Consider the following 70,424-nt stretch of genomic DNA (forward strand, 5'->3'; position numbering starts at 1 on the left):
CAGGTCGTATTTAGGTTTCATATATGGTTGCGTTAAGTCAAATGTACTTGGGTTGAATTAGTAATGACCTTAGTTCGATCATTGTGAAACATCAGGTCCATTCTCTATTGAACGTCAATTCAACTTCGGGTAACTCCTGACCGGGCCATCTTGATTTTGTTATGGATTTTGTAAATGAATCATATTAATAAAAGTATTAAGATCGACATATATATACATATGTGTGTGTGCGATAAATATATGGATGACAACGAAAAACCAATAAAAATAAACACTATATTGATTACTCTGATGTTTAGTGTATTCTCTTAGTCAATCCTTATTTCGAATAATCAACTGCATAAAACCACTCTAATGAGTAAAGGAGTAGAACGACTCTTCATATGTTTTAATATTATATATTATAACCAACGACAATAATAACGAGTAGACGATCAATTCAAACTTTATATAAACGATTTATTATTATAAGCATTATGATTGATATATATAAGTTTGTAAATAGCTATGATGGTAATGAGAATAATAATACTAATTAATAAACATAAAGCGACAATGATAATAGGTAAAAATACAAATAATAACAGTAATAGTAACAAGGCTAACAATAGCAATAGTAATATAAATAAGAACAGGAAAACTAACAATAACAATAACAATATAAATACTAATATGTTGAATCATTTTAATATAAGATTGATATCAAAATAATTGTAAAACCAATCTAATACTTTATTGATTATAATTTAGTATAACGACTCTTAATATGTCATAATACTATAACAAAGGACAATCATACATTTATATGTTTACGAAAAGACGGTTTATATGAGGCCTTAGTGATTATAACGAGGATTCATATATGTTGCACGATAATAATAATAATAATAATTAATTATACCCCCAAATCATTATCCTCTATAAAAACTAACCATAACTTATTAAAATAAGTTAACTGTTAACAAGTAACAACCATAAGTCAAGTAAAATAGTTAACAAGTACTTACTAGTTACTGAATAATAACTTGTTTACAACCATATACTTTAATACTAGTATAAGATTAACAACCATAACACTCCCTTATCTTTATAAGTTACTCCCTCCGTTTCCTAAAGATCTTCTTTGTTACTGTTCCTACAGATACCAAGGAGGATCCACTTGTGTAGGGTGTGGGGTGGGTAAAGTAGGAGAGATAAAGGGGTTCAGATAAATAAATAAATAAAAAGAGGTTAAAGTAGGAGAGAGAAAGAGAGTAAAATTGAATTAATAATGTAATGGTGGACCATATGATAGGGACATGAGAGGGTAGAAAGGGGAAAAAAAATTCCAAATAAGGAATAAAGTAAAAGAGGGGAGATCTTTTGGAAACGCACTTAAACGGAAAGAGGGAAGATCTTTAGGAAACGGAGGGAGTATAAGATTATTTAAGTTAATTGTTTTTATGGTATACTACAGTTTAATACTAGTATAGTATTTATGGTCTTCTCTTAACTTTGTATATATATGTGACTATAAAAAAACTATTTTATCAGTAGGCTTATATATATGTGACTATAAAGAAACTATTTTATCAGTAGGCTTATATATGTTAGTACGATATAACAATAACAAACATATATAACGCGGTATATATGTATTATGTTGTGATTATATATGATAAAGTATAAACAAACTATTTTATCAATATGTTTAATCATTTTAGTAGTACTATACATTGGTATTGAAATAATTTTAAAACCATTCTAATACTATATTGATTATAAATTCACTTTAATAAATATAATTATACTATCACTTACGAGTACACTATTTTATCTAATTCAAGATAATAGTACACTATTTTAGATAGTAGTCTTGATGTTAAATGCATTTTGAAACTAAAATATGTATTTGGATTGAAACAAGTTGTTATCGGACGACATAAATGAATGTATCAAGTCGATAATCAAAGTCAATGTAACATTACATATAAGTTCACTTTAATAGATATAATTATACTATCACTTATTTGAGTAATAGAGTAACGCCATAAGTATGGAGTCTAATTAAAATTTTAAAACTCAATTCATAACTCTAATTAAATAATAATACTAATAATAATAATAATAATAATAATAATAATAATAATAATAATAATAATAATATACTAATTAATAAATGATAGTTATGGCTTAAATACTAATCATAATAATTTCAATAAAAATAACCAAAATTTCAAATTAAAGTTAGTAAGTTACTAAACCAAGACAATAATTAGTAAGATTATAATTTATAAGAATATAAGATTATCAATCATGTGTGCTAAGTCATCAATCCATGTGTTAGATCATTCTCTTTTCCTATTGGTCAAGAAATAATATCATGGATCATGAATTAGAACCCTTTGATTTAAGAAGGATCAAAATCTAACCATCAATCTCTCAAATCCATTTTCATTTCCCTATTCTCTCGTCCATCTTTCCTCTCTAAAACCCTAATCCCTACACCTCTCATCTGCCCACCTCTACTTCCTTCTCTCATTATTATCCTTCAATTCCACTGCTTCAGATCTTCTTTCTCTTTAAACTCCATCACTTTACGATGATCACTATCCACGAGTCTCTCTCATCAATTTTTGCTTCTTATCAACATCAGAATTTTTGTTCCGATGCCGGCGACCAGTTTTCGATTCCCGGAAGTGACACCTCCCGTTTCCTAGCCCTTAAAAACAGTCGTTTCCATACTCTGGTTGTTTCTGGAGAACTGAAGCTGTCTTCGGTTGCTTGAACGCCGTCGTTCGCACTACCGTAGGATACTCTGGTGGCACTAAGCTTAGTTCTGAGTTATGCAGCTTGGCCGATCACGCCGAATCTGTATAGATAATGATGTTGTTAGGAGATTGCAGAGCGAAAATCTCGGTGGAGATCTTACTAATCGAAGCTCTCACCGGAGGCCAAGATCGAAGATCTTATCGAACGCAAAAGATCGAAGATCTGGAAACGCGAAGGTTCAAGCAAAACTTCATCTCAAATCTTGATTTGAACAAGCAAAGATCTCAATGAAGGCTTGCTGACCGAAGATCTCGCCGGAGTCTGTGGTGGTTGCAGCCCACACGGGAGTTTTCCCTTGTGTAATTTCATTTGTTGATTTTTATATACTTATGTTATGTTGAATTAGTTTTTTATGAGATCTAGGTTAGAGTTTTTCTGCTCAATTTTGTATCAATTATTTTGGGAATTCTTTTTTTTTTCTTTTTAATTGTACCTTTGTCATTCTTTCAATTTTCTAATGAAAAAAAATATTCAAGTTCGTATTACTCAATATATCACAATCAAGATCTTCATATCCTTTAAACTATGATTTCATATCTTTCAAATTTAATAACGGAGATACAGTTATCTTAAAAAAAATTGCGTATGATTTGCTGCAGTTTCTACTGGTGATATACCACTATACCAGTGATATTACTTTACTAGTGATATCATGTTATCAAAAAATATAATTCTAAATAATATCAACTTATAAATAGTGATAAAAGGAATGATATATCATATATTTAGTAAAATATAAAAATAATATATTTAAATAATTTTGTAGATATAAAAAAATAATTGAATTTTAGTAATATTTGGTTGAGTACGGTCGAGTTCAAGTTTGAATGCAGGTCTGTCTGGTCTGGTCAGCATATAATATTGCCATAATCCCAGGTCAGGTTTCGATCAGGCTTGAGGACTGACCCTTACTCGAACTTGGTTCAACTCAGGTCAGAATCAGGTTGACCCAGCGGTCAGATCTGTTTCTGACACCACTACGTGAGAATTGTGACTTGCTGTCACAATGAGTAGCTTGTGTTTTTCTAAAGAAAAATAAGGGACGCACACTAATTTCAGTCCAATTATTTTATTTTGTTAAGGTTTTAAACTTTTAGTTTTATTTTTGGGATGTTATATTTGAGTGATTAACTTTAGGTAATATTATTTGTTGTAGACGATGGAAACTACGTAAAAGGCGAATTTTAGGTTATATTGCAATACTTGGGACGCGTTCAAGGTAATTCACAATGTCCATCAACGCTTAGAATCCAGTTAGAAATTGTATGTGCTATATGTAATTGATGTAACTGTGTGATTATATTTTAAGTTTGATATATATTATATGGCATGAATAATTATAGTACTTGTATGACTAAAGTTATGATTATTATTATTAGTACTATGTTCCCTACGTATGATATATATATATATATATATATATATATATATATATATATATATATATATATATATATATATATATATATATATATATATATATATATATATATATATATATATATATATATATATATATGGTTGGGATCCGGTGAGAATAGCTACTTATGTGAAAACACTTTTTTATGTGAGAATGGATCTCATCCATAGGTTACCAAGAGAATCAAGAAAACGACATTGAGCAACTAAGCCTGCAAAACTATGAGAAAATATCATAGTGACCATATGTTATATCATAATAACCCATCTATCACATGTTTAAAGAAATTAGTCAAGAAAAAAAAAAATTTACTATTTTCATATCATAGTGACCCTCTACTATATCATAGTAACCTCTGCTGTATCGTAGTTACCAACACACTTTCACTCAAAGCTAGTAACCACTAATGGCCTAAATATAATGTGTTTTATTTGGATTTCTGCTGTCATTTATCGTTTAGGTGCTTATGATGGTATTGATAGATGATGAAAATTTCCAATACTACCTGTTGAATTCTGAAAAAAATAGTGTGGAATCCGCAAATAATCGAACTAAAACTTTGAAGAACAAAACTCCATGAATGACAATACACATCTATCACATGTTTAAAGAAATTAGTCAAGAAAAAAAAATATTTATTATTTCCATATCATGGTGACCCTATGCTATATTATAGTGACCCTCTAATGTATCATAGTAACCAATGTGTTTTATTTGGATTTCTGCCATCGTTTATCGTTTACGTGCTTATGATGGTATATGAAAGATGATGAAAATTTCGAATAATACCTGTTGAATTCTGGAAAAAATAGTGTTGAATGCGCAAATAATCGAACTAAAACTTTGAAGAACAAAAACTCCATTAACGACAATACAGAGGAGAGAGAAAGAGAAGATGTGCAAAACTTTAGAGAGAGAGAAAAAAAAGTAGTGTGAAAGGGGTGGGGAAGAAGGGGATAAGGGTTAAACTAAATTACGAAAATGCCATTATTCATAAGTGTATTTAGAATGGTTAGATTATATTAGATCCAAAGGTCCAGATTTGTTCTCACATAAAAAAGTGTTCTCACATGGAGGAGGCGTTGTCACAAGAGCCCTCCTCTCTCTCTCTCTCTCTCTCTCTCTATATATATATATATATATATATATATATATATATATATATATATACATACATATGTATTTACTAGTATGATTAGTTATGTTGGACTTATTAATGTAACTATTGTACCATCATATTAAAACTATGTTAGTTTGGATAATTAATTTAATGGATACAAATGGTGAATTAATGAGGTTACGAACGATAATTATAAGTTGACATTGTGACTCTATATATGAGGTTGTAATGATGGACCTATTGGTTATTATGAATTATAGACGATTATTATAATTTTATAAAGGGATTAAACTGGGAAAAATATTTATTAAACTAAAGAAGTTCTTATGTAGTGTTTAATATAATATTTGATGTGTCATAAATATTAAAATATATTAATCACATAAAGTGGAAATATTATTGAGGGAGTTGTCCTGTGGACTTGGATCCTCCATAGGTGATGAACAATACTTAATTTTATTCTGTTACAAACTTTTATTGTTTCCTCCTAATACTATTGGTGCCATTGCGGATACCCATTAGATTAGTGGGGGTGTGCACCTAGGGACTTCTAAAAACAGTATTGGCATTACTCTTATTTATTGGGTGACGACCCATGTTAAGTAGGTGGTTACTGGGACCCGGCCTACTGACGTTCAATTCCCCTATAATAATTTGAATTTGTCGTTGTATGACTCATATAAACTTGAATAATTGAAATGGTTAAGTATATCATATACTTGTTTGTATTATGTTATACTTGTTGTACTTACGTATACTTGTCTGTATTATGCTATAAAAATTATTTTAAAATATAACTTATTATTATTTTACGGGATGGAGTTGTAATTACTTAGCTTTCGCTAATTTTTGTTTTTTTGTTTTCTTTGTTCTTTTCCTATTTATTTGTGCAGGTTGGTGAAAGGGACTACGTTGCAGGAATGAGTGAATTATAGTTTTTAAGTTCACCTATTTAATAAATATTATAGTACTGTATTTGGAATTGTTTAGTTTTGGATTGGTTTAAATTAGACAACTTAGTTTGGTTATTTTGATACTTTGGTTTGTAGTTAAATTTTTATCTTTAATAATTAGCCTTGCATTTATTTTTAACAATATATAGATGCGGCGGTAACACCCTAAAGGTTTGGTCAAATATTTTAATGAAAAGTGAATGTTTTATAAGTTTTGAAACCAAAGTTTTGGGGTGTTATAAATTGGTATTCAGAGCTTAGGTTATAGTAAATTAATATAAATTAGGAGTTAATAAAATATGTTAAATAATTACGAGTCTAAGGTTACTAATAAATTAAATAATAAACATTAAATTAAATTGTGAGAATGGGATCGAAAAGGGTTTATGTGCATTACTGTGAAAGCACTTATTTTAGGTGCTTATTAATTGTTTCTTTTCGTTCTTATCTTAGATGTAGATGTAACTACAAGAAAATGTTGTTGGAGACGTTACCATAGGATTTAGAAATTTATATTTATAATAAGGTCTGTATACTAAGTTCTTTAGTAGTATTAGAATTCTCTAAGTTCATATATATGTTTTTTTTTAAATAATTATATATTATGAATTTTATTACGTGACTATTTTATTTTGAGTTGAATAGAATTTAAGTTTTGTTATAATTGTTGCTTACTTGCCAAATTAATGTTATATAGAAGCATGCAAAGGTTGTCTTGTAATGTTATGATGAAATATATGTTGTTGAGGCATATAATTTTCTTATGATGAAAGTTAGTATTGAATAAATAAAACTATGTGCAAGACCATGTATGGGTGAATAATGTACTAATTCCAATGCTAATGTGCAGGAATTGTATGCAAAACTATCAAGTATACACTAGATCTCGTAGGAGGACTTTTGAACAAATGGCTGCGACTCCTAAACAACTGCTTGAGAGATTGAGATCTCTTGAACAACTTTAGAAACGTATGGGTTTAGTGTTGCAAAACCAATTAGAGAATAATGGTGGAGAGGACCCACAAGCTGCTATGGCAAAGAAGTTAGCAACCCTTAAACCTCCAATATTTGAAGGAAAGGAAGACCCCTTACTTTTTAGAAAATTGGCTAAGAGACTTTGATAAGTTATTCACTGCTACTGAGACACATGAAGCTCAAAAAGTAGACCAAGCTACCTTTTATTTGAGTGAGGATGCAGACACTTGGTGGGAGAGTCAAAGACCTATTATTAGATCTCAGAGAAACTTTAATTGGGATGCTTTTAAGGTTGCTATTAAGGATATATTTTTTCCTGAATATATTTGTAACACCCCGATAATTCTCTCTTTCTAGAAAATACTTTTATAACAAATCTAGAGAATTACCCAGGCATTATCGCCCGTGTGATAACGTTTCGGCTTACTCAGAATTTTGCAGCGGAAAACATTATTAAAACCAACTTTATTAAATCATTAAATAAATGACAATGTTTGAAAACTAAAACACACCAACTAATAAACCTCAAACTTAAGTAAAGATGTCCCTACGAAAACAACTTAAACTATCTAAGTTAAGCCTCTCCATTCCAGATTCCCAATGAGATGCATCTGCGAACCTGTAATGTCAATGCATACTGACTCTGCTCCCAGAAGGATCATCACAGGATCAATAGGCAAAGCCATGATCACACACACAACAAGCACGTAATCAGCAAAGCTGAGTACTACATATCAGACATAAATAATCCTAAGCATGATACTACAAACATAACTTAGGAATAATAATAACATAAGTAAATAATACTCTAAGACAACTTTACTGAACTACACTTGAACCAACTTTTATTACTTTAATGGAATAGTTATTGGACGAGTTGACAACAAAATAGGAAATACGGTCATGACTCCGTAAACCAAATGACCTGCGATATCGAGGAACCTTTGAACTAAAGAGGAATGGTGATCAATCCAATCCTCGAAAATACATATCACGGGGACTATGTATCCCAACCCTTAGTGTCCAACTCTAGACGTGCACCAGTCTAAAGTCTATAACTTATTCTCGTTTCACTTTACGTTAATATTATTATTACTTGTGTTGACACCAACAACAAATAACACACAATTCAATAATCACATAATCATAACAACTTCTTTTTATCTTTGAATTAACAAGTGTTCACAACTTATCAATCAAGACTCCTTTTATTTCTTTTATCCTTTGTTGAACCTAGCCAACAGAAATCCGTACCTTTATATGGTATAATCATCTTACCAAATAAGATCCACGGTTCTTATAAGATAAATAAATAATCTCAAGAAATCTATGTAACACATGATTCCAACTTACTTACATTAATTCACTCACGAATTAATACCAAAACTGAACTTATCTGCTTGCATCAAACTTCCATACAAACAGTCATACTCATAAATATTCTTATTTACATGTAGCACACAGGCAAGTAACATGTAAACAATTTCAGTAAATCATATATATGAACAACAAAGTCCTATACATGATACTAATAAATAAAAACATCCCTAAGGCATGTTTCTAAACCATATAGCACGTAGACTATGTACGTACCTTGTGTAAACGAACGGTAGGCCACTTTTTCGTCTAAAAGTCCCTACTATGAATTCTCCGCCTAGAAAAATAAAATAACAAGTAAATACTTAACTAAAAATTACAGCAACTTTAAAAACGTCCCAAACCCTTTTAAACGTCTTTAAAATCGTTTTTATGTATTAAACTTCGTTATTTTTAATCCCTAGTATAGTACAACTATTCTAGTGATTAAAAATCATTAAAACCTTAAAATAAACTTTCTGAATTTCCAGCATTATAAAATTTTATAACCTTCTGAAAATATTTTAATGCATATAAAAATCATATTCAATCAAAATCATATTCATACTTTAAATATAGTTTCTAGTGTTTAAAACCCTAAAAACATATCTTTCATATTAAAACTAAAAATAATAAATCTGAAATTATTATTTTTATACATATGAAACCGAAAATATATTCTTCATAAAATAATAATTTAAATCATAAACATGCTAATAAATAATAATTAAAAATAATACTTTAATGGAATCTTAGAGAGAGAAAGAGAAAACAACCAACAAGGAGGAAAGGCAGCGCCGGACTGATGACAGCAGCAAGGAGGCGGCGGCAGCAGTTTGGTCAAAAATATTTGTGACGTTTCTTGTTCAACAAGAAACGTTACTTAGCGAAGAAGAAACGATTTTGAGAGAAAATATGAATCACGCCAAAGAAGAAGGAGAGAGAAAAATGTCGAGTGAAGGAGGTGGAAATATGAAGGGAGAAAAAATAATGGTGGGTAAAATATTGGGTTTTAGGATATTTAAAAGGCTAATCCTTTTGGGCTTAGGAAAAGAGATAAATTTAAAAAATTTGATGACTAAAAGATGGCATTAGGACTTTAGTCATCAATAATCTTTCCTTTTTATCTTTTGGGTTTCGATTCCATTAACTTCTTTTTCAAAATACTTTTAATAATTAAACTTTATTAAAACATGCTTAATTAAAATTTACAATTTTATTAAGCTATAAAAATATTTTTAGTTGACTTTTAAAATAGTCAACCCTTTTTAAAAGTCAAATCATTTTCCAAACTCATTTGGATTTAAATATAACTACATAAATATTAATATATTTATGAAAATCCTTTAAAAATGTGGGGGATTACAGTCTACCCCCTTAAAAGAAGTTTCGTCCCGAAACTTAACACAAAACCTCGTACTTTCAAAAGTTTGAACTAACATTTCGAAAACTTTTGAGAAAAGGTAGTGCCTCTCGTGCACTTTCCCATTTTTAAAACACTTGTGTTACTTATGAACACTTTTCTTATGCGGAGACTCTACTTCTTTTGCACTAACATGTGCAAATTGCCCAACATAGGCATACATATCATGAAAATCTCATAAAAATACACAAAAGCGCGAAATTTATCGCATTCTACCCCCCTTAAAGAAAACGAGTTACGCCCTCGTAACTCACCTCAAGGAATAGGTCTGGATACTTTTTCTTCATATCCTCTTCGGCTTCCCACGTTGCCTCTTCTGACTCGTGGTTAGACCAAAGAACTTTGACAATATGAACATCCTTGTTACGCGTACTACGCACTTTCCTGTCGAGAATCTTGACAGGCCTTCCTCTATAGTGAGGCTACTATCTATCTGAACTCGTTCAGGCTCTAACACATGGCGCTCATCAGGGATATAGCGCTTCAAGTTGGGATATATGAAACACATCATGCATCTTTTCAAACTCCATTGGCAATGCCAATCTATAAGCTACTTTCCCAATGCGCTCCAAAATCTCATATGGGCCTACATATTTAGCACTCAGCTTGCCCTTTTTCCCAAATCTCATAACGCCTTTGGTGGGTGATACTTTCAGGAATACTTTATCACCTACAGCGAACTCATCTTCGCGCCGTTTTAAGTCTGCATAACTCTTCTGCCTATCTTGCGCAGCTTGAATTCGAGCCTGAATCAATCTAACGTTCTTGACGGTCTCCTCAATGAATTCGTCCCCAAAACTATTTCTCACTAAGTCATTCCAGAAATGGGACTTCTACACTTCCGTCCATATAACGCCTCAAAAGGTGCCATCTTAATACTCGCATGGTAACTATTGTTGTAAGAGAACTCAATCAAATCTAATTGGTCCTCCCAACTCCTTGGAAATCTATGCACAAGCTCCAACATATCCTCCATAGTTTGGTTAGTCCTCTCAGTCTGACCATCGGTCGCAGGGTGAAAGGCGGTACTCATCTTTAATGTTGTCCCAAGGTTTATTGACCTTTTCCAAAACTTAGATAGAAATCTAGAGTCACGATCCGAATAATGTCCTTTGGAACTCCGTGCAATCTCACTACATGCTTGATATAGGTTGTAGCGAGTTGCTTCTTCTTCCATGTCTCCTTAATAGGTATGAAAACAGCGGACTTGGTCAGTCTATCCACTATAACCCAAATGGTATCATTTCCACTCCTCGACTTGGGTAAGGCAGTCACAAAGTCCATAGAAATCGAATCCCACTTCCATCCAGGAACCTCTAGGGTTGACTTTCCCCATGGGTCTCTTATGGTCTATCTTCACTTTCTGACAGGTTAGACACTTAGACACATACTCAGCTACTCTCGCTTCATGTTCGGCCACCAATAATCACCTTAAGATCCTTATACACTTGTCACCCCAGGGTGCACAGAATACGGAGTATTATGCCCCTCATCCATAAGACGTCTCTTAAGGTCATTGCACTTCTGTGGTACACACCATCTCCCTTTAAACCTTAGACTCCCATCATCATGAATCTTGAAGTCTACTTCCTTACCTTGCTTCATTTTCTCTTTAATCTTATCTAGATGCTCATCCCCGACTTGACCCTCAATGATCTCATCGAAAACTGACACTCCCAAAGAAAGATTACTAAGTCTAGCCTCACTTTCCCCAGGATTTAAAATTTCTAGGTTCAACCTTTGCATATCTCTACACAACTCCTCAGGGACTATCAAAGCACTCAAGCTATGACTCGATTTTCGACTCAAGGCGTCAGCAACCACATTTGCTTTCCCCTCATGATACTGGATGTCTAGATAATCCTTAATCAACTCTAGCCATCTTCTTTGCCTCATATTCAAGTCTTTTTGGGTAAATATGTACTTCAAGCTCTTATGGTCTGTAAATATCTTGCAAGTTGCTCTATAAAGATAATGTCTCCAAATCTTCAATGCAAACACTATGGCAGCTAACTCTAGATCATGGGTAGGGTAATTAGCCTCATAAGGTTTCAATTGACGCGACAGCATAAGCTATTACCTTACCATTCTGTTGCAACACACAACCCAAACCATTCTTTCGAAGCATCACTATAGACCTCAAATCCCTCATTCCCATCAGGTAGGGTTAAACAGGTGCAGTGGTTAAACGATCCTTCAAGATCTGAAAGCTTCCTCACACTTCTCATTCCACTCAAACTTGGACTCCTTTTTCATCAAATTAGTCATAGGTCTTGCTATCTTCGAGAAATCTCTCACAAATCTCCTATAATAGCCAGCTAAACCCAAGAAACTCCTAATGTCAGACACACTCTTTGGAGTTGGCCACTCACTCACAGCTTGAATCTTAGCAGGATCTACAGAGACTCCTTCCTTAGACACAAAATGACCCAAGAATGCTACTTTCTCCAAACGAAACTCACACTTAGAGAACTTGGCATATAGTTGGTTCTTCCTCAAGGTTTCCAAGATAATCCTCAAATGTTCATCATGCTCGGTTTCATTCCTCGAATATATCAAAATGTCATCAATGAAAACCACTACGAACTTATCTAAAAACTCATGAAAGATTCTATTCATCAAGTCCATAAATATAGCAGGAGCATTGTTAACCCAAATGGCATTACAGTGAACTCGTAGTGACCATAACGCGTTCTAAAGGCAGTCTTAGGTACATCCTTATCAGCTACCCTCAATTGTGATATCCTGAACGTAAGTCAATCTTCGAGAACACACTGCTCCATTACTGATCGAATAGGTCATCTATTCTAGGCAAAGGGTACTTGTTCTTATGGTAACATTTTCAACTCCCTATAGTCGATACATAACTCATACTCCCATCCTTTTTCTTCACGAAAAACAGGAGCTCCCCAAGGCGATGCACTAGGTCTGATATAACCCTTATCCAAAAGTTCTTGCAATTGCGTCTTTAACTCACTCATCTCAGGAGGTGCCATTCTATAAGGTGCCTTAGATATAGGTGCAGTTCCAGGAACTAAGTCTATGGTAAACTCAACAGCTCTTGCAGGCGGCATACCTGAAATTTCACTCGGAAATACGTCCATAAACTCATTCACTATTGGAACATCCTCAAGTTTTAACTCACTTCTTTACTCACATCTTGCACGCTACAGAAAAACAGCTCACACCCCTTTCTCATCAACTTCTGCACTTGCAGAGCAGAGATCACTCCAAAGTTCTTAGGTTTCCCAAATCGTCTATATGAGGTAAATTTTCCCGAAGGGTTTCTCAACACTACTTTTTACTTCACAATCGATCCTGGCCTTGTAATGACTCAACCAGTTCATCCCAAGAATCACATCTAAATCTCCTAAGTTAAACTCGATAAATCGGATGGAAAGACACTCCCTCCTATCTTCAAAGGTAAGTTCTTGAACAACTTAGTACACTTAACGACTTCCCCAGTAGGAATACTAACAGACAAGTCAATTGACTCATACTCCACTAATCCCAGACTCTTTAGAACAGAAGGCGAAATAAAAGAATAGGTAGCCCCCGAATCAAATAACGTTTTAACGAAAACTGAGTTAATAGAGAAATTACCAGTTACCACATCCGCAGATCTCTCTGCCTCGTTATGACTCATCACGAACACTTTTCCTGCAGGTTTGTTCTGGGTAGGATTATCATTAGCAGTAGGCCTACTATGGTTCCCTTGGTTATTCTGACCTCCAGGCTTAGGACCCTGGTTCCCCATTTGATTAGACCCTGGTCTAGCCTGATTACCATTCCCCTGAATCTTTAGATCTTTCCGTGCTTGCGTAGCACTCAACTCTCTATGACCCTTCTTCTGGCAATAAGACAGTCACTGGTCTCCCTTACAGTCTCTCAGGATGGTTTTTGTTGCCACTTGCAATGTATGCCCTTCAGGTCTACCCTGACTACGGTTATCCTGGTTGGTTCTTCCTTGGAAATTCCCATTTCCATTCCGGTTTTTCTTAAAGTTACTTTGGTTTCCCCAGTACTAACCTCTTTCTCTTTTCACCAACTATTCCAGCCTTCTTATCCTTCTCGATTGCAACCATAAATATGAGAAGCTCTCCCATACACTACATCTAAGATGTAAAGGTTCCCCCCTAACCCAGCTGGATTTCATCAGTCAACCCTGTTCGAACCTCTGAGCCTTAAGCTCCTCAGTAGCTACCACCTCAGGTGCAAACCTAGACAGGTTATAAACTTACTATAGTATTCAGAAATAGTCATACTCCCATTCTAAGGTTATGAACTCTTGAGCTTTCTGCTTTCTCATGAAGGCAGGGTAAAACTTTCCTCTCAGCACAATCACAAAGGCTTCCCAATTGAATCCCTCAGCAGCACTCAATCTAGCCCCATTTTCTCTCTACCACAGGTCAAGCCTCATCCTTTAGGTATAAAACAGCCTGTCCTACTCTCATATTAGCAGGGCAATTCACTACCTCGAATAATTTCTCAAATTCCCTAATCCAGTTCTCTAGGAAGGTAGGGTCAGCTTGTCCCTTAAAATAAGGTGGTTTCACTTTGGACAGTCTTTCAAACATCTCTCCAGCAGTCTCTGGACGTTCGACCTTGTCCTGATTCAGTTTCTCCGCCAAGAGGCGAATAGCATCAGCTAGTTCAGTGTTGTTAGCCATTCTACTTCGGGACCTGAAAGTAATATAACTCTACTCAGGTTCCAGAAAACTTACATAGTCATCTAAGCAAGACAATACTTGACTTGATCATTAAAGATCGCATCAACATACAATTTCACTAAGTTTCAACATGGAATGTTCTCTAATATTCATATAGTTGTTCACGTAAATAAATTCATACACTGATTGAGAAAGCAAGAAAATTGAATCACATAATGAAAATAATAATAAATAAAAAAATATTTCCCATTACGTGCCCAAAATAAATTCTTACTCCTGAAACAAACTATTTTTATTCTTCCATAGAAGGGAAAAAAAATGTGAAATAAAATAACACACTAGTATATATTTTCCTAAAATGCTAATCCTAGAAAACATTTTTATCTTGTTGGCACATACCCAACATTATTCTTATAACTAAAACCTTATATATGTCTATATTATTAAAAATATCTATAGTATAAACCTATGGCACTACACTGCCATCCTTATCCTTATCTTCCTTATATTGTTGAGGTTGAAGTCTTCATCACTAGCTTCATCCTCTTCTTCTGTCTCATAGTAATCAACAAACTTTCTCTTGATCTTAGACTGTCTAGTAGGTATGGTGTCCAAGTCTTCTTCAGGTTCAGATTCAATCCTCATACATGCATCATATATGTCTTCCCTAGTAGTACCTCTAGCACGATCCATCTCTATGATGACTTCATCATCCCTAGCATAGTGTCTTCTCAAGATGCAACGCATTATCCAATGCAGTTCTTCATATCCCTATGGTCAATGGGTGGTGATGGTTGTCGTTTTCATCGTCAGTCAGAACGATGGGTTAAAATAGTTTCCTAAATTTGCAGCCATAATCGTAGAGCTACATCACAATAAACCAAAAGGTTTAGCACTCTTCCTTAACGTGTTCCCACCAATAATCAAAGGGTAAACAAAACAAAGGCATGTAAAATATAACACCTTAGCAGGCAAGAAGGATATAACAGTTAGCAGAGAAGAAAAACATTCATGCATCATTAGTAGGGAAGAAAAATAATAATGCACTTATTTGCAGGGAAGAAAATAATGATGATGCTGAACTAACTTTTCAATGCAGGCATATAATATTTCTATCCTATATGCCCTTCTTATACTACCCATTCTCACAATGCATTCTATAAACCTTAAAGGCATGAAACTAATGCAGACACTTTTTACAAATAACATTACTTTTGTGCCTAAAATAAATTTTCTAATAAAATTTTCGGTCCTAAAGACATTCGGAAAAAAAAAAATTTTACTCGACAATTTTTTTTTTTTTTATTCGGCTTATAAGAAATTTCCGGAAAAACGAAAAATTTCGAACTCTTCCAATTTCGGAAAACAAGATTTTCGAACCTCATTTTCGAAAAATTTCGGTTCCAAAAAAAATTTTGATCCTCAAAATATTTGTGTCTAACTTTTCGAAATGAAACGTAGGAGCAATACTAAGGTTTCCTTCAAATAACCCATAAGCTAGGTAACTTAAGAAGCTAAAGTCACTTAATAAGCTAGTTAGTTAGGCGCCTATAAGTTATTGGACGAGTTGACCAAACCAAAAATAGTTATTGGACGAGTTGACCAAACCAAAAATAGGAAATACGGTCATGACTCCGTAAACCAAACTGACCTGCGATATCGAGGAACCTTTGAACTAAAGAGGAATGGTGATCAATTCAATCCTCGAAAAATACATATCACGGCGGACTATGTATCCCAACCCTTAGTGTCCAACTCTAGACGTGCACCAGTCTAAAGTCTATAACTTATTCTCGTTTCACTTTACGTTAAATATATGTTATTACTTGTGTTGACACCATAACAACCAAATAACACACAATTCAATAATCACATAATCATAACAACATTCTTTTTATCTTTGAATTAACAAGTGTTCACAACTTATCAATCAAGACTCCTTTTATTTCTTTTTATCCTTTGTTGAACCTAGCCAACAGAAATCCGTACCTTTATATAGGTATAACTCATACTTACCAAATAAGATCCACGGTTCTTATAAGATAAATAAATAATCTCCAAGAAATCTATGTAACACATGATTCCAACTTACTTACATTAATTCCCTCACGAATTAATACCAAAAACTGAACTTATCTGCTTGCATCAAACTTCCATACAAACAGTCATACTCATAAATATTCTTAGCTTACATGTAGCACACAGGCAAGTAACATGTAAAACAATTTCAGTAAATCATATATATGAACAACAAAGTCCTATACATGATACTAATAAATAAAAACATCCCTAAGGCATGTTTCTAAACCATATAGCACGTAGACTATGTACGTACCTTGTGTAAACGAAACGGTAGGCCACTTTTTCGATTTAAAAGTTCCCTACTATGAATTCTCCGCCTAGAAAAATAAAATAACCAAGTAAATACTTAAACTAAAAATTTACAACTTTAAAAACGTCCCAAACCCTTTTAAACGTCTTTAAAATGGTTTTTATGTATTAAACTTTCGTTATTTTTAATCCCTAGTATAGTACAACTATTCTAGTGATTAAAAATCATTAAAAACCTTTAAAATACAAACTTTCTGAAATTCCAGCATTTATAAAAATTTATAAACCTTCTGAAAATATATTTAATGCATATAAAAATCATATTTTCATCAAAACTCATATTCATACTTTAAACATATAGTTTCTAGTGATTTAAAACCCTAAAAACCATATCTTTCATAATAAAAACTGAAAATAATAAATCTGAAATTATTATTTTTATACATATGAAAACCGAAAATATATTCTTCATATAAAATCATAATTTAAATCATAAACATGCTAATAACAGTAAAATAATGTAAAAATTAATACTTTAATGGAATCTTAGAGAAGAAGAAAAGAAAACAACCGCAACAAGGAGGCAAAGGCAGCGCCGGAACTGAATGACAGCAGCAAGGAGGCGGCGGCAGCAATGTCGTGGCTCAAAAAAATATTTGTGACGTTTCTTGTTCAACAAGAAACGTTACTTAGCGAAGAAGAAACGATCTTTGAGAGGAAAATATGAACTCACGCACAAAGAAAGAGGAGAGAGAAAAAAATGTCGAGTGAGAGGAGGTGGAAAAATATGAATGGCGTGATATATATAAAATAATTGGGTGGGATAAAATAATTGGGTTTTAGGATATTTACATAAAGGCTAATCCTTTTAGGTTTAGGAAAAGAGATAAGATTTAAAAAGATTTGATGACTAATAAGATGATCAACTTAGGACTTTAATCATCAATAAGACTCTTTTCCTTTTTATCCTTTTAGGAGTTTCGATTCCATTAAACTTCTTTTTCAATAAATACTTTTAATACTTAAAGCTTTTATTAAGACATGCTTAATCAAAACATTTTCAATTTTATTAAGCTATAAAAATACTTTTAGTTGACTTTTAAAAATAGTCAACCCTTTTTAAAAGTCAAATCATTTTCCAAACTCATTTGGATTTAAATATAACTACATAAATACTTTAATATATTTATGAAAATCCATTAAAAATGTGGGGGATTACAATATTAGGAGGCAAAAATACAATGAGTTCACTAGATTTAACAAGGAAGGTACTATGTCTGTGCAAGAGTATGCCCAAAAGTTCAATGAGCTGGCTAGATTTTGTCCGACTATTGTGCCAGATGAGAGAGCCAAGGCTTAAAAGTTTGAGGGGGGGGGGGGGGGTTAGCATTGAGAATTCAGACCAGACTTTGTGGAGCAACCTCTGTAACTTTTCAGGAGGCTTATGCTAAGGCTTCTAATATTGAGAGGATTTTGAGGCGTGAAGAGGAAGTTATGGGGAGGAATAAGAGAAAAGACCCACCTAACAACCAAAATGACCATGTGAATGACAAGAAACCTCGATATGAGAGTAACAATAATAATGGGGGCAATAATCAGACTAATGGTGGTGGTAATCATCAAGGAAATCGTAGCAACTACCAAGGTCAGGGGAGATCAAACCAGCATGGATCCCGTACCCTGAACCCTACTTGTAGGAAGTGCAATAAAAGCCACCAAGGATTTACCTATCAAGGAGACCCAATAACTTGTTATGCTTGTGGAGAGAAAGGACATAGGGCTAATCAGTGTCTAAGCATCAGAATAATGGACAAATGGGAACAAAGGGGGGATAAGAATGGTTATGGGCCGAAGCAGAACCAGAACAACAACAACCACCCCTGTAACAATAACAACTCCTAGGGTCAGGCTTCGAACATTAAAGGAGGAAATAATACTCAACATAATGGTCAGAATAACAATCGAGCAAATGGAGGAAACAATAATCAGAACAACAATGGAAATGGCGCTCGAGGCAACAATGGAAGAATCTATGTTACGAACCAAATGAAGCAGACACCAATGCCAATGTTGTGACGAGTACTTTCCTCGTAAACTCTAACCCTGCTTTCTTGCTTTTTGATTATAGGGCGTCTCATTCTTTTATCGCTAGTTCATTTGTTGAAAAGTTAGGTACAAAACCATCAATCTTGTGTCAAACTTTCATAACAATAATTTTAGGAGAAGTAGTTCCTTATACCAAGACATACCCATCACCATATTAGGATCTGATTTGCCTATTGATCTTATTCAGTTTGACCTACCAGACTTTGATGTAATATTGGGGATGGATTGGCTTGCTAAGTGTAGATCTAGGATAGAGTGTCATACTCAAAAGGTTTCTCTTAGGGGACCAAAGGGAAATAGAATATCCTATCAAGGAATTGTTTCTAAATCTGGAGTCAGTATTGTGTCAGCCATGTCATTCGGAACCTATATTAGGAAGGGCTACCCCATCTATTTATGCTATGTGAAATATGTGAGTGTGGAGGATGGGGAAATATCTCAAATACATGTGGTAAGTGAGTTCTAAGATGTTTTTCCAGAAGAAATTCCAGGGATGCCACTAGTGAGAGAAATAGATTATAAAATTGACCTAGTGCCTGCAACTTGTTAAAATTTTATTTTAGTACCGCAAGTGTACGGTGTCGTAGCACATACGGGTCGAACTAAGGGAGGTGCAAGACTAGCCACTACTTGATTCTAGATTAGGAAATAGTTACACAATCAAAAAGTGGAGAATAAACTATAAACTAAGGATAAACTAATGACAAAACCGGACAACTATGTGAATAAGATACTTTAAACACTAAGATTAAGCATCACCAATAATATGAATTGATCAAACCATAACTCGCTTTCCAATCATTCAATTATAAGGTGAGATTGACATTCCCTTATGACTTAGCAATAGAGCACAGCTGCGAACCGAATTCAAATCCTAAATCATTTGTCAATACCTAAAGCTCACTTTCCTGATAATTAACAAAAGGCCTGACCAACGTGTACATCTCCCATTTTCATGGCTTACACACACAACTAGAAGCATTAAGAGCCAATGTCAATTACAACCAAATTCCAATTCTCGCCTATTTTCATGGAAGAATTTGAATTATTGACAAGATGATCCTAACTAAGGCCCAACTTTCGTTGATGAACTCCATTAAGAGAATAACAATTTAGCAAGCAAACATATAATCCTAATCTCTACCCCAGCTTTAGCTGACAATATAAACTAGGACTAAAATGAGATGCAAAATTGACCACATTAACAACCTTGTCAAACCCTAAGCCTATAATTCAATAAAATGGGAATTAGAGCAACAATTTACATGATCAATCCATAATAGGGCGCAACTTAACCTTAGATAGAAAAACTACTCACTAATCATGGCATTAAAAACAATAAGCATAATTAAAGACATGATTAAAAAGATCAAAGGGAGAGGAAAGAGTGAAACTTATTGATGGCGCTTGAATCGAAGAAGAATTGCAAAGTACTTGATCAAATTAATCTTCAAACTTCAAGTGTTTGTCTAGAAAACTGAAATTAGGGCTAAACTCTATTAATAACGTGCATAACTGAATAATAAGAAACATCCCCTATTTATATTTTCCGAGAAAAAGGAACTAAAAATAAAAACGCGAAAAAAGCATAACATAAACCGCTACCTATGAATCCGCGAGTCGTGCCCACAGCCGCGAGTCGCGGTCCAGACCGTGAGTCGCGGTAATATCACGAAAATCCACCGTGAGTTGCTGGCAAGACCACGACTCGTGGTGAATTGAATCTTCTTTTTTCCTTCCTTGGACTCTTCGAATTTGGCTTCCGACTCAATTTGACCTTGTAGGAGGCCCAAATACCTCTTTCTTGGACTCATATCCATGGTGTTATAAGGCTTCTAAATGAACCACAATGCATAGTTCTCTCATAATTTGACATTTTCCCTCAAATCCTATCACTTGGATACAAATCAATCCATATCATACCATGATCTCCCTCAAAATGCACCAAAATAAGAGCAAGATACGGGCTTAACAAACTCCCCCATGCTTAGACCTTGCTCGTCCTCGAGTAAGCAAAAGGCAATGAACAACAAGATAACATCACAAGGCCTAAAACATGCAATCAAACAACGACTCACAATCCACATCCAACATCATCTAACATCAACTCTAGCATCAACTTACTCCATAATGGCAACTAACCTACACCCAACTCTGCTACTCCTAAGCATACTTCCCCCTTGCTCAACCAAAAATAGAGTCATGAGTGGCCATGTTCTGAAAGATCTCAAAGAACATGTGCACACCGACTATGCATACCAATCATCAAGACATAATCACCAGTATATATCAAATCACTCACAAGGGGTCAAGTTGACACCCTCATGCTTGAACCCATGAATCCTCCCTACAATCAAATCTCCAACATCGTCAAGTGAGACCTACCTATCACACAGCAACCGTTGAGCCTAGTCTTACCCAAACACTCCTATAATCCTCCATCCTTATGTCAACCACGCCGGCAAATGATAAAGTAACTTTCTCTTTTTTTCATCTCTCATTTTGCTTAGGAGCCCTTTCGGGTTTTCATCCTAGCCACTCAATTTTTTCTTTTGCTCACTTTCACACCCGCTCAAGTTAGCCACTTTTTACCTAGGTTGCCCTTTCGGGTTTTCAACCTAGCCGCGTCCCCAATTTTACCTAAGTCGCCCTTTCGGGTTTTCAGCTTAGCGGGTCTTCATCAATTTTTTTTTTTTCATTTTTCATTTGTTTTTTGTTTTAGAAGAATGAGTATATAATCAAGCATATATACAAGTAGTAAGTGAGACATTTCCTCCCCCATGCTTGAACAAAGCATTGTCCTCAATGCAGAAAAAGGACAAAATGAAAGAAAGGGGAAGGACTCACTAAATAGGAGCCAGAAAGCCCGCCAGGATCACGACGAGATCTCCTGGAGGCACGCTCCTTTATACGCTGTTGGCGCCTCTGTGAGAGCTGCACCTCAAGGTCGATATAAGTGTCAGGATAGGTGTGGAGACGGAAGGTGTTAAGGGAGGACGTCAGCCAGTAGATGGAGTCAAATTGGTCCTTAGTCCCATCCAGTCGAGAGGAGAACTCATCTTGTCGCAAGGCAAATGCAGTCATTCACTCCTCATAGGATGTAAAAGGAGGAGGGACATGTGAGTGAGAAGATCCAACTTGGCCACTACCAACACCTCCATCTCTAGGAACGGGCTCCTCCTCCCCCTCGTCCTCATCAAACTCATCACTTTCACCCTCTTCATCATTTTCGTCATCTACATTACCCACCAAGTGACCTCCTCTACCCCGGGTTTGCGAACATCGCAAACGCTGAAATTCAACACGTACCACTGTGGCAAAAGCGGCATCAGGGGTAAGGAAAAAGTGTTCGACCGTGGCATTGGGAGGGATAGCCACCCGAGCAGGTTGGGGAAGGGTCATGAAAGTGACATGCCTATCTACATAAATCCACATAAAACGGCCTTTCACCCCCGCAAAAGAAATCATTTTGGCACTAACCATCTTGGACAGGTCATACAGGTAAGAATCATCGGTTAGTACACGAACATTGTCATTTGGTTGCACACCAAGATGTTCAGTGATCAAAGAGATCATGCCACCCACATTGATTTTACCTTTTTGTTGCTTAAAAAGCTCCAGATAATGAGCAACCCAAATTTCAGCTAGATCAGGTTTCCCCTACCTCCAAGTGTCATAGCCCATAGAATCTTCAACTCTAGGCTAGGTATGTTGGTAGGTTCCCCTTGCCCAAACACAGTTATAGACAACAACCTGTGCACACAAGAAAGGACTTTTTTCGTTTTTGGGGTCTTGTGTAACTGAGTGAGCGCATGCCAAAAGGTATCCTCATTGTAATCACTGTGGTAGTGAAAGTTTACTGCATTCAAGTTTCGCCAACCAAAAACGACTTTCAACTAGGGCATGGTTAGGGTGTAGGGTTTGTCGTTAAGGTGAAATTCAATTCCAAGATGGGCACCCTCAATTTTTTTCAGAGGGGAAGGATTCGAGGGTGAATCTCTGGTAAGTAGGTGCCCATTTGTACACAAAGCCCTCAAGGCCAATTTTGTGAAGCAGTTGGGTGACTGGTTCGGCTAACCCCAATGTCTCTAAGGGAGAGTAATCAACGAACTTGGTAACCTTGATGTGACGTTTGGGCAGCGTGAGGCGTGCCCTCCCCCCATGGTGTTCGGGTGTAAGGTTACGAAGCCCCAAGGTTTCTATCATAGGGTTGAATCGAGAAGAGCTCGCTTCCCTTGTTTTGGTTCATTTGGTTCGGGGTGGCATGGTTTTCAAGTGTAAGGGCTCCAATGTAACAAATACAAAACCCAAAAATGCTTCACTCCACACTCCAACAACAACCAATGTCACAATAATGCAACCACAATTCAACAATCCAACCACAAACAACAATCCAACCATAAATAAATGTATCCACCAACAATAACGTCAACAATCCTAGATAGGAAGCTAGAACAAGAATTTCAAGCTATATCAAAGGAAAGTAGGAAAGTGAAATTTATACCTCTAGTAGATCAAGTGATGTACTACAATGCCAAATTCACCAAGTTAGTACCCAATGTGGTTGATTGCACTCTCCAATTTCATCCAACAAGGTTCAAGGTAAAAGCCCCAATTTCTAAGGTTTATAGTGGGGATTTGATTGTGGGAATTTGGGTGAAAGAGGGGTTATGAGAGGGTTAGGGTAGATTATGTAGTAGAGGGAGGTGAAAAGAGGAGATTTTTGAGTGGTGAATCTAGAGGGTGGTGGTGAATCTAGGTGGTGATGGGAGAGTAGTGAGAGAGGAATAATTTTTTTTTGTGAGGGAAGAGTGAGAGTATCGAGAGAATAGAGTGAGGTAAGAGAGAGAGAAGAACATGGGTTTAACCCCGTGTTTTAGTTACCTCGCAAACCGCAAGTCGCGATGCTAACCGCGAGTCGCGGTCTGTGCCGTGATTCGCGCTTTTGGCCGCGAGTTGCGATTAGCTCTCGGTATTTGGCCGCGAGCTGAAGCATGTGCCGCGACTCTTATTCATGAGGATTTCTCAACTACGAACTCTTTTTTTGTTTTTTTTTTATTTCTTCGTTTTTTTTTCTCTTTATACCTGAAAACACACCAAAACAAACTTAAAAACATCAACGGAAAAAAAAGAAAGCACACAAAAAATAAAAAAATGAAAGAAAAAGGTGTTGAACTCGGGTTGCCTCCCGGAAAGTGCTCGTTTGAAGTCAATGAGCTCGACTCCTTAAGGATCAAGTGGCAGTTGGTGGAAGAGATAGGCAATATACTTGCTCGCCTTCAATAGGATAACCGGTGACATAGTGCTTGAGGCGACTTCCATTCACCTGAAACGAACCACTTGTTTCACTAGTGACTTCCACTGAACCATATGGAAAAACTTTGGAGACCCAAAAAGGTCCAGACCACCTAGAACGCAACCTGGAAGGAAAAAGTTTCAACCGAGAGTTGAAGAGGAGAACAAAATCGCCAACATGGAACGCTCTTCCCATAAGCTGCTTATCATGCCACTTTTTAGTACGCTCCTTGTAAATGCAGGAGCTCTCATATGCATCCAATCGGAGCTCATCAAGCTCATTCAATTTCAAGGCTTGGCGTTCACCTGCTCGGTCAAAGTCATAATTTAGACTCTTGACATCCCAAAATGCTATGTGCTCTAGCTCGACGGGTAGGTGGCATGCTTTTCCATATACTAGCCGATAGGGCGTGGTACGAATAGGAGTTTTGAAGGCCGTTGTGTACGCCCATAGCGCATCATCTAACTTCAGAGACCAATCCTTGCGCGATCTAGCCATAATATTTTCAAGAATAGATTTGATCTCCCTATTTGAAATCTCAACTTGTCCACTAGTTTATGGATGATAGAAAAGACCAACACGATGTTGCACACCATATTTCTTGAGAAGGGCCTCGAATTTTTGTTCAATAAAATGACTTCCTCCATCACTAATCACGACACGGGGAACACTAAAATGGGGAAAAATTACCTTCTTAAAGAACTTGAAAACAACACGGGCATCATTCGTTGAAGAAGTCAGGGCCTCAACCCACTTAGATATATAGTCAACGGCTACCAAGATGAACTTATTCGAATAAGAAGATGGGAATGGTCCCATAAAGTCAATACCCCATACATCGAATAGCTCAACCTCGAGAATGAAATTAATAAGAGGCATCTGATTTTGGCGCAAAATATTTTTCGTGCGTCGACATCTATCACATGCCTTGACAAAATGGTGAGCATCCTTGAACGAAGAAGGCCAATAGAACCCGCATTGTAGCACCTTTGCAACAGTTTTAGAGGTACTAGCATGACCTCCACAAGGCATATCGTGGCAGTGAGACAGGATATAACTCACCTCCTCCTCCGGTACACAACGACGGATGATCCCATCCGCAGAGGACTTAAAGAGACAGGATCATTCCAAAAATAATGTTTGACATCATGAAAGAACTTCTTGCGTTGATATGAGGAATATAATCGGGAGGGGGAACTCTGCTAGCAAGAAAGTTCACTATGTCGGCAAACCAGGGAGACTGACCAATTGTAGTAGAGAAAATACCAAACAACTGATCATCAGGGAAGGAGTCATCGATGGGGAGGTCATCTTTTCTAGCATCCAATGTGAGATGGGAAAGATGGTCAGCCACAACATTATCAGTTCCCTTCTTGTCCTCGATCTCCATATCAAATTCTTGGAGAAGCAATATCCAACGAATCAAACGGGGCTTGGCATCCTTATTGCTTAATAGAAACTTGAGGGCCGCATGATCCGTATGTACTATCACCTTCGATCCCACCAAATAAGACCGGAACTTCTCCACTGCAAACACAATAGCTAGCAATTCCTTTTCAGTGGTGTTGTAGTTCATTTGAGCACCATCTAAGGTTTTGCTAGCATAGTAAATGGCATGCATCTTGCCATCACGCTTTTGGCCCAACACAACACCAACAATAACAACATGATCACTAGCATCACACATCAACTCGAATGGAAGGGTCCAATCTGGAGGTTGAATAATAGGTGCTTAAATCAACGCATTCTTCAACCTGTGGAAAGCTTCAAGACAAGAATCACTAAACACAAATGGGGTATCTTTGGCTAAGAGCTCGGTCAAAGGCCTAGAGATCTTAGAGAAATCCTTGATAAAACGGCGGTAGAACCCCACGTGACCAAGGAAACTCCTCACCCATTTTACAGAGACTTCTCTATGACTTCGACTTTTGCTTTATCCACTTCGATACCCTTATCAGAGACCACATGACCTAAAACTACTCCCTCTTGCACCATGAAATGACACTTCTCCCAATTGAGCACTAAGTGGATTTCTTGACACCTACGTAGTACTTTTTCAAGATTTAGCAAACATGAATGAAAAGAATTAAGTACCATAAACAGAGAAGTCACCCATGAAAACTTCCATAGAATGTCACATATATATTCCAGCTCCTACTATTTCTCTAGTGTTAGATCCATCAAAGAACAAGAACCATTGAAGGATGTCCTCATCAATGATTCCAGATTCATAACAAGGATGGGTTGCTAAGAAGTCAGTTAAAGCTTGACCTTTTACTGCCTTTTGTGGCACATATATTAAGTCGAATTGAACTGTAGTAAATGTAAATCTCAATTACTTAACCTTCCTTTTATAAAAGGTTGAGATATCATATATTTTATGATATCTATTGGAGATACTACTTCTACTGTGATGGCCATGAAATAATGTATAAGCTTAATTGATGCATCATATAAGCACAAACACCATTTGTCTGCCATGGTATACTTTTTCTCTATATCATGCAAGATCCTACTTAGATAGAATATAGCCTGCTCATGTCCCTTCTCATTTTCGTGAGTGAGGAGACTACCAATGGAATCTTCATAGGCAGACAAATATAACCTTAGTGGTTTTCCACTTTGCCTTTGGAGGGATCAATACAGGAGGACTTGCCAAGTCTTGCTTAATTTGATCAAAGGCCTTTTGATGCTCCTCATTCCATCTGAACTCTGACTCATGTTTTAATCTAAATAGTGGTCAAAACTTTTTAGTTTTTCCAGCTAGATTAACCATGAATCTCCTAACATAATTGACCTGTCCAAGGAACCTTTGTAGTTCCTTCTTATTAGAAGGTGGCTTAGCTGCCAATACTGCTTTTGTCTTGTTTTGGTCAACTTTAATTCCATTTTTATGGATGAGAAATCCTAAGAAGTTACTAGCTTTAACTCTGAATGCACATTTGAGTGGATTCATTTTTAGGTGATATTACGACTTAACTAAATGATCTTTATGTCTTAAAAAGTCATTTGATTTTATGAATATGTCATCCACATAGACTTCCATGATCTTACCAATCATGTCTTTAAAGATTGCGTCCATTGCCCGTTGGTATGTAGCACTAACATTTTTTAATCCAGATGGCATGGCCACATATTCAAACAAGCCTAATGATTTTGGACTTCTAAAGGCTCTTTTATTACAGTCCTCTTGTGCAATCCTTAAGTGGTGGTATCCTGCATATCGATCCATAGAAGATATGTATTCATATCTTGATGTTGCATCTATTAGGAGATCAGCTACAGGCATGGGATATTGATCCTTAGGTGTTGCTTTATTTAGATTCCTAAAGTCAATGTAGATTCGTATCTTGCCATTTTTCTTAACTACTGGGACTATATTAGAAATCCAATCGGCATATTGGCAAGGCCTTATGAACTTTGCATTTAGGAGTTTGTTTATCTTCTCTTGTATAGGCTTTGTCAGTTTAGGCGCTAGTCTTTTAGGAATTTGTGCCACATGCTTATATCCTTCTTTAATAGGTAGTTTATGTTCTACTATTTTTCTATCAATTCCAGGCGTTTCATGATGTTCCCAAGCAAAACAATCCTTGAACTCTTTTAGAATTTCTATTATGTCATGTTTTTCTTAGTAAGTGAGAAGCTTAGTTATGTAAGTAAAACGTGAATTTTCATCGTCCCCTAAATTTATTTCTTTTAGTGCATCATGAACTTTCTGTTTAATATCCTCACTTTTTGCCCATACTTTATCATCCTCTTCTTCTAAAGATTCATATTTATGTAAAATTGAGCAACATGTGTTGGAGTTTATAAGAAAATCCTCTTGGTATTTTCTAAAAACTAAATCTTTCATAACTTGATCAACAGTAGGGGTAAACCCATTACAATATTTTTCTTGATTTACAGACATATTAAACTTTTACAAGAAAAATACAGTCTAACTCTATATGCTTTTTTTTAGGGGATCTAACTCTATATGCTAACAACAGCTAGTGGTTGGTCATCGCTTGACGCTTGTTGAACATATTCATATTTTGATTGAATGTCTTCAACTTCTGGGACGTCCTCGACTTCCTCAATGAGAATTGCACTTGAGTCTTCTATCTCTTGGTGAGTTTGTGACTCAAGTTGTAGAGCAACCTCAATTTTGATAGTGGGAACTAACGTTAGAGAGTCCCTAATAAAAACAGAATCATAAAATACGATTAGGCAAACTTCCCCATCTGCTTGTACCATTTCACAAATGTCACCATTCCATAGGATTAAGACCTGATGGAGTGATGATGAAATAACATAATTATGATGTAATCAATCTCTTTCTAGTATGGCATTAGTTAGTACCACTTTCAACTATGAAGAAACCAATATATGTAGTTTTAGGTCCTACCCTTATCTTTAGAATAGCCATTCCTTCCACTTTTTCTGAATAAACCAATTATGTTGATTTGTATGTTATGCAAATCCTTTCTAGTCTTTCCTAGTTTCTAAATATAGAGAGTGGCATAATATTAACAGTAGCTCCAGTGTCTACTAATACTTTGCCTAGACGAACTCCCTCAAAATCTACATTTAAGAATAAAGCTTTAGTGTCAAACTGTCAACGTCAATGGACCTAAAGATTATGTCTATAATTAGCTTCTCTAGATTAGCTTTGAGGATGTTTTACTAGGCACTTTATTCTGAGGTGTGTTTAAGTTAGATGACAAACTTCGAGAAGAAGTAATTTTAAATTTACCTGCCCTCTCTTCCTTATCAACCTCGTCTACCCATGATGTAGTATTGGTCTAGAGTCCTAGCTGGTCTTCTAACTTCTTAAACTCTATTGGTAGCATGACCATGTTGCACTGCATGTTCTGGCTCTCACCACTTTCTGTCTCAGGCTCGTTCACCAGTGGGTCTCCATCCAACAATAAGTCACTGTCTAATACTAACAAGTCCAAATCCTTAATTCCAAACTCTGAATCATAGTCCTCATTTAAAGTCATTCCCTGGTGTCTCTCTCATAAGAGAATCACCTTTCACAAGAGAATCACCTTTCATAAGAAAATCACCTCCTTGAGGCTGTTGGCCATCATCTTTTGGGTACAGGAGTTTGACTTGGCTCCCTTTATTTTCCTTTTGAGGAAGGGTATGACCCGGGGATATTACTTTTCCTTGGTCCTTGACTTCTGGACCTTTTTTGGAAGGGATGTTGATAAGTAGCATAGGTACATACACAACAAAAAAAATTGGGCTATAGAGGCACATCATTTGGCTGACTTGCCTCTAAAACCCCCCTTTTACCATCACATAAACATGGTTGCCTCTAAATTATATGATTTTTAGTGTCAAGTATATTCTGGTGCCTCTAAAGATACATTTCAGCATCAGATGAATGTTGGTTGCCTCTAAAACCATGTTTTTAGCATCACATGAATATTGGTTGTCTCTAAATCCATATTTTTAGTATCACATGAATTTAGTTGTCTCTAAAGCCGTTTTTTTTAGCATCAACTGTAGTTAGTTGTCTCTAAAGCCATGTATTTAGCATCACATGACTTTAATTGTCTCTAAAGCCATTTCTTTTCAGCATTAATTGTAGTTAATTGTCTCTAAAGCCATGAATTTAGCGTCACATGAATTTAGTTGTCTCTAAAGCCATTTTTTCAGCATCAACTGTAGTTAGTTGTCTCTAAAGCCATGTATTTAACGTCACATGAATTTAGTTGTCTCTAAAGCCATTATTTAGCATCAAATGTAGTTAGTTGTCTCTAAAGCCATGTATTTAGTGTCATATAATATTTCATAGCGACACACTCGCAAGTTCCATAAATAAACAATAGTGTATTCTAGATATTAAAATTACAATAATAATCTATTGTTTTTTTATTAAAAATTTAATAATGTAAGGTTAAAAAAAATATGTTAAATTCACCCATTTACATTGACAGATCTTATTGTATAGACGATTATTACGGGTTGATATTATTTGGATTTCAGATAGTATTTTTTTCGGGCAACTCGGATTTCAGATCTTTCAATATCGAATTGTGGCAGATTCGGATTATATCAGTTGTCGGGTGTAGGTACTATTCAAATTATATCAAGTTAAATCAGATTGGTTTCAGTTTAAAAAATCTAAACTGAATTGAATTGAACTGAATTGAATTGAGTTGAATATAATTGTTTATGAGAGAAGAAAATTGAGAATTTATAAATTGAACTGATAAATTGCGCCCCCAAAATTAACAAACATGCACCCGAGATCCCTTTTATTCCAACATCACTGTCGATATGCATACTTACCGCTAATCGAGCTAAATGTGGTCGTCCAGCCCCTAGTTCATTGGAAACTCTTGTACTATCTACAAGGGAAACAAAGACTAATCAAAGCTAAAAATTAAGTTAAAACAATTTTTGAGTCAAACAAAATTATACTTCCTTTGTGCCCTACTACATTTTTCAGTTGACTTCTTTGGTCAAAGTATGATAATTTTTAAAAGTTATTATTTTTAAAGGATTTAATGAGATATGATTTGATTTTTTAAAGTTTTAAAATTTTCATCAAAAATGTTGAAAGCCCTACCCTTCAATGTTTTAAAAATTTTCTTCAGAAGTTTTAAAGCCCCGCCCTCATATCATTCTGATTTCTTCATTCTAGTTTTCATTTCACTCTCATTTCTTCATCTCTCACTCTCTCTCTCCTAGGTTTTCTCTCTCCCCCTCACTTCCTTCTCATTTCTTCTTCACTCTCTCTCTCCAAAGAACCCTCAATTTCTGTTGCTGCTGCTGCTGCCGCTTTTCACCACCGCGACTGCCGCCTCGTCCACTCACTCACTGACGATGCTTCACTCTCTCTTACCTAGGTATTTTTTTTGTTTTCCTTTTTTTTCGATTGAATTGGGATTTTTACTTAACAAGTGGAAAATCTTGGTTTCGATTTTGGGGTTGTTGTTTCGATCTGAATTTGGGGTGGAAATTTCGAATTTGGGTGGGTTATTCGGGTAGATTAGGGGATTTGGGTTCATAAACTAGTTCAAATTTTGTGGGGGTTTTATACTTTTGTTCAAATTTTTTGGAACAAATCGAATTTGGGGGTTAATTTTGGGTTAAAATTGAAATTAGGGTTAATTTAAGGGTAAAATCTAAATTAGGGCTTTCATATATTAGTTCGAATTTTGGGGGGGGTTTCTATTTTTATTCGAAAATTTGCTAAGTTTGGGTTTGTTTGAGTTCTGATTAATATGTTCTAATGAAATTTCGTTTTTTTGGGTTTGTTCTGAGTTTGAATTCTGGTTATTGTGAAATTTCGATTTTGGGTTTCCTTTTTTGTATAGTTCGATTTAGGGGGGTGTTTGGGGCTCTGATCTAATTCTATTTTCTGGGTTCAATTTTTGTGGGTCGATTTGCAATTTCCATATTTATGTTCTTTTGAATTTTGCAATTGTTGATCTTTTTTTTGGGTTGAATTGCAGATTGAATTGCATTCAAGTTTAAGTTTTATGTTGAAGATTCACTGAAGGTTGAATGTCGGTTGGAGATGGAATTTCTACATTTTTTTTATTTTTTTTTATTTCCTCTTCTGAATGTTTGTATCAATTCGTCAAAATTGTTAGTAATAAGATTATACTTCTAGTTTCGTTTATTAATTTATAATGTTATTTTTTTTGTTGATGTAAGAATGTGATTGTAACTGTTACTGTACTAATAACGCAATGTTGACGCTTACAAGTGTCCATATGGTAGCTTCAAATTGAGATATCTTCAATTGCAATGATGCTAAAAAACGTCAACATTTTCGATGCCTATGAGTGTCGTTAATTATCGGTGGCTAAATGTTCGCCGCTCCTTTATGGAGTCGATAATTTTTTATTTCGACGCTTATAAACGTCGAAAAATCCCAAAGAAATTGTCGAAAATGTGGAAATAAATTCTAGTAGTTGTTGCATCTAAAAACATCCTTTAGCGACAGACTTATGGTTGCATTAGATGCAACTTAAAATTAGAGACGAACTTATGGGGTCCTCTAAATATAAATGGCCTTATCACCAATATAACATGTGTGCCCGTAAAAAGGTGGCATTAGGGGCAACCTATAATTACCGACTGGCTTACGGTTGCCTCTAAATGTAAGTGGCTTTAGCAGCACTATAAGTTATGTGCCTAAAAAAGGTGGCATTAGGGGCAACCAATAATTAGCGACAGGCATATGGTTGCCTCTAAATAGAAGTGTCTTTAGCAACACCATAACTTGTCTGCCTCTGGCATTAGGGGCAACCTATAATTAGCGACGGACTAATTAGAGGCGGCGAGAAAATTGCTTCTAATCACCATTAGAGGCTACAAACATATATTTAGATGCAATTTATGATTGCCTCTATATGTAGCTTTTCTTGTAGTGATAGGCAGGATCATTTGGGATGATCTAGGTTCTGACCATTTTAAAGGTTAGCTTATCTGCACATGAGGAGCACATCCCTCCTCTCAAAGCCTTTAACCCCTCAATTGCCCTGGTTTACACTAGTAGAATAATTATTAATTGCTGCGGTGATATTGCTGCGGTTTTACCCATACGCAGCAATACATCACGAAAAAAGAAAAGAAAAAATATAAAATAACCATATTGCTGCGGTTTCGGCTGAAAACCGCAGCAATATGGTTTCAACATATTTTTTTTGAAAATATTTGACCATTTGACCAAATATATTGCTGCGGTTTCCGACAAGAACAGTAGCAATATATTAAAATAATAATAAAAAAACATTATTTGGGCATATTGCTGCAGTTCCTATTAAAAACCGCAACAATAAGCTTTTAAAATTAATATTATAAAAACCATCTAGGGTTTCACTATTCCTCTCATAAGTTCTCTCAAGCCTCTTTGCCTACTCTCTCTCCCTTTTCTCCTCTTATGAGTCACGCACTCACGCCTACTACTTCTCCTCTCTCTCTCTCCTCATCTTCTCCTCTCTCTCTCCTCCTTTTCTCCTCTCACGCCTACTGCCGCCTTCTCTCTCCTCCTCTTCTCCTCTCATCAGTTTTATCTTCTCTCTTCCTCTCCTCCCCTCATTTGGTCTCTTCCACCCCGGCGACTGCCGTTCGTCGACAATAAGGTCGATTATGATTTTGAAGAGAAGCGCGACCGACGTTCATCGACAAAAACGACCGGCATTCATCGACATCAAAAAATGCGCGATTTGTGCGAATGATCCAGCGTCGGGTCCGCCGACTACACAGATCTGGATGAGGCGCGATTATGTTCGGATCCACCGCTGGTTCCACCGACAATGCGCGGAAAATCTCTGGCCATCTCACTCTCCGGTGCGAATCTCCCATTTTTTGTGAATTTCAGGTTGACAGTTTTTTATTTTATTTTTTGTTTATTTTTGAATTTTTTGAATTTTTTTTTGTTAAGAATTAATATAATGTTAAGGTTTCATTCTCTTTGTTAAGGACAACTTTTTGATATTGTGATTTTGTTTTCTTAGTATATTTGGCCTTACTAGTAGAAGGTTTTTTTTACAAGCATTAAAAGTAAGTAATAGATTGTTGGTATATTTGGCCTCACTAGTAGAATGTTTTTATCTTCTTTTAATTTTTTAGTTTGTTTTTCTTAGATGTGTAACAGTTGATTGTTGTAATTATGTTTATATATTATAATTATATTCTAAGTATCAAAAAATTTATGTCTAGAGAAATTTTAAATTTTTTTTTTACCTGCCTTGTGTCTATTGCTGCAATAGACCTGTATTTTTTTGGGGAAGAAACCACAGCAATAGACCTGTATTTTAATGTTAAAAAAATGCATATTGCTGTGGTTTTGGATAGAAACCGCAGCAACTTGATCTATTGTTGCAGTTAAAAACCGCAGCAATATACTAATTACCTATTGCTGCCCCCTTAATTGTTGCGCGGCCAAAATCGCAACAATAGGCCATTTTTTGACCGCAGCAATAAGCATTTATTCTACTAGTGTTACAACGGGAATTTTTGAGCAGCCTCTTTGTAGGTCATAGCTCTTTCCTCAGGCATCGCCAGGCTTGGAATTGGGTTGGAACTGACAGGAGCCACTAACTTTGGCTAAGTTGGCCTTGTAGGCTTCTAACTCCATGGCATGATGTTCCACTTCTGAGACAACCAGTCTTTTGAGACATAGTTGCCTACTCAGGAACCCTCTGGATACTTGACATTGGTCAGTTGTATGCGACCCACTCATATGCCATCTGCACATATCTTCTGAGCCTTCTTCATTGGCTATCTTTGACATAACTAAGATTCCTTCATCAATTATTCTATTGAAGAGTTGGTTACCTATTTCGGTAGCTTGAGATGCCTGCAAAGTAATAGTAAAAACATTGTAAATTTCTACCATACCACATAATGGTTCAAGTGGTTCGTCCATCTCAACTACATTAACATCTTCATCATCAGGAAACATGATATTTTTCTTATCAATTTCATTTTGGATTTTATTTCTAAAAACAGTGCATTCAGAAGTATCATGAGTTACTGCATCATGCCATTTACAGTATTTTACCCTTAACTTCATTAGCAATTCTTACTTTATGCCTTCCTACCAATTTTATCTTTTTGTTAGTTGATAATCAATCGAAAATAGCATTAGATTTCTTAGCATCAAAGGTATATGTTCTCTTTTGCCCAGATTTCAAATCCTTTGGCGCCAGAAACTCCATCTTCTCTAGAGGAGAACACTTCTAAGGTACCCCATGAATGATTTATGCCACGTCCACTTCTTGTGCAGTTTGAAAGCAGAAAGGTTCCTCATTCTGAGTGAAGAAAAATTGGTGTCTTACTGCACTTTCAACTTGTAGGTTTATTTCATATCTTACAGCCAATTCTGCTAACTCAACAAAATCGCCAAAGGCATGACCATCAAACCTTTTTCGAAACTGAATTAACATTCCCTCCAAAGCCATTTGTACAAACTCTCTCTCAGGGATGCTAAAAGGACACCTAATCTTAGCCATTTTGAATCTAGATAGGTGGTCTTTTACATACTCTCCCAACTTTTGTTGGATTCTGGCCATATCACTTAGAGTCACTCCAGGTTCAGTTCGTGCAAAATGATTTGTAAATTGCACTTGCATATCATGCTAGGAATGAATATTATTTGGTGGTAAATTTGTATACCACCAGGCCAAAAAGTTGTCTCAGTTAGAGACATGGAAAACATTCTCAACTTTAAGAAATCATTGTCAGCTGCTTCCCTACACTGACAATTAAACCTAACTAAATGTTCCTTAGCAAAAACTCTATCATTGCCTGAGAACAAGGTAAAGTCAAGTATCTTAAACGTTCTAGGAAATGAATTGGCTCTATCAATCCATTTAGGGTAAGGTTTTTTACCTATATGCCTCTAGCTTTTTCTAGAGTTATCTCCTACTAGTCTTTGGACCAATGCCTCAACTTGTGCCGCCAAAGGGTCATGATTTCTCCATGGTTATCCCATATTCCCATTCCCTATTCCTCCTATTTGATCATAAAAAAAGAGTAGGGTTAGGATTGAAAGGTTGATTTTGATAACCTCCCATAAGGATATCCTGGCGATGCATATAATTAGGATTGGCTGCTCCTTGTACCATTTGTGGTGGGAATGTATGCCCATTTGTGGGCATCCCCTACTGATAAGCGTTAGTTGCTTGGGCAAATGGAGATTTGTTTTGACCATAGCTTGGAGTATTTTCATAATGAGGCATACCAGCCATAGTTGGTTGGTTAGGCATATAAGCGTAGGGTGTAGAAGGGACCCCGACCATATTTGGTTGGTTAAGAGGCACATATGCATGAGGTGAACTGTTGTGTTTGCAACAAAAGTACATTGCCTTTGTCCTCCTTATTATGGTCCAGATTGGTCTCAAGATGGGATAAATGTACCCTTGGTGGGTATCCTATTGGAGGAGGATCCGGCGTTATGCCACGAATTTCTCATGTTCTATTTAGTGCGACTTCTTCTAAGCCCTTAACCAACTTCTTGTTTAACTGATAGTTTTTTTTTACTAGTCATTCTAAGCGAGTAATTACTTCTGTAGCGAGAGATGTAGACATTGTCGTGAAAGTTACACTCATAGTATCATTGATATTTACAAGTATTCGATCAATTTGCCTAGAGTTAATCTCTCTATTCTCCTCACTTATCCTTTGGAGGAAATCTGTGAAGACCTTGGCTGACTCATGGGCTAGAGTTCTATAGTTAGAATCAAATTGATGTCTTTGACTCTATCTGGCCTCCAATAATAAATGTTTTACTACTTTTTTGAACTTTCACTAGTAGAGAAATATCGATTTGCGTCGGACCTGGGACCCCTTTTTGCGTCGGACTTGGGTCCGACGGCACAGGTCTCGATGCAGATGACCTAAAATTGATCTGCGTCATATGCGAAAACGACGCAGATCTTTTACCTATTTGCGTCGCACGTTGTATACGGTGGAGACACAGATGGTTCTCCCCAGCACCAGATAGAAGGGGAATTTGCGTCACACATAGCACTGGGTGCGACGCAAATCAAGCATCTGCATCGCATCTTCAGCAATGTGCGACACAAATCAGGCCAAAGTTACGCACATATCTCAAATGCCCATCAAGTTCTAATTTCAGTAATTTGTGTCGCATGTGGCAATTGGTGCGACGCAAATTACTGATATTTGCATCTTTTTTTTTTAATTTTCAGCTTTTTTTTTCTCTCAAACTCACATTATTGCATATTTTCATTCACCATTCTGGGTAAATCAAGACAAGATCCCAAAAACAAATAATATTCCCACAATCTGACTTAAAATTGCAATATTTTTGCATTGATATGTAAATATTATATACAAACAAATCTTTGCATTAATATGTAAATATTAGATACAAACACGTGTAAAAAAATATATACAATATATACAAAATAAATTACATTGTAAATATGTAAAAAAAAAAAAAAGTAAATTAAAACTGAATCTAATAAAGGAACAATGTAATGGCGACGTTTTTCGATGTGTTCGAGGGAGACAAATTCGAGAAGAACAAATTCCAGATCTGAAAATAAAACATAAAAATGCCAAAAATAAACAAAAAAAATTAGATACAAAAAATAAAAATAAAAACGACATGATTAAAGTTTTTATTTTGCATCTGCATGAACTATGTTTTTATTTTTCTGATCTGAAAATGAAAAACGAATTTTCAGATCTGAAAACTAAAGTAGAAAATCAAATCTTCGCGTTGAATCATACCTGGGAAACAAGTTTGTAGTTTGATCTTGTTCGCGTCGAATTTTCGTCTTCCTTTGATATTGTTTGCGCTGTTGGTGAGCAGCAAAGGGGGAGGAATCTGATTCGTTCGTTCGCAAGAGTGAGAGAGGAGAATTTGAGAGTGAACCTCAGCGAGAATTTGAGAGACTTGCAAATTTTGTTTCAATAATGTTCGTTGCTCTTCGTCGGTGTCGTTCGTTCACTGAAGGTCGCCGGAAAATGGAGTTTAGAAGTGAGGGAGGGTTGAGGGAAGGAGGGAAGGAGGGAAGGAGGGAGGGAGGGAGAATTCAGGTTGGAGAAGTGAAGCGACGCATAGAGTGAGAGAGAGTGAGAGAATATGAGAGGAGTGAAGCGTTTAGGTTAAGGGATATGTTAAGGGGCGCGGTGGGTTGGAGTTGGTTGGTGGGCCACAAATCTGCGTCGGATGGGCCATGAGGCCCGATGCAATTTGGTCTTTTGCAAAACACTAAAATACGATGCGACGCATATAGTGAAATTCATTTGTGTCATATTTGGGCCACGTGGTTCGACGCACATTGAGCTTTTACAACGCACCTTTGGTCGATGCGGCGCAGATAGCTCATCCTGGTGCTCATTTACACATGATGTGCGTCACACTCTTCTTCATGTGCGACGTAAATAACACTTTTGCATCGTTTTCCTCTACATCCGACGCACTTTGGGTGACTCAAATCATCGTTTTTCTACTAGTGTTTCCATACAATTGATCGATGTACAAATCCACGGCTAGTACTACTTGGAGATGAAACTTCCCTTTGAGGAGTTTCTCCATTTGACTCTTCCAGGACATGATGAGTTGGTTCACCATTGTTCCCTAGCACCCTAGTCTCTGATGGGATTAAATCACTATTTTCCATGTTTTGGAAACTTTATTCTCCCTGGGGAACATCTTTATTCCTTCGAGAACGTATATCTGACATTTTTATGAAAATGGCAATAACTATTTTTAGACAGTTAAATTGTAAAAGTTATGAAGAAGAAATTTCACAATTTGATTATGAATCTTTCTTCTCCAATTGTGGTCGCCAAAAAAGTTGTTGGTGCAAAATCAGTTTGTTGACTTTGCAAATAAGTCAATGCACATCCAATAGTTTGATACTGAATGCCACAAGAGGCTTAATACATGGGATTACCTGTTTTAATAAGATAAAACCTTGCTAACGTACTTTGTTGTAATATAATTGGTTAAACTACAACGCTTAATAAATTCAGGCGAAAAGCAATAAATAGAACAAGATGCAATAATTAATCTATTAATTATACCCAAACATTTCCATTCACATCACAAACTTTAAAAATAAATTTTACAACACATTAAGGATAAGCCAGACTGGACAACTAAAGAGAAAACACGAAGATCATTACCTCCATGGGTTCTTGCTTCAACTAGAGAAATAAAGAACTTGGTGCTAGTACATGTTCTAAATCTAGTGAACTAAACTATAATCCGAGAAGGGTGTTGGCTAGGCTAAGACTAGGCTACGCTAGAAAAGAGTAATTTGTAAGTTGTTGTGTGTTGTGTTGGTGGTCCTTCTGCTTGATGATCTTCCTTACATTTATAGACCAACATGCTACGTAACTTTCATGCATCTTGGAGGGAAAACATGTGAATCATCTTTGATTCAAATCTCAACCGTCTTCTGACGCTGAGTAATTTTTGCACACGTTCTTTCTTATGTGGACTCATTTCGTGATCATTCTCTTAATTGCTTGTATCCTTTTCTTTCTTGACTTTCATCTCCTGAAAGCCTTTGATTGACTTTGACCTTCATTGACTTTCTTTCGTGGACTTTATGTTATGATTGGGCCTAGAGATTACACCTTTTGAGGTTTAACTAGTTATTAGGCCCGAGCTATGCCCCGGGTAAGAAAAAATTTCATTTATTAATATAATATTTTATGAGAATAACACTAAATACAATTTAGCCTAGTGGTTAGAACTTTAGTATATGTACTTGAGGTCTCGAGATCAAACCTTATACTATGCAATTTCTTAATTTTTTTAGTGTACATGGATTACATGAATTAAAATCCCTAGGGAGAGCGCCGCGTGGCACAGTTTCTTATTTTTGCCCGCCTTTTAATATATTTGTATAGATAGATATAATATACTATAATAAATGCTATCAAGTATCTAAAAATGATAATAACAATCTTATTAAAAGTGATTAGACCTTATTTTATGAGTGTCTATTTTTTTTTTTAACTTAATACTTTTTCTTTTAGAAAAAAAAGTATTAATAAGGATCCAAAGTAAGGTGAATGAAACATGCCCTATAAGGATGTTTAGTATTGATAGAGAAGTCGTTGGCGTGTGTTTTCGGGGAAGAGAGGCTTTCAATTTGCACAAACACCACCTACAGACTCCAGTGCTCCACCCCACAAACTCAAAACTTTCTAATTCTGACACCTCTAAATTTTCCCAACCACCATCTCAGATCACACCTTCTGTCTTCACTCCGATCATTATTCTTCATCTTGTCCCAACTTCTTTCAAAATACAGGAAAAAATGGCGAGTAGACAATGAGGTAAGTTGATATGGGTTATCTCAACTTCCAAGTATTCCACTCTATACCTACATAACGGAGAATTTCCTCCACAATTTTCTTCATTTCTCATGGAAAAGCGTGTTTATCAAGCTTGGAAGGGTAGCAATGTAAGAACTTTTTTGCCCTTTTTTAGGTTATAGTCCTTCAATTTTGATATACTGTTACTGTCATTTTGAATTTTGAGTTATTCCTTTTTTTGTTGAATTTTATGCTAAAATGCCATGTTAATGTGAAAACTGAGGTGGGTTTTAAATTTTTTCTGCAATTCAAATTGGGCATGTTATGTGCGTTCTACAGTATTGTTGTGTTTTGTAATTTGAAAACTGAGCTTTTTTTGAATTTATAAATTTGGGCTAATAGAGTTTCTAGTTTGTTCTATTTTTAGTAGGTTATGGGAATGGTTAGTGCTGAGGGGATGGATTCTAGTGTTTTTTTCTTTTCTTTTTGGGGGTTGGGGGGGGGGGGGGGGGGTGGGGGGGTGTAGGGGAGGGTTTAAGTGAGAGACTAGGTGAGTGTTGTTGTAATTTTAGGAGTGCACATGATTTAGGGCTGATATATTGACGTTGGTGATGTACTAGCCGGCATGTCGAGGGTTACTTAGGCGTTAAAAGTTGGAACACCCTGCTGCTTTGTCACTTTACTTGAAAGTTAATGGCCACCTTATCACTAATAGCACCCATTTAGCTGTATTCAATGAGAATGATCACTCCAATTGTCACTTGATAGCTTTTGGTTGGCCCTTTTGTAGGGGAACGCCTAACTTGTTTAGGTGTTTGTTACATTGGCAAATTGCCATGCGTGTTGACATGTATTGCTTGCACAATTGCCAAGTTACGGTGAACTAGCATGAATTTGGATTCTCATTCTTCAAAATCCTTTGAATGTAGATCTCTGCTTGTTAGTTGATCCAAGTAAAGAGAGACTATCTAAAAGAAACTAGATTTGCCAATCTTGAACTTTCTCGTGGTTACTTTCCACTTAGACTCATTCTTCGGATTAAGGTTTTGTACTTACTACTTAATATGGGTAATTCACTTTTCTTTTGTTCTTTAGTTGGAAATGAACAATTGTTTAAACAATTCTTTTTGTTAGTTGTCGTGAAAGGGAAGTCCCATCATGCTGATTGATGCCAAGATGATCAATTGTTGGAACATGGTGCTGGAAATTCTATTTATGTTTCATCTCTACTAGGTTGGACTGTGTATATTGCACCAATATTGAAAACTAAGAAACCTCAGATATCTTTGTTGTCTTTTGTGGGCTAGCATGGCTGGCTTGCGACTTGGTCTCTCCCTTTCTCTCTATCTCTTCAGTAAAATGGGGTAAACAGAATTACAGATAACAGGATAAGAAATTACCTACATGGATTTTGCTGCTGCTGGTTCTAATCAAGATGTATGCATCCTTTTCCTTTCTTAGTTAATTAGAATCCTTTCAAAATGTTTGTTGTTCCTATCATTAACATTTTATCTTGTGCTAGCTTTACATATTGTGTATTTGTGTTTTCTATCGATTATGGAGTATGAACTATGAAGCACAAAAATCTCTGGAGGTTATCTCGTTCTTGAAATGGTTTATTCCTAAATTCCAGCCATTCTGTTCTAATGAAGTCCAGGAATGGCCAGGCTTGACACTTGTCTTAGAAACGTTTCCATGTCCTAAACCAAACTCATTTCTGTGCTACATAGATTATAGATGGTTAATAAGTGACAGATTTTGATCGAAAGGTCCCTTTTCTTCTCTGCCCTCCCATTTCTCTGCTTATTAGGATGTGAGGATTCACACTTGTACAAATTTCTAATCGTAGCCTCAACGGCTCAACCATTAATCACTAGTGCTTTATGTACGTAGTGCAACAACTTCTATTGCTCCTCATTCTATTATCGCGGTGCTATTTATAGGGCGCTTTTTTTCTGCAGTAACTGCTCCCTCTGCCTCCTAAAGATTACCAATCTACATTTTACAAAGTCAAATATTATGCATTAATTCTCTGCAATATTTTGAAAAAATATAGTCATCTAGGAACTTGTTGCTGACTTTATATAATTTTTATCATAACTTAATTAAAGATATTAACAGCCAAAGGTCTTTGGAGATTGTGGAAAAGAAAAGAAAATGGGCAATCCTTAGGGGACAGATGGAGTATAACTATGTATTTTTTAAAGGGGAGGATATTTCAAAACTTTTCCTAGTGACATACTAATAGTGTGAGGTGCTTGCCAATAACTGAAGCCTGCTTGCTAATATGGTCAAGTTCTCTCTTTGAGACTTTGAATGTCATGTTTAAGTTCCGATTGTTTCATGCTTCCAATATAAGAAATTTTTTCACTTGTTAATTCATGACTGTTCTTTCAAACCTAAAGATCTCCTGCCTTATTACATAATCAAGGATGTCCATCAGATTTAAGCCAATGTGATGTTACCTAGACCCTTATGCTTGTTTTCAACTTCGCTAAGTTGAAAGATAGTCTAGATGCATTCTAGGAAAGGATGAATGCATCCAAGTCAAGTGCTTAATTAAGATAAAGTTATATAATGACATTACCCTTTTTGCTGATTCTATTTCTATCTTTTTTTTTGTTATTTTCCTTTGCTAAAAGTCAGCAACATTTATAAGCAGTTCACCATCTCTTGGAACCTCTGGTATGAGTTTCGTGGCTATTTTTCGAACTTTTTGTGATTTTGTTAATGTTGAACAAATTAGCTATGAAACTAGGGGATATTACATTATTACTCTTAAGTCACGGTTAAGAGTATGGTCAAACAAGTCTTAGTTGTTTGATTTAGGTTTACTACTCGGAAACCTAGAGTTGCTTGCCCTCAACTTATGCAAAACATGCACTTTCTGTTACTCAACATACACTCTACCACTTTAGGAGGCTAGGCACCCGTTATTTATAATATAAGAAAAAAGAGAACACCTTGCTCTCCAAGACTACTACAAGCCACGGTCAAGCAATAGCAATTTTAGGAAAGTTTCCCCTTAATCCAAGCCTATAATCTAGCTAGAATTTTAAGGGAACACTAGCTTAAGGAAAGATGTGCAAATCTTTCCTTAAATAGAATAACCCACACGGCAGCAAGGACACACCTTTGCACACCTCACACACCTCATGCTTTAAGGATAGTTTCCTAAAATACAACTCATGACAACTAAGACTCACAAGAACCGAAACAAGCTAGGAATTTCGGACCTTATCGCAACTAACATAACTAAAACAACTCAACTACTTTAACTAACATAACAATTAAGACATCTTTTTGGCTACATGTAAAACCTTCACTTTAAGAGTAAAGTAAAACCATGCAACAACCTAAGAAAGAAAATTAAGATGGTTCAATCTTGCATCAACCTCCCCCTTAGCGGAAAAATTAATGGACTACTGCACCGGATTAAATATATTGTGCACTAGCTTGGATAACATATTCTTCACTTCCCTTGAAACAATGTTAACTGAAAGTTATTTTCCCTTTGCTCTTGGTCTTGCAATTCAGGATTTGCTAGGATGAATTTCAATCCCTACTTGACTAAATGTAGTGGGTCTAATCCCCAATTTAAATCTTGGCTAGTTGAAACTGGGGTAAGAACTTGGTAACTTGCTATGTAGAGGTCTTCTGTGGAAAGAATATAATGTTAGTTTTGGGTAAGAAAAGTTGACAAATGTATGAAGTACTTGGCCTCCTTAACTAAGGACTTTGCATGCCCATCCTCTTGATTGTAGTGCAAGAATTGATATGTCTCAATTTTCTGGGTTGTGATGCTAATATTTCGAAACTCGCAAAGGACAGGGAACAGTTATATATTGTTTAATGTAGAGCTGGTATGGCTAATTTAAGTCCCATATGGAAAGATAATAGGCCGATATGACCAATTTATAAATCTGCTGCATCAACTGCAACACTTTACCCGACATTGGAATATATACACTTTGTGATATGCGACTTAAGTGATCTAAATTCCTATGCTTCTTTAGGGTCCATTTGTTTTATGACTGAATTATGTCTGTGGACTCTGAGCCACTTTTTCATTCTTAGAGCATCAAGATTGCAGGGGAGGAAATTTTCCCTAAACTCTCTCTCCTCTATCTGGGATTGCTGCCCGCTGTTGGTGCTTGCCCAATATTGGGCTTGTCCAAGAAATGGAGCACCTCCCCACTTTAATTTGGGAGCACAAGCTGACACGTGGGAGGACTCAAGGACCATGTAGGCGGTTTTAGTTTTTTTGGTCCATGGGCCAATGGTTGCACGCCATGTATATATACCCAAACAATAAATTAATTACAATAACTTTTATTCTTCAGCTCATTAACTTGTTTATGATTTTTGTGGAAATGACTTAATTTTTTTTTTCAAAACCCAAACTGTAATCATTATTCATGTTGTACAGAAATCTAGTGCAACTTTTCTACTTTTGCTTCTTATCTCATCCAATATCCATAAAATCCCTATTCACTATTTCACTTCCACTTCTTATTCTGATTAAGTTAGAAATTATTTTTGCTAATGATTTTAAGTACTAAAATTAACTAATGAAATTAATTATTGAATTTAATTAACATATTAAATTAACAAACTTAACCAAATTAATCGACCCTATTATGTATAATATGCATTATTGATATTTGGATAAGAGAGAATATGGTGGGGTATACAATGAGTAGGAGTGAGATAATTGTTGGTCAATTCTAACATTGTGGGTAGCAACCAATGGATCGGGGAGGGTGAGGAGTAAAGTTAGTGGAAAAGGAGGTGGAGGAAAGAGAAAGGAGGAAAGGAGACGAATATTGGGCTTGTTCACTATTGCTAGTGCTCCCAGCATGGAATTAAAACTCTCTTGTTCTGTTACAAAATGGCCGTTCGGTAACGGATTTTGGATTTGTCGTTCCACAAAATCTCATTACGGAACGTCATGAAAAAAATCACATAATTCTCGTCACGTTGGTTCTGTGACGCAAACTCGACACGTCAGAGCGTTTTTATCCCCGTTACATCCGTTCTTTTGACACATTGGCCCATAATATCTTATGAATTAATTATATAGTTGATGAAACATGATATTCTAATAGATCTGATTATATTATGTTTTAATAATGTTTCATAAACTAAAACAATGCAAATACGGTTAGAACATATTAATGTGAATTTTTTTTAAAGAATTCACATCGCGTCGGCAGCGATTCGTTCCATTCATCTGTTACAAGCCGCTCTCGTGACAACACAAAAGTTACCGCTGACCGCATCTGCGTTTTTTTTCCTTGGCTCCCAGTCTCCAGGTGTTTTCTACATCGTTGGACTTCTTAGATGAGTTAGTATGAGGGACATAAAGCTGAAGCTCGAGAATAATGCCAAACAAGCAATTTGCAATCTTAGCATCACCGATAGGAGCTAGATGGCCAGTTTAATTTTCTCGTCTTGGAAATTTTGATGAAGAGCTCGATAGACAAGTCAATGAGTAGTCTTTTATGCTTATGTATTAAGAGGGGTCAAGTCCCTAACTTTCTCCATAGGAGGGAGACCATTTTTTAACTCATGAATAGCTATTTGAATTGCCTAGTGGTCAGAGGATGGATATGCCACCTTACTATATATTTGAAATAAGATATTGCTACTGATCACTGCTTCTCCACTATCACAACTTTGATTCATCGTAAGTAACATGTCTCCACGTCAGCTATGTGTGGTTTTGAAGGAACAAGGATAGGAAGTTCTTAGAGATTGTTTTCTTGGCTATCCTTTGGGCTGTATTGTTGGGCAGGGAGCAATGATATGCCCATATCCGATATGGGCCAATATCATGGCATTTATGTAATTTTTATGACAAAAGCAATGTTAAAAAATTCTAATTTTTTAGTTTTTCATTTTTCTTTTTTTTGGGAGCTTGTTAGTTGAAATCTTATATCATATCAGCTAGCTATTAAATCATATCTGGACTACATCTAATCATATCAAGTATCCGATATGGAAAAAGTAGTCCCATATCGGATATGGGCAAATACTTTCTCGTTGGGCAGGATTGTAATAAATCTAACTGAGAAGCCATGTAGGATAGAGTTGTATACCTGGCATCTCTTTTCCTTTTTATGAGGTCTTTAATTTGTTGTTATTGTTACTGTAAAGTGTGATTCATGCTGTTATAATATCATCTTATGAGCCCTATTACTGTAAAGTGTGATTGATGCTGTTAAATTATCATCTTATGAACCTGAAGTCTTAAATTCAGATTACTGCACTTGTGTCGTTTTGTAATTTATGATGTTTTACATGGAATGTAGTATCCCATACTAGCTAGAAGGTTTATAGCCTTATACGTTCAAGCGAGAATCAAGAAGTGTTGGTTATGAAACTTGTGCTGGAGGTGGAGGGGCCTGAACTATAAACTATAAACTATAAACTATAAACTATAAACTATAAACTATAAACTATAAACTATAAACTATAAACTATAAACTATAAACTATAAACTATAAACTATAAACTATAAACTATAAACTATAAACTATAAACTATAAACTATAAACTATAAACTATAAACTATAAACTATAAACTATAAACTATAAACTATAAACTATAGAACTATAAACTATAGAACTATGAACTATGAACTATGAACTATGAACTATGAAGGGCTTTCTGGAGTTAATTTTACGGTATTTTAGAATTGAACGTTCTATGTGTGAGCTGTGAACTTTTCCTATACTGTATATTGATACCAAAAACAGCTTTGACAAGCACCTTGGGGGTGATTATTAGAAAAAAATAATATTATCTTTTCGGGTCCTTATGATTCATAGATTGAGAGCATAGGTTTGCGTGAATTTTGTTTACTTAGGAAAAGAGCTGTACATTGATGTGTTTTGGATATTTTTCTTGTTTTTTGTCTTATTTTTTGGGGATTATGGATTATGGAAAATATGTAGGAAACAGATCTATGCCGTGAATGTTTTACATAATTGGATAATGATGTAATCTGATATTATGGGTTTTTCTTTTGTGTATATGATTTTGTCAAGAAACAAGTATGCAACAACTTGTATTTGCTACCTTTTCCTAGTCTTTTGATGGATCACTATCTAAGATCTTCCTTGTCAGCTGGGCTGATGATACATTAGGTTTCACCTTCTTGTATTAACACTATTATAAAGTAAGCATCTGTTTATATATGTATTTCATATCTAGTGAATTTCTTTTTAATATTTATCTTCTAGAGTACTCTAGGTGAGAAGTTTCAAATGCTTGTTATTCTTGCTGCATGTGGAAAATCAGCAATAATATGGATTACTTAGATTAGTGTTTCATAGTTCAGTTTTCCTAGAAAGTTATACTTCTGATGTTGACCAAGCGCCTTTCAATATAGGATGTTGCTTTTGCAAGGCGATGAGACTTGTATACTTTTCGTATATCCTGAAACTTATACTACCTTTAACCAAGTGTAGTTTCATTATTGAGAAATATTAAAGTTTTGATGTAACTAGTTCTTGCATTAAGAACATCTAGATTTTTGAGATCAAAACTTCGCTGTCGATAAATGGAGTTAGCTATCCATTAGCCTGTTTCAAGCTGGAGCTTAATAAGCTAAGAATAAGTTTGATATTTTAATTTTAGTTTTTGGTAGTTATGAAAGAGATGTGAAAGGACATTTAAAGGGTGTAGGAAGCACCATCATGCACTTGATTTCCAATCTAGTGCTTTACTAAGGACCTTTGTTATAAATTTGCAAATTTCCAAGTCCAATGATCGCCTCATCAGTTAGTTGATTGTGAGGAGCTTAGTAAATAGCGCGCATGAGGCCCTCTTAGGCGAGGATTGCACGGTTGGGAAATTTGCTTTTGCATTACTGCTCTTGGTCACTTTTAGTAGAAAGGTGCAGAAGAGAGTAAATCTGACTAAAAAAGTGAAAAGAAATCTAAATTTATTCAAACTAAATTTCACCTAGGTCTTGAGATTTAAAGCTGAGCAAAATCCCTCATTCCAATTTGAGCTTCAAACTAGCTGGTTATAGTAGAGAGTAGAGAAGTGCAGGAGAGAGTAGGTCTAAGTTAAAAAGAAAAAAGACCAAAATATATTCAAATTGAATCTCTACTGGGCTTTCAGATTTTAATTCGAGCAAAAGCCAAAGTTTGATCGCTTTATATTGAACCCAAAATCAAACGCCATAATCTGGAGAAAAACCAATCTATGCGTAGATTGCAATTGACGATAACTAACACGCCCACTATACAAAATATGCGGGCAAGCCATCTCCAATTCGTTTAGTATCTCCTACGGTGGTCGTTGAAACTAAGCATTTCCATATTGGTTCTCGTTTTCTCTTTCGATCTTTTTTCTTGATTTTCTCTTCTCTATAAGTCTCGCTCCATCGTCTCATTCCATGAACCTTTTTTTAGCCTTCCCTCTTATATAATGTTTGGTTAAACATTTTTGGGCTCTAAAAGAAGGAATCAAATACCTACTCCATTTCTTCTTGTTTGGTTCAACTTTTCCTCAATCCATTACCATTACTTGGTGTTAATAGATTCCCCAAGTTTGCTACCTTCCCTTCCCCCTCAAGTTACATAATCCATTTGTTAGCGGTAATCATTTCCTTTCCCTCTTCATTCCAAAGGTTGAACCAAACACTTAATAAAGGTAACAATTTCTGTAACCATTCTATTCCTCTATTTGATTCTATTATCCTTTCCATTCCATGACTTGAACCAAACATGCTTTTAGTTCTTTCGCTTTCTTTCTGATCTGGAGGCTGGTGCCTGGCTGTTCAGGCTTTCAATTATAAGTATTATTTATTTTACCTATGTATGCATTCTTTTATTGAAAATAAAGAGCACAAAAGCAAAAAGAGAACAATAGGAAGGTAAAGGTGTGCCTCGCCTACTGGATGCCACATCTTCACCTTGCACATAGACTCTAGAGACCCTTTGCACCTCTCACCTTTAAGAATTAAGTTCAGGTTTTGCTCGAAGGATATTGATGCGGAACTTTTTGAAATGTATATATATATATATCCTGCCAATAGCAAGGTTTGGGAGGTTCAAATTTAGTAGTTTTACTTCAACATTGTCCTGATTGGCAGAGACGGTTGGACATTCATTTAATGGAAGGGGAAGAAAAGAAAGAAATTATGAAGTTAATAGTGAAAGTAGGATCATACAAACATTTTTCCTCCCTCCCTCTTCCAGTTTAAAGAAGAGTACATGAGAAAATCTGAAATATTAGAAATCAGGAATTTATTTACAACTTCTCAACTATAACAGTCAGGCATGTATTAATGGAGGGGCCACTGTTTGATTTGCTTGTCCAACTAGTTTCTCAGATGAGTTGGCTTAACTCTCAAGCTTCTGTAGCCATAGTAGCTGTATTGTCAAAGTAGACTTAGGCAACTGGCTCCGCCCTTGTTTAATATGCTAGTAGACCACAATTGACGGTTAGTTACTAGGCGGCTACTACAGGGAATGTCGGCAAGCCATCTCCTGTTTTTCTTCACCATATACTCCTGTTTTCATTGACAGTAAAGCATTTTCAGGTCACTTTTTTCTTTCTTTGTGCTCTGTTACTCCCTTCATTTCCTCGATTTTTCACTCTGTCATATCAAACTGATGTTTTTATTCTTCCCTCTTCGTTAACCTGAAAGAAAAGGATTTTTGCCTTTTTTCTGTCCACCCTTGTCTTTTATGATAAGGAAGTTCCCTCTAATCCCAGACCTTGAACAGTGAGGTAATTATGTGAGCCCTTTTCTGTTTTTTATTCTTTTTGGAAGGATTTTAATTTTTCCTAGTATTCAATTTACTTATATATGGTGCTCTCTTATTGAAAATTTTATGTCACAAAAACAATTTTTCTTTTAAAACTAAATGTGTGCGCCGCCTACTGGATGTGCTTTGCTCTAGTAATCCTTTGTGCCTCGCGCTTCTTTGAGAATGTATTTGTAATAGACTAGCCTAGGAGGGCAGGGGTAATTTAGTAATATACTCTAGTGATTGTGTTAGCTTGGGGAATAAGGCAAGTAGACTATAAATAGAGGAGATTAGGGAGAGAAAAGGGCATCAAGAAAATATTGGAGAAGTTTATTGTAGTGGTTAGTTTGGGATTGTGACCAAGTCACTCGAAAACTTGGCATTAATCCTTTTGTTTTCTGTAATTTTCATTTCCATGAATCAAAATCATCATCTTCTTCCTTTATTTTTCTGCCCAAATTATTATTACAGTATTTTGAGGAGGTGACTGAAGGATAATGCTGGGAAATCTATCTTTGAAATATTGATATAGCACACTATCCCTTTTTCCTCCTCCCCCTCTTGTAACAAAAGGTACACGAGGAATTATTAGAAATGGGGAATTTGTTTGGAATCCCGCAACTATAACAGTTAGGTATCTTTTTTGATGGAGGGAACACTATTCAGTGTGCTGTGGAGATGCTACCTAGGTTTTCTGTTGAGTTGGCAAACGATCTTGTAGTCATAGTAGGTAAGCAGTATTGGGCAACTGGTTCTGTCCCCGGCTCAGCCATTTCATTCACGAGTCCGTAGCAATTGATGGTCGATGATTTCTAGGGAGAGTTGTTTGCATCGATTAAGATGCTTACTTTTTGAGTTTGCCCTTTCTTTTCTTTTTTTCAATTCTTATCTGGAACAATTTTTCCAATTTGAATGCCTTTTTTCTGGTCACATCAAAGTACTTTATGTCCTTATGTTCTTGTTCAATGCCAAATGTAGAAAGTATAATTGTTAAGCAAGACAAGAGATACCTACCTTATGAAACAGTTGTGAGCTCACATCACATCCTACGACATATCCTTCAACCTGAAAGCTTACTAGCAATGGATAGAATGGAACATAATTTCTAGCTAGGGAAATGGTTATTTCTTTCGAGCACATCTTTTCATTTGTTTGCAGTGCCCCTAAGATGAACCTTAGCATGGTTGTCTGTCTTCAGGAAAACTTTCCCTTTTGTTTGGAGGGTAAGGGGTGCGAGATGGTTGATGGGGTTAATTGTTTCCTTCAGTTACCTGCTATCCAGTGTGATTTATGAGTGTATTATCCCCTCCATCTTTCTCTATCTCTATTTCCATCTGTTTTAGGAGTCATGGGTGGGAGGTGGTCTTAGTGAATGGTGATAAATTGTCTTTTTGATGCCTGTTCTCTGGAGTGGTATTATGGGATTTTTCTCTTTATCTTTATCCCTATCACTGTCTCTGGAGTGATAAATTGTCTTTCCGATGCCTTTTTTTTGGGAGTGAGATGGGAGGTGGTGTGTGGCGATTAATGATTCCTTATTGATTACAGTTGGATACGAACAAACTTTTAGCTGTAGACATCTTATGTAAAATAAGCGAATGTTCAAGATGTAGGTAAATAAAAAACCTGCTGATGCCTAAATAATTTTCAACATGGCATTAAAACTTTGTTCATAAGGGATATTTCACAATGCGCCCCTTTTGGGTGAATCATGGAGATTATAAAGCATCATTTCAAGTGTAAAATAAATAAAGGCATGCTCTCCTACAAAGTGTTAATGATAAATTTTAAAGTTCCTTGATGCATTATTTGTAGGGTTCCTCTATGAATTAACTGTGTAGACCATATGTCTTGCATTGTTATCGAATACTGTTCTTTTGTGTTCTATTGCTGCTCAACTACTCCCCCTCCATCTTGAAAGGAAAATGAAAAGAAATTAAAATGTTCTAATGCTGTTCCTGGGATATGATATTTGTGGTTCTTGTTTGTGTTCTGTTTTTGAATTCAATTATTATGTCCTCTGCACCATTGTTATCGAATACTGTTGTTTTGTGTTCTATTGCTGCTCAACTACTCCCCCTCCATCCTGAAAGGAAAATGAAAAGAAAATAAAATGTTCTAATGCTGTTCCTGGGATATGATATTCGTGGTTCTTGTTTGTGTTCTGTTTTTGAATTTCAATTACTATGTCCTCTGCACCATTTCTAGTTTTTCTAATCACTTTTACTGATCTTTGCAGAAATTTCTTTTTGGTGGACGAGTAATTTTGGGGCCAGATGCTAAATCCCTACTTGTCACCGTATCGTTGATCACTGTTCCAGCTGTTATCTTCTGTATATTTGTAGCATGGCACCTCCGTCATGCGCACCAATTCGCTTCACATAATGCTGGATATGCGATCATGGTGGTAGCCATTGCTTTTACTATATACGTAAGAATATTGATAAACACTTCCTTTTGTTTTCTTTGTTTACTTTCTGCATTTATAACTTCTACATATTGCACAAGTCTTCAAATCCTTAGTTAAAAACCTTATTTGCTGTATGCTTTGGAATGTTTGCTCACCATCAAAAAGTAGTGTATAATGGAAGTTTTGGGGTAGTTCCTTGTGGCTTGTGCAATACTTCTATGCTCTGATGTTGTTCTCTGTTCATTATTATTTATTCTTTTCACTTTAATACATTTTAATTTCATGATTATGATGGAGCTTATTTTAGGGTAGCGTTCATCTGAATGTTGTTCTGGATCTTTGAATGTGTGAGGCAGAGTATGTTTCGCACTATATATCATGGTCTATTATTTTAATTCTCTACCTTTTTGTTGATGATGTGATTTATGTCATTTCTTGCGATTTTAAAAAGGTATTGGTCCTGTTAGTGCGTACTTCAACAAGAGATCCAGGTATTGTACCACGAAATTCGCATCCACCTGAGGAAGAGTTCCGCTATGACTCCTCTGTAGTTGAGAGTGGTGGAAGACAAACACCAGGCCTTCAATTTCCTCGGACAAAAGAAGTTATGGTTAATGGAATTCCAGTGAGGGTTAAGTATTGTGACACATGTATGCTGTACCGCCCACCTCGTTGCTCTCACTGCTCGATATGCAACAACTGTGTGGAGCGTTTTGACCATCATTGTCCTTGGGTTGGTCAGTGTATTGGACTGGTAATTTGTTCTACTGCCATGCTACTTGGAATGTTGTGCTTGTATTACCTTATATATCTAACTCTAACAGGACTTTTTTTCCCTGCAGCGCAACTATCGCTATTTCTTTCTGTTTGTGTCCTCAGCTACTCTACTATGCATTTATGTTTTTGCCTTTTCAGCCTTCTATATGAAGGTTCTGATGAATGACAATCATTATTCTGTTTGGAGGGCAATGAAAGATTCACCTGCATCAGTTATACTCATGGCTTATTGTTTCATATCTTTGTGGTTTGTTGGTGGACTCACTGGATTTCATTTGTACCTTATAGGCACAAACCAGGTTAGTCATTTTTTCCTAGCATTTTTTTCAGGGGCAGTAATATTAATATATTGTTGCTCCTTTCGCCGCCCCCCTCCTTCCAAACTCGCAATTTTCTTTCCGCATTTTTTTTGTGAAATTTCATAAATTGTTCCAGACTTCCAGTATATTCTGTTATAGGTTACCTCAGTACACCGTCTTTTTTTTTTCTTTGCTGATAATTCACCCCATAGTGCCTTTTTAACTTCAAGACCTAGCCAACGAAGCCTGACCCTGTTAGTCGTGGTGGCTATTTGAAATTTTCATAAGCGCTATATGTGAAAGTTATGGAAGAGATTTGAAAAGGCTATGAGCTAACCAGACACTTGTTGCCATTCTCCTATGAACAGTTCCTTAGAAAGAGCCAAAGAGGTATTACATCCAATAAGCATTTTCTCTCCAGAGAAGGTTTTCCTACTTTCTTTGTTTTGACAATGATTCCCCTACTGGTTCTCTATCATTGTAATATGCTCATTGCTGGTTTAGTTTTCTTTCTTGTTTTGAGCTCTCCAAGTATCAGAAAGTAAAACCATTTTGTTGTGAAGGTTGTCTTGATGTTGGTGGATCATACCAAGTATACGATTTTGTCAGATGTTACAGGTGTCCAACAGATGCAACATGTAGGATGAGGCAAATCCATTTGATGAAGGAAGATAGTCCATTTAATATTTTTCATCCTCTAGTTTTTAGGTTGATGCTTACAAGTGTTCTTTCAACACAATTGTGAAATTATACCCATTTTTATAGAAATAGGTGGGTCATGATATCTTGGAAGGTGCTATATCTAGATACCTCATCTATCCCTTCTAGATTGAATAAGAAGACTGTCCTGCTGAACTACAAAGAAGCTTATAGGATTAGGTTGAGAGAAGAAGATGTTTGCTTTCAATGAACAGAAAACTTTCTATTGTAGTGTTCCACTGAATGAGGATTATGGTCATCTGGTACACACAAATTACATAAAGATCACGATAGGGTTCTACATTTGTCCCGTTTGCAAATGGCTTTTTCTCCCCTGAATTCCTATCAATTGCGAAACTATGAGAAATCTGATGTTGGAGATTTGCAGGACTTGGAGTCCAATATCAGTGAATTAAGTACTCATAGTCAAGCAAGCTATTGTAGCCAACTAATCACACGGAAAGCTAAAACGTGTGCAATTTGTCTGATTATTTTTCTTGATCTATCTTGTACATCAGCTAGGCCATTTGCATTTCTCTACTTTTTATGATGGCTTATTACTTTGTCGCTATATATGGCATATGTTAATGGGTCTGTGCTTGTAACTGAGGTTTTTTTTTTTTTAATTCATTGCATCAGACAACATATGAGAACTTCCGTTACAGAACTGACAGCAGGCTCAATGTCTACAATCGAGGGTGTTTTGATAACTTTGCTGAAGTGTTCTGCACAAAGATAAAATCATCAAGAAACAAATTCCGGGATTTTGTTCAGGAAGAGGTACAAAGGGCACCTCCTCAGCGAACCACCCCCGAAAATGAAACAGTGGATGATTCAGGTGATCACCGTACTAAGGTACATAATGACTTAGAGCTTGGAGGAGATCTGCTAAAACTTTCACAGCGGCGTAATGTCGAAGACATAGAGGATGATATGCGCAGTAGAGGCAGTCATGGACTTCATAATAGTTCAGAGGGCGACTCTTATGTGGGCTCGGATTATCATACTCCTCCGATCCGCGCAGATATCCGTCACTCCAGTTGGGGTAGAAGTGGGAGCTGGGAAATTGCACCCGATATCTCAACGAAAGATACCCATGAGGGATGAACTTGCTACTGCTTATGGAATCATGATTCACGGAAGTTGATTGGTTGACAGGCGCTATGATTTATTTTGTACATTCGACGTCTTGGAGTTGAAATTTAACCCCCATTTGGTTGGCAATCTCCTACAACTAGGGATATCATCTCCCAAGTTGTATCTTACTGCTTCGTTCTTTTTGACTTTTATCGAAAGCAGTAGTGAATAGAAACGTGAGCTCTAGAAAGATATAATTTTGACATGGTCTGTTGTTACCTTTTATTGGAATTATATCGGCCTTGCTGGTAATTCTTTTTTTGTAAATACGAATTTTTAGGATGAAATTTTGTAACTACTATTCCAACTCCATGCATTGTGCTTTGGTTGTGGTGTGATTCAAGCATTTTTCTCATTAATATGCAGCATTTGAGTAGAACAGTCAGCTGAGTTCAGTGTGTGCCGAGGTGGTATCGTGTTCTATTTTTGCTTACCTTGTTTTTGCCACATCTGAGGACCGATTTTCTCTCTTTTTTTTTTCAAAACAAAAAGTTGCTGTAACTTTAAAAAATTAAGAATGTAGGAAGTATGGATGAGCATATGGGGTCAATTTTATCTAGATAGTTGAAACAGAAATATTGTTAGGTATTACAACAAAACTTCGTATAACAAATTGTCTTATTAGTTTACTGTAAAAAGATCATCATACCTTACTATTTGAACTGGGGGTGGATGCATTTACATGGAAGTGGGGTCATTGGACTCCACTTGGAGGGAAAATAATATTAGAAAAAAACTTAAAATTTATTGAATAAATGTAGATCAAACTGTTAATTATTAGTAAAAGGAACTTTACTCAACACTTCTACATAAACATTAATGTTTCGGATACTTATATTAGTGACCTCGTTACATATAATTTCTAGATCTGTCACTGATTTGAACTAATGTAAATTCTTAGGGAAGACCGTCTGACGGCTAGACCGTCAATTAATTTAGTGAAAAGGAGTCGAGTTATAAGAGATAGTTACAAAATATTAACAAGTCAAATAGTTAAATGTATGTATGTATATATATATATTAATATTATATATTATATATATATTATATATATATATATATATATATATATAATAATATATATTATATATATATATAATATATTATATATATATATATATATTATATATATATATATTTATTTATTTATTTATTTATATATATCTTAAAAGTTAAATAATTACAGAATAATACTTAAAAATTAATAAAATAAGTTAAAAGTGAAACGATCCTACCAAAATGATTTGTCCACTGGTAAAACTGTCTAATACAAGTTTTTTTGTTTACGATAAAACTGTCTCATTTGATAATTTCTGTGGTACTACCAATAGTTATAAGCCACATAGTCAATCATTATTGAGCAAGAAGAGGATCTCTTATATATATTGGGAATGAATTTGGTTAGAATTAATTAATTATTAGGCATTCTAGAAACTGTAGTCGGATCTATGGAAAAATCTAAACAAAAGAAGGCACTAATTGTCTTCTCTTTTTTAGAAAAATTTATAGTCTATTTTTCCCTCTGTTTTTAAATTATTGTTTGCACTTATCTTCATATATAAATTTAACAGACAAATTATTGTTAGCTATCAATTACTATTTTCTTGATAAGTACTCTCTCTGTTTTTTTTTTTTTTTTATCTTTCTCACTTTCCTGTGCACATCTCCCAATGCACATCTTTGAACTTAAACATCTTTCATTATATATTAGTAAAAATTATAACGATTGAATATTAATAATGTACTAATTGAGACGAATCAAACAAGATCCCACATGACTATATTTTTTTTATTATATAATAAAAAAATTGAGAAGATTCTCTCTAAGTATGAATAGTGTCAAGATTCTAAGTGAGAACAATAAATAAAAAACAGAGGGAGTACATGTGAATTACTCCATCCACTTAGGGTTTAGGGTCAAGAAAACCAACTGCCAAACCCGAAATCCCATCCCTATCCCCCGAAACGTCCTCCTTCAAAAACCCATCCCCACCCCCACCTATGCTAGCACCAAACTGTAATACTCCGTATTGTTGGAGTTATTCGTTATATATATGAAAATATAAAGAATATAATCAAAAAGTATTTTAGTAGTATTTACCAAAAAAATACAGTTTGGGTAAGCTCACAACTATAACTGAATTATGTAGGGATGGCAGTGGGGCGGGTCAAGTAGGAGACCCGCCCCATCCCCGTCTAATTGCGGTGGGGATGGGTTTAGGTTTGGTGGGGATGGGGCAGGGATGGGGATTAAAATTGTACCTGCAATGGGTGGTGGAGCGGGTGTGGATTTTATGTTATACCCTCCCCATCCCCGCCCGCCCCGCCCCACCCCCGCCCCGCATATTTATTATTAAAATTCTATTTATATACATATATTACTAACGTATTTGAAGACACTTTTGAAATGTAATAAAACATTTGCCTTTGTGAATGTATTTTAACTTTTCTTTTACTATATTATATTGTGATTTTGTGAAGTAGATAACTATAAGGGGCTTATGGCATATTTTTTGGTGGATTTTTTTGCGGGGATGAAGTAGGTATGACACGGGTACGACGCGGGTGCAGGGGTGGGTCTAGAATTTCCCCCGCAATGGGTGGTGGGGCGGGGATGGGGATGGAATCTTTCCCCGCAATGGGTGGTGGAGCGGGGATGGGGATGAGAATTTAATGCGGGTGCGGGTGTGGGGGTACCATCCTCCGCACCCGCCCCGCCCAATTGTCATCCCTAGAATTATGCAACCTATTTAGTATACCTAATTATATCATGGTTTAGTTTATTTTAATTTCGAAATAAATAAAATGAAATATATCCTAGTAGACTTAGGTTTACCATCTTATAAATAGGAAAAAAAATAAAAGATAAAAAAATCAAAACCCTAAACCCTAAGTGCCCAACCGTTTTCTTCCTCCCCTCTCAAATTTCTCTCTCCTCTCTCCTTCTCCCTCGTCGTTTTCTCTCTCTGAATCTTGTCCCCTTCGACGGTGAGGTCGGATAATCGTGCGAGAGGGCTGTGCAAGCAAGCGGTGAGGGCTCGAGTGTTGTGTATGCGATGTTCGAGGCGAGTCAGCGAATCAAGCGCAGGCGTCAAGCGAGGGTCGAGGGCTAGGCGCAAGGGTGGTGCAAGCGAAGGTGTCGAGGTGGCTGGGTGGATTTAAGTTGTAAATCTGATTTTTATAATATTCAATTGTAATTAGAGTAAGTTATAATTTGATTTTTATAATATTCAATTGTAATTAGAGTAAGTTATAAATTGATTAAGTTTGTAAGTGGATTTAAGTTGTAAATCTGATTAAGTTTTATAAGTATAAGTAAGGTATAAAGTTAGTAAAAGAAATCAGATTATTAGTTATAGTTATAATGTTATAATAACCTTGTTATTCAAATATGATTTTTAGAAGTACTTGGATATAATAATTTAAGTGGAGTTTGTAAAGGTAACATGTTGTTAAGCTAACTAAAATCAGCTTTGCAGATTGTTATTGGTTCTTAAAAGATGTTAAGTTCAATAGAGCTAAGAAAGAAAAGAAAATTAATAAACAACAAGATTAGTTATTTTTATACTCCGAAATACTGGGTTTTATATAGTTAGTCATGTTGTTCTATGTTGATAATATCAAGGACATAGCACTGAAGTATTTCCTTATTTGTTTAGGTCCCAATTTCATAAGCAGAGCGTTTAATTAGCCAGCGAAGATTATCGTTACAAGGTAAGTACGCGTACCAGTTCAGTTACAAGTACTAGTATCATGTTAGGTTATGAATTATTCCATTTGAACCTAAAATCATGATAGGGAACGATTGCATGATTGTGATTGCTGAGATTGTTTGGTAGCATGGTACCATGATTGTGATTGGAAATTGATATGTAGCGTTGTTATTTAAATGCGTAATTCTATCGTATCATAAGCATAAAAGTATTGGATTTGTATCCTTTGATCTATTGTGTAACAAGGATGTTACAAGAAGTAAAGAATTGAGTATTGTATCTAAGAACGAGCATTAAATGATTGTATGTTTAATGTGGTATGAAAGAACAATACTAAAAAGGGATTTTGGTAATAAACTTGTAGTTGGATTCCCTACAAGTAAGTAGGGGGGAGTGTGGGACTTAATCTACACTCCTACACAGGCCTACTGTGACGACATAAGTGTCATTATTAATTTTGATAACTCAAGTAGACGGAAGGTTCCGTACGATCTTGGGGTATGCATACTAAGGTGATGGATGTGGGACGGAACGAAACCGTATTTGCATTTCATTTAATAGACCAAGTTTTCTATTAAGGATTAAGTAGCTCGTATGATCCTAGCAAGATGACGGTGCACGTACGCCGCCAACTAAATAAAAAGTAACGAATGTAATACTATTGTAGTATCATGTCTAGGAACGATTCATAATGTTTTGTTTATGCTTAGTATATTATCTCAATGTTAAACTATGTATTCAGCATAGCTGATTGTGTGTTATTGTGTTATTTGTTGACCTGTGATGAACCATTGATGTTACAATGGGGAGCAGACTAGTTGTACTGGTGTTGCTGCATGAGATTGAGCATACGGGGGATATTTTCTAGTCTCTAACTTTTAAAGCATTTTGATTAAACATTATAATAAAACTATTATGATTTATTTAATTGTGGTTTAAATAAATGGGGTTGTTGATGATTCCCGAGTTGTAGTTTACATCTTTATTTCCACTGTAGTTTAGTTTTCAAAATAATGATTTAATTTAAATGTTTTATTTCAATAAGCCTTGCGTTTCACCACGGTGGTAACACTCCCAAAGTCGATGCGACATAGTCATAGACGTGCATGATTTTTGGGGGTGATACACAAACACCCATCTCCACCATGAAACACCAACCATCAGCCCACAAGAACCACTGCCATTCCTAAACATCAACATCCAGCCCCAAAAAACCAACGCCCACCCCCATCTATCCTCAACCCCAAAAACCCATCCCTGATCCAACATCAACCACCAACTCACGTGAACCCACTGCCATCCCTGAAACATCAACCACCAATTCTCAAAAACCTACTCCCAAACTTGAAAACCCATCTCCACCACGAAACACCAACCCACGACACCCTGCGCCAACCATCTCTACCGCCATGAAAGTTATTGCTGCTATGAGGGAGTAGAAGAAGAAGAATGCTTTGATTGTGATTATTTGGTGTTGCCTTGAAGCTAAGTTGAAGGAGGTCGGGAAAGAGGATGAGAGGACACGCGAAAAAGGGACAGAACGACAAAAAGAAAAGTCGAAACAGGAAAGAAAAAAGAGAAAAGAAAAAGGAATTTTTTTATTAAAACTCATGTGACCTTTAGTTTACCCGGTATAATAGGTCTCTATGTTGAGGGTGCATTTTTTATCAAATTGAAATAAAAATTGGGCGTAACTAAAAATAATCGAAAGTTGAGACTCCTTAAAGAAAATGTTCAATAGTTGGAACTGTTTATATCAATTTTTACTATACTTGCTTTATATGTAATAAAATATTCAATGTCAAATAATAAATCCTTTGTCTTATAAATGATTCAAAAAAAAGGGCAAAATTTTCAATGCCAAATTAAACAATTCTAGAAGATTGAACTCCATATCTTTTTTAAGATTATCCAAAAATATAACTGAGTTTTGTAAATTAGAAAATTATGCTAAGAACTACAATTAGAAATTTTATATTCTCAAATGTTGAAGAGGTACAAGGAGACATTGGGATTTGGGAGACAATTATCTCATAGGAATTTCTCAAATGTTAAAACATTATATGTCCCGCATTATATAAAAACCCACATATCTTTATAGGAGCATATAAAATTCTGATGCAATTATCACTCTAAACAGAAAGAGAAGCCAATTACCAAAGTTGTAACAATTTACTTAATGAAATAAATGACATCTATTAGCTACATGAAAATAACATGTTGATTCATATGACAAATTCTGAACATCATCCCACCCATATGATTTGGGGGCATCACCCACAAAATTAACAAAACCAACTAGCAAATTAGCAATCATCCTTCAATAGAAAGATAAGGTAAAAATGATCGATAAATTAATTATCTTAAATTTCTGACACATAACAACAAAAAAAGCGTCAGACAGTGCTTGGGCTCATGAACTAATTAAGGTATACAACATGATAAGGATTAGATCACATACACTACTGATGGTCTGAAAAATGGCTTTTTAATACTCTAAAAAGCGAAATAATTCCTTTTCAGAACCGATAGCCTTGCACTAATAAAATTGTTCATCTAATATTCTTCCAATAATTGGGATAGGAATTGCCAACTCGATCAAGAGTAGGTTCGTTATGGTTCGTTTCATCTGCACAAATTCAAAGAGATGTTTGGTTTAGGTCATTTCTCACCTTAGGGTAAAGAAAAGACCAAATTTTGTTCCAAGTTATCTTATTATAGGTAGCTAAGTAGCTTTTTTTTTATTTTTAGGGCAATGTAGCTAACTAGCTGCTGCCTGCTAGTATTGATTAGTGTTAGGCTTACCCGCTTATCTCTCTATTTGTTTATTTTGTATCAAACTAATTAAAGTTTATTGGAAGCATTAGCTCCACTTGTGCTATATATATTATTAGGTAAATAGCTAATCATCTTTAATTTTGTATGATCATTGTACTAGTTTGTTGGTCTACGGAAGTGAATATATTTGTTTAGGCTTTAACCACTATCTTATTTACTCAATTATCCATGAACATTATCGTATGAAGTTTAGACTTGTCATGTTTAATATGCGTCGCGACCAAGTGATTGCCTAAATTATCAAGTGAATTATATATGTGCTGTGATATGGTGTTTGATTATTGTATTATAAATTCATTAATATTATTGAAGCAAGAAACAAAGATTGAGGCTTTGTAGTGACAATATTGTAAAACAATTTATTGCATGGAGTGATGGAATCATGGAACCGATGTATGATAACATTATTGTAATATTGTGAGATTAAACTCAAGATTGTCCTATCAAATTATAAACCATTTGCGTGAACAATTGGTCACAGGTTCGAATCTCCCTCCCCTTCTTGTAATTTGTACCGTCTTCGTTGCTCATATGGATAAAAAAATTGTAAACCATTTGCGTGGATGACCATTTACGTTGCATTTATGTCATAATATAATGACTCCTGAAATGATATATAAATTAGTTATCGATCATCTCACAATATAATGATACATAAATCATTTGTGTGAGATGACCGATGTATGATGATGATAATAAATTTCAAGAATGCCCTATAATCTTTTTGATTTTTTGGCGTTCACATTTTTTTGGTCCAGGTCATATTTTGTGCTCAAAACCCAATATTATCTGTTTGGTTTTCAAGTCAGTTATGAACTGATTCAGATTTTGCCACATATGACCAATAGCTGTATTTGACCAAAATTTCTTTTGGGATTGTTCAGCCAACATTATTGTGTGAGCCCATAACCGAAAACTGTCAATAGCCCAAAGACCAATAACTATCTGCGCCCACAACGTATGTAAAATTCAACATTTGAACACAATTTTGAGCTCCTAGGATAATAATAATAATAATAATAATAATAATAATAATAATAATAATAATAATAATAATAATAATTAATAATAATAATAATAATAATAATAATAAAAAATTAATAATAATAATAATAAATAATAATAATAAAATAAAAATAATAATAATAATAATAATAATAATATAATAATAATAATAATAATAATAATAATAATAATAATAATAATAATAATAAATAATAATAATAATAATAATAATAATAATAATAATAATAATAATAATAATAATAATAATAATAATAATAATAATAATAATAATAATAATAATAATAATAATAATAATAATAATAATAATAATAATAATAATAATAATAGCTCAAAAATAATAATTGTGGACGTTGATATCTCATAAACAAGATAAATATCAAACCCCAGTCCCCACATTCCGGAAAATTAAGTTGACTGAGAATCCAATATTACATAGAAACCATCAGACTCATCCTTTGTCAAATTAGCAAGATTACATAGAAATATCAGACTTATCCTTTGTTCAATTATCACTAGTGGGAATTCATATGTAATAAACCGTTATGAAGAGTCTAAACTATGATCAATCTTTTTTATTTTTCGAACATTCTCAATCATGAATCAACTACAGTTTTTAGGGTCATTTTCAAATAAGTCTTACATAAATTATAATTATTTAAAATGCTTTAAAAAACAGAGGTATTGATACATATAATTAAAAGAGGAAGAGAATCTTCATGATACTGGTACATTATTGAGCACCTTACCGGTGTCCAATACCTAGGCCATCTATAATGAGCATGGGCCTAAAGATAAGTATGAAAAGAGGATAGAATTGCATCCAATCAAATATGAGAGGTGTCCAACCTAGTTTGGGACACTCTTAGCTCCTATGAATACTCCATGATCTGATTCACAAAGGTATGTTCACAATCATAATTACACAGTACTTGAGAGCTACCAACTTTCTTTTTTACCGGCTTATGCATCAGAGGATGTTCATCGAATTAACCCCCGAGGTTAGTTTACGTGATTTGTGTTGCGGGTCAGGTCATCAAGCCGGCTTTACTGGCGATGATATAATGATTCACCTCAATAGCATTTATCCCATATCGGAACTATTGACATTAGAAGAAGGGGAGAACCATACCTAAATAAAAGAGTCTAAGCCACAATCCTGCTCACCATCCCAGTTCCATGGATCCTAAGCAGTATGTAGCGACTGGTAAAAAATCCTTTAGCATGTGAACAACTGATCAGAATAACAATGTCATTGTTGATGGCCCTCTGGGATTCAACACTCCGCAACTGGTCATTGGATCTTCCAAACTAGCTACATTTAGAGTCGCTCAGACCTCTTAGCCCAACATATTTGAGTCTCTCCAGCACATGTTCACTCCTGAAAAAGTCCAGAGTGCTTCTGAAATGTTTCAAGCTATGGCGAGTCAAGCGCCTCATACCAGTCATGCTGGCAAGCATCCCTTGACTAGGCCACACAATCTTGTGAGAAAGATCCGCTTTTTCGCCAATGGTCGGCAAAGTGAGCAAGTAAGAATAACCGGGATCACGAGGAGTATTCAAGGACCGCCACCGAAAACGGGGGAGACGGAGAAGAGGATCATAACAATAATGAAATCCAAGATTCATCCGGCGCAGAAGAGAACGAGAAGTTGCGCACCAGTGTCACTCTGCTCATCTCCTTTATCTACTTCCATACTCCAAGAACCGATGGAAAAAATCAAGATGCTGACATGCAAGTATTCAACAGGAAACAATAGTCTATGATTTTCGACTTCTCAGCCATGTTCGTCACTCACTTTGTAAGCAACAAGCAAAGGAAAAAGAAAACGACAAAGTTGATGTCCATCTACCAGGGAGAGAAGGAGAGTCTGAGGGATTACATTGGCCGATTTAACTCTGAGGTCGTACCATCCACAGTCTCTAAGAAGAAGTTTCCCTCTTAGCACTGATGACGGGGCTGAAGGAAGGCACTGCCTTAGAAGCTACTTGTGCCGTAAGAAGTTGACTAGCTTAACAGAAGTTAGAGGTGACCATGAGCCGGGCCTGGACATGCCGAAATTTGCGCGTCAAAACCCGTTAATTCGGAACGGGCCATGCAAGCTTTTCGGGCCATTTTTTGATCGGGCCCGAATTAGGCTAAATTTTCATATTCAAGTCGCTCGTGGCCTGAAATTTTTGCCCAAAAAATCAATTCGGGACCAACCACAAGCTGAAAAATAGTGCCCAAAATCCGCTCATTTTCGGACAGGGTTAGGCCCATGTTAATCACCTCTAACAAAGTCTCTGCAAAACCGATGATTTTATCCGGTGGAAGAGTTCGACAAAGTGGCATCACCTAAAGGGTATGAGGGAGATGGTAAGGAGAAGGAGAAGCAGAAGAAGAATGAAGACTGTAGTCGGAAAGATCGCAGACATGATGGTTTCGATAGAAGGGAAGAAAGCAACTCTGTGAAAAAGGGTAGGGAAAGAGAATCCGAACAATACCACAATTACACTCCTTTAACGGTTTATAGAGCAGAGATCTATAAGATGCACAAGAAGGGTCATAAGTGGCAACAGCCTAGGAAAGTCAAAGTGATCTGACATGACTTCCACCGACATTAAGGCCATGTCAATTCTAATTGGAAATACTTAATAGACGGGATCGAAGATATGATCCGTAGAGGACACTTCAAGCCGTATCAAGTTCCGTCTTACCAAGAGATGCCATTTGGAGATGAAGACGATAAACGATGGTTATTGAAAGAAAGATTAACCGAGATTCATGTCATCTCTAGAGTCCCCGTCCATGGTGGTAGCGTACATGGAGCTAAGCCTAGCATGATGGAAGTTCGGCAACATGTGAAGTACCACAATACGGGAAAATGGCTAGCGCAACCACAAATGTCGTCTGTTCCATTTACAACGAAGGACACAAAAGGAATCATCCCCCCCCCCTCCGGACGATCCCTTGGTCGTATCTCTGCAGATTTCTAACGTGATGCATCGCATTTTAGTTGATAGCGGTAGTTCAGTCAACATCCTGTTCTTGCCAACATTCGATAAGTTGGGTTCAGTGATTTCATGTGTGAAACCGGTCTCATACCTAGTCATTAGATTCAGAGGGGCATTAGTAGTCCCATAAGGCACTATTCAGCTTTCGGTAAGGTTGGGAGAAGGAGCCCAGCCGTTGACGTACCAGTAGCTTATAATGCCATTATTAGGCGACCACTGATCCATGACAGTTAGGCCATAATATATAACTATCACATGACATTGATATACACATCAAAGAATGGCAAGCTAAAAGGCTCAGAGGAAATCCAGAGTCACCTAGAGTATGCTTCTTAACGACACTAAAGATGTCGTCCCATAAAAGACTGACATAAACTCCACCGTCAGAAAGAAAGAGACGACGGGTAGAGAATAAAGTTGGACAAGACTTGTCCATGGAGAATTTTGAGGCGAGGCCCGCGGACTTGCCGCAACCTAGCCTAGAAGGAGAAACACAAGAGATAAGATTCGAGGCTGACAAAACGGAAAGAACGGTCAAAATGGAACTGATTTATTAGACAATGTCAAAGTAAACCTAATATACCTCATTATGCAATATGCTGACATGTAGACATTCTACGCAGACGAGATATCGAAGATCGATCCAGTAGTTATAGTTCACCGACTGAATTTCAACGAAGATGTTTGGCCAGTAAAGCAAAATAAGAGAAATTTCTCTTTAGAAAAGAATGTTGCAATCAAAGAGTAAGTCGATAAGTTTCTTAGGATTCCTGACAACACACCGAGGCTATCTTTGCTACGACTTGTCTACTAATAAAATAATTATTTCTCAACATGTCACTTTTCATGAGACCGAGTTTCCCTTCTGTAATCTCAGAAGATATCAGCCCACCGCCTATGATTTTTTGGATTATGATCCCCTCATTCCTCCTCTTCTTCAGCCCACTCCTATCACGTTTGGGCCGTATGACCCCACTTCTAGGCCTGACACGCGTCCAGCCTCCCCTCCTAGTCCATCTCTCTCTCTCAGGCCTGAGCTTGTGTCCCTTAACCCCACCTACATCCCCTCCTCACAGCAGCCCACCTCCCCTATAAAGCCCATCTCACTCGCTTACACTCGCTCCTCTCCCTAATGCTCCACAAAACAGCCCGCAAATGATGACCCGAGCCAAGCACGGAATCTTCAAGTCAAAAATTCCACTAACTATGCTCGCCCATACCGTATCTCCCATTCCCAAAAGTCCCATATTGGCCCTACAAGATCCGAATTGGAATGTCGCCATGCATGAGGAATTTAATGCTCTTACTAAACAGCACACTTGGGAACTTGTTCCGAGACCGGATGGGGTCAATATTATTCGTTGTATGTAGTTGTTTTGTCATAAATACAGGGATACAGGGGATCTTGAGCGCTACATTAACTTACACTATCAAACACCCAGAAATCACTAATTAGCACCAAACCGCCAATTGACCAGGATTTCCAAAAACTTCACAAAATCCCGCAATTGAATTATTCAAGAACTAATGCTGCAAATTTCAAACTAAAGATTTGTGATGAGCACTGGTTTTGGCGATCTTACTGGGGCTAACATAGGAGATGAAGAGTTCTCATACAAAAGGATTTTTAATCTTGAAGGTTGAGAATTGAGATGGATGAATGTGTGATAGGGTACTAACTTAAGTTCAACTAATTAATTTAAGTTAGTTCAACTAATAGCTACTTAACATTTAAAATACAACTTCGCCTGCGAAATTAGTAACTTGTTTTAGGATTACAATGTGTAAGAAAAATCTAAGTATACCATATAGAAAAGTTAATAGTTGAACTACATGTAAAATTTTCCTTAATTCTTTTACTGAAACTTAATAAGCCGAGGAGAATAAAATCTTAATCATCCATTCATTTTCATGAAATCTTTGTTCAACTAATATTCTTTCATTAATCTCTTTTGTATAGCAAAACTTTGCTTTTGTTTACAACATCCAAATTTACATTATTATTGTGATCAAGACATCAAGTGCTAACAACTCTCCCACGTATTAAAAAACCAAAAAAAAAAAAAAAATCAAAAGAAATAGTCTCTAAATCCCGCCCTCCATCTACTATATATAAACCCACCTATTACATCATCTACCATTACGTCTACCAATGCCGACGTGGTGATCTTCAAACTTCTCCAAAGCCATAAACCAACTATTGTTAATCATGATGAATACAAAAATAAAATGTAATTGCAAAGAACATTATAAATTTTCCCGCCTAAAAACAGAATCTGATGAATCACAATATGAAAGTACCAAAGAATTCAAATTTTAGTTGGAAGAGGACGGAGGTTGATAAGGATTAGATTCAGGCCAATAACTCTCTGTAAAACTCGAACTGCCGCTATTGCTACCTTGTGTTGGAGGCCGAAAAGTCATTGTTTGCTCACCGGAGATATTCTGGGGATACTGCAAGTTAGCCGGCATTGATGAGAATGATAACGAGGGAGAAGAAAAGGAGACAGGAGGATCAGGAGCCACTAATTCCCGCGAAATGGAAGGATATAGTATGTGACCAAAGCCAGGAAAGTTGAAATCAGTAGAACTTTGTAATAGTTGAGAGTATTCCCAGTAATCTCTTGCTACATCAGCAGTATTCTGCTGCTGCTGCTGCTGCTGCTGCTGCTGCTGATGCTGATGTTGATGTTGATGTTGATGTTGCTGATGCTGTGAAGGATATTGCTGTTGTTGGAAATGGATTGTCTGAGATACTCTGTTTGTAGGGAATATTGATCCTGGTACTGGCACAGGTGAGATTCCGGTAGTCGTTGGCAGGGAAGGGCGAGCAGGTGGAGGGATGGATTGGACGAATTCAGGGAAGTTGAGCTTGGCGCGGTTACCACGAAAGCGGAGGGCGGCTTCATCGTAGGCACGTGCTGCAGATTCTGCTGTGTCGAACGTTCCTAGCCATACTCGGGCTGCCTTGTGTGGGTCGCGTATTTCAGCGGCCCATTTGCCCCAGGGTCTCTGTCGGACTCCCCTGTATCGTCGTTTTCGTTCTCCACTTTGGGGTTCTTCATTGGCCGAGGCATTGGTATTGGTGGTTGTACGTTGTGGTTGGCTGGACGAGGTGATTGTTGTGGTGGTGCTGACAATGGAGCTGGATTGGGAACGGGATTGTGTTTGTACTGGACTTGGTATGTGTATTTCCTCCTTCACTGTGGACAACAGATAACAAAGTATTATTAAGTGGGTATACTTTGTTCAATGTGTATCAGATTAATGAAATCTTAACTAATACACGCCTAATGATACTAATGATAAAAAAAGTGCATTTATAAGATCGAGAATCTCAATAAGCCAGTGTAACCATAAAAATAGACAGAGGACAACTAGCAAGTAATGTAAGTTAAGATATGAAAATTTTACCATTCTTTTTAGCGATACTTACACAGATAAAAATAATTACTATTATTGGACTTAGAAGAAATTGACACAATATACAAGTTATCCCCACCGTCTTACCTACATAGATCAAAAAACACATATTTTTGGATCTAATTGTTACGCCTTAATTTATGGTATAACGACAAATAAACACCACCGCTTCTTTTGAGAAAAAAAAAATGACATGAAATGAATGACAAAATGGCATAAAATTCGGAAAAAACTTTAACTACCCAGTGGGTCAACAATCCACTACTAATAGAAATAAATAAATAGTGGAATACAACTCATCAGTTCTAATAGTTTTTTCAATGCTCTATTTCTAGTTGGTTAACTACCCACCTGGTAGATGTAGCATTACCCATAAGATTCATGTCATCATTTATACAGTCCATGTTATTTTTGTTGAATTCTATGTCATTATGTACATTACACAATAAATTATGATGTAATATGTTACACCTAAGACGCACTCAACAAGAAATCAACCCCAAATCACCAATGTAATTTTATTTTTTAAAGTTGAGAAGATATCTTAGCTCATTGACGTACTCTTACCATGAACAAATAAAGAAATACATGCAATTAGCATCGCGATCCTTACGTTAAAATGAAGGAAGTTTTTATTTTCAAGAATTCACATTTCTTTGTTCAAAAGTAGCCAAGCCACTCATTGAGAACAAGTCATGAATCATCATCATGGATGAGAACAAGTCATGAATCATGAGCAGTGGTAGTTATGGATAAATATTGTAGGTCATCTCCTGTTACATTACGTATCTATTAATAATGATAATATAAAACTCCCTTGAAAATTATATATTATAAAAAGATTATGAATTATGTAAAGAACTAAATATCTTCCAAAAATAGAAAATTGATTAAGCTAGCAAATACATGCACTTTGTTGATAAATGAATGAAGCTATGTATAGAATTTGATAGAGAAATTCATTATACTAAATAGATTATATATATTGAAAGGTGATAAAGAATTATGTCATGCATGTAACTTTGGTTTCTCTATGCGTAGAACTCAAATTAATTTATTCATATTTCTCAACATTTGATTTAGAAATTAACTTTTAAAATGAAGAGGATTTAGT

General features: G+C 35.9%; 2 protein-coding genes and 1 long non-coding RNA gene across 4 annotated transcripts in view; 1 reads left to right on the forward strand and 2 right to left on the reverse strand.

The window, feature by feature from the left end:
- Positions 1–37,227: 37,227 nt before the first annotated feature.
- Positions 37,228–38,048, reverse strand: LOC125491666 (uncharacterized). The gene is made up of 2 exons (XR_007268404.2): positions 37,677–38,048; positions 37,228–37,479 (listed from the first exon to the last, which is right to left on the reverse strand). It is a non-coding gene; the product is annotated as an uncharacterized LOC125491666 (long non-coding RNA).
- Positions 38,049–39,984: 1,936 nt separating this feature from the next.
- LOC104896131 (protein S-acyltransferase 8) lies at positions 39,985–55,697 on the forward strand. 2 transcript variants are annotated; one of them, XM_019249378.2, is made up of 6 exons: positions 39,985–40,372; positions 41,531–41,660; positions 52,234–52,425; positions 52,856–53,158; positions 53,247–53,480; positions 54,819–55,697. In XM_019249378.2, exons 2-6 carry the CDS (start codon positions 41,628–41,630, stop codon positions 55,284–55,286), a joined length of 1,230 nt encoding a protein of 409 aa, XP_019104923.1. In that variant the 5' UTR covers positions 39,985–40,372; positions 41,531–41,627; the 3' UTR covers positions 55,287–55,697. The 2 variants fall into 2 exon arrangements, with proteins under 2 accessions (XP_019104923.1, XP_010681139.1); XM_010682837.4 differs by lacking the exon at positions 41,531–41,660 and having other exon boundaries at positions 39,986–40,372.
- A 12,403-nt stretch (positions 55,698–68,100) lies between these two features.
- LOC104896121 (ethylene-responsive transcription factor ABR1) overlaps positions 68,101–70,424 on the reverse strand; it is a 5,188-nt gene continuing 2,864 nt past the window's right edge. The window contains exon 2 of the mRNA XM_010682827.4: positions 68,101–69,090. Within this exon, the coding sequence (XP_010681129.1) occupies positions 68,204–69,090 (887 nt within the window). The 3' untranslated portion in view covers positions 68,101–68,203. The remainder of the gene's footprint in view (positions 69,091–70,424) is intronic.

Source organism: Beta vulgaris, chromosome 1 (assembly GCF_026745355.1).
Source record: "Beta vulgaris subsp. vulgaris cultivar EL10 chromosome 1, EL10.2, whole genome shotgun sequence".
Lineage (NCBI taxonomy): Eukaryota > Viridiplantae > Streptophyta > Magnoliopsida > Caryophyllales > Amaranthaceae > Beta > Beta vulgaris.

Coding starts and splice junctions, on each gene's coding strand:
- LOC104896131 (XM_010682837.4), top strand. CDS start 40,334: ATGGAAAAGCGTGTTTATCAAGCTTGGAAGGGTAGCAAT. Junction 40,373..52,233: donor AAGCTTGGAAGGGTAGCAAT/GTAAGAACTTTT, acceptor TGATCTTTGCAG/AAATTTCTTTTTGGTGGACG. Junction 53,159..53,246: donor TTGGTCAGTGTATTGGACTG/GTAATTTGTTCT, acceptor TTTTCCCTGCAG/CGCAACTATCGCTATTTCTT.